This window comes from Chiroxiphia lanceolata, chromosome 15, assembly GCF_009829145.1.
Source record: "Chiroxiphia lanceolata isolate bChiLan1 chromosome 15, bChiLan1.pri, whole genome shotgun sequence".
NCBI lineage: Eukaryota > Metazoa > Chordata > Aves > Passeriformes > Pipridae > Chiroxiphia > Chiroxiphia lanceolata.
In genome coordinates, this window is record NC_045651.1 from 981,588 (window position 1) to 1,053,676 (window position 72,089).

Sequence of the window (72,089 nt, forward strand, 5' to 3'; positions counted from 1 at the left end):
CTTTCAGGTCCCTACAGTGCTCCGGTCTCCAGAAGTGGTTTGTGATTTAACCATCACCCAAAGAGTCAGGGATAGAAGAACCTGTCTGGATAATAAGCCATCAGATTATCCCATGCTTCAAAGAAGTTTTCTGTGCTGTTGTGTCCAAATAATATTTTTCCCCATTTTTTTTTTAACTTTGGGCACCTTTGCAAATGACTCTTCTGGCTGGAATGGAGCCCCAGAATGCCAGAACACCATGGGAAGAGGCTGCTCTGTGATACTGCCAACCTGAGGAGGAGGAGGAAACGCTGGAAATCCCCTAAGCACGCCTGTTTTCTTGAGATTCCCAACTCAATTTTGCAAACTCAGAAGATTTTATATAATTTGGTTTAGTCAGTTCAGAGGTTTAAGGCACTTGGCTACACATCTGGATTGCATCTTGGGGGTGGGTTATCCAAAAAAGAACTCAGGCAGAGCAGTTGGAAATTCAGCAATTGCTAGAAAAACCAAAGGAAAAGAAGAGCATGGGAAGGGAGTTTCTTCTTTGCTACTTGGTGTTCTGGACTCTGGATTTAAACCCATGATCTGTCTCAGTACTTGTTTGAGCCATCGGGAAGTGGAGGAAAGGCAGGGAGTCCTTGAGGCAGCTATATGTGCCACAAGGCACCACCATCTAATCTGATACACTGGTTCGTGACAGTGAAGGGAACTTAAACGCCCTCTCTGATGAACTGCCTGTGCCACCTGAGGGTCTTTAGAGCAAGAAGAACAAATTGATATATAATTTCTAAATGTGCAAATAACTCTCTCGTCAGATGTGCGAACGGAACAATCACAGTTTCCTGCCGTGGTGGTTTCTGCACGAGTGCCCAAGGGTGCAGGCTTCCCAGTCTGCAACTGCTGGCCTTAAAAAGCCCCTAAATTAAATGTTTCAAGTTGAAAAGTCCAAGTCAGTTCAAAATAGAAACAAAGAAAGTTAATTTTAAAAGCCCTTTAATTTTTAGCCCATAAAAGCCAAGAAAGTTTTGTATTGATGAGAGAGTGCCTCAAGACAAATGAAACACAGCTCAGCACCCTGCTGTGGGTGTTGTCTATCCTCAGGTCTCCTTGTCTTCAAGAGCTGATAGAGATCAGCACCTCCCAGGTCTGAACCTTTAACCATTTGCCATGTTTTGCCTCACAGGCAGCTGTATTTCAGCGGTGGGTGAAACGATTCCTCTTTGTCTGAAAGGGCAAATTCTTCCCGTTAGATGTTTGTGCTCACCTCCCATTAACTTTGGTATGAGCTGAGCTCATGCTTCCAAGAGCAAAATTTGGCTTATAATTTGTACATGCTTCGGGACCCTTTGGGTACCATATAAATGTAAGATACCATGATTCAGTGCTAAAGAGCAGAGAGAATGCAAACCCCCAGAAGACACTGTGAGAGAAAATCACGTAGAACTTTTTTTTAAAACAAAAAAGAAAAAAAGAGGAAAGATTAAGAGAAACAGTTGAGGTTCATTCCCAAGATGATTTCATTGCATACCAAGGACTAGAATGCACATCTCTCACGTGGTCAGTTCTTTGACTCCAGTGCGTTCAGGGCCGCCGGATCAGGCCGCAGGTTTGAAGCATTATTGCAAACGCCTTACCTCCTCTATTTCCTGGGTTTTAATCAAACTCACTGCACTGCCAGAGGTGTTTCATTTACCAGGAGAGGGGTCAGCGAGACAGCCCCAAGCAGCAGGAAATAGCAAATGCAGAACAGTTCCTCAATGCTTGGAAGCTCTCCGAGGGCAAACAGTGCTTGGGTGTTCATTATTATCTACCTTTGTTGCTCTCCTCACAAATCTGGGGCACCCTGCTGTCTCCTCTGGGGGGCAAGTGGTGTACGGGGGGGAATCAGAGGTTGCTGGGTTTGGGAGTTTTGGTTATTGTCTTCTGATTTCACTGACCAGCTCTGTACCAGTGAAAAGAGCTAACAATGCATATATTTTATAGTTTTATTTTCTATCTGCTGCCATTTTATAGTTTCTTGACTTGTTACTACTGTCATAAAATTACTTTATTATATTTTCCCATCTGTTACATTTTCCCCTCTTTACAGGGGGACATTACATGGTGCACATGGGCTAATTTAGCTTTAAAATTATTATATGACTGTTGTTTATGGAAAACGAATGCTGTATTTGTGGAACAACATGTGGCTTCTCTGTAGCACCGAGGAGAATGTATGAAGTCTGTAAACACAAATGTCAGCAAATGGACATGGCTGCCCCCTTCTCTCCTACTCCAGCTCCTTTGCTTTTATTTGTGATCTCATCCACCTTAGTAGGAGCTGTAATTGCTCAGTAACTTAGTTCTCCACTCTGCCCTCCCAGTGCCCAACTGAGGGGTTGCCCTCTCCCCTGGAGAAGTGCAGTGGTTTGCTGGCAGTGGAGCCATTCAAGCTCTGGGTGCAAACCAGCCTTAGAAGAACACACATACACACACAAAAAAGGATAGGTGAATAACTATGTGGATTCACTCTCCTTACCTTGCCTGTCTTCTGTTGTCTTTGTTTCTTCTGTTTCTTCTGCTCAGTTTGGTCAAAGCCTCTTGGTCTGACTATTCTTTCTCATACCAAGTATCTGTTGGGAAGGATGAGCTACCCTCAATCTTCTGCTCCCCCTAGGAAAACTGAGCTGTGACACCATGGTCTGGGTAGCAGAAAGGCCTGGGAATGTTCCAAGCACACACTGGAGTTTTAACAAGGCTTTCCAAAACTTCTCCTCTAAGTTTTTTTGCCTTTTAATCCCCACTTTTTATTGCAATTTGCACTGTCACTGATGGCACCATCAGGCCATGTTTTTGCATGTATATGAGATGTATATTAAAGACTAGGTCCTGTTGAATTATATATATTATTAGATGAAATTGGCTGTTTAAACTGAGAGCTTGGTGATCCCAAGGGGTTTCTGAATACACAAAATCTTGTTTTAAGAAAAAAAAAATTGTGATATTTAAAAGTCCTATTTATGTAAAAACCACCCGTCCTTTTCCTCTCCTTCCTGCCCCTGGGTATAATACATTATACTTTTTAAACATAATTTTATCTACAAGAGAGGAAACAGTAGCTACTGTAAACAGTGGGCAAAGAGAGACCTTTCCCATCAAATCAATGACCGGTGGCTTCACTGGAATGCGGGAGAGCATTTATGGAAGGTACCAAGTTTGCACTGAAAGGCTTCAAGCAGTGATGTGAGTGTCCTGTCTCTACCAGGACTTGTGAGTAACACAGAATGCCTTTTGTGTGTGATTTGATCCATAGCTGTAAAACGCGTGGATGTAGCAATTACCTGTGTCAGTTAGTCAGTAGTTAGCTATGTTTGGACTACAGGTGTTTAACTGGAAAGTCTGGGTGCATTTTCAGTCTTTACAGTTGCCCAGGTAATTAATGGCAAGAGTTTCAGAAAAGGAACTCCAGGTTTCCCATTTAGAATAGTGTTCATCTGTTGCTTGTGATAAAAAAGTTAAAAAACCAACAGAGAAGACCTCACAGAATCATAGAATATGCTGAATTGAAAGGGATCATCGAGTCCAACCCTTAGCCCTGCACAGGCCCATCCCCAGGGGCCAGGACATCTCACCATGTGCCTGAGATGTCAGTACTAGGTCTCACTAGAGCAGTGCTAGATCCCACTGAGTTCCCTCTCCGTGGCTCCCTTTGGCAGTAGGTACTTCTCTGCTGGATGTCCCGCAGCTTAGGAAAGGGAACAAACAGAATTACACACAAAATCACTGCTCATGCTGGAATTTAGCTTGATGAAGACCTCAGACTGAATTGGCAAGGGGGTTTTGTTTGAACCCTGCAACCCCTATGCTCAATTCTTTATTAACTTTTTCAATATGTTCTATTGCAGTCAGGCAACAATGTGGGAGCTATCTTGCAGCTAATTTAACACCTGTAAATTCCCATGGCTGTTAATGAAACATTGTATAGACTAGCGGGTGAAGCACTCGCTTCATATATCAAAGGTCATTAGTTCAGTGTTTGTTAACACTGTAGCTTTTATTAAATTTTTTTCCCAGCTTTTTTTAGCACCAGTGTACTTACAGCCTGATTAATTCTTCTGCTTCCCGAAGTTAAATACAAAAAAATGAGTATCATCTGACCCAGAACATTGGGGCTAAATTCTTTGTTGAAATCTTGAATTAGCCCGCTGGAAATGATGCTTCCAAAGCTCCTCAGACATTTAGTGACATGCAGATTGGGAGGCAGTGTGAGGACAGGGGAGGAGAGCAGGGGAGCATCGTTCTTGCTGGCCTGGCTCCCCTCGGAGAAGGGCAGGTAACAGTTGTGCCCAGCTCAGCACTTATATCAACTTCAGACCAGAGAACCTTGTGGGTTTCTGTATCTGAACTAGTAGTCTCCACTTAGTTGACACAATTCCTTTTGTGCCCAAAGCTTGGTGCTCAGCTGGCTGAGGTCCCAGTGGGTGCCACCTCAGCAGCAAGCAGCAATGGCTTTACGTAACTTGTGTGCCTCCTGACATTTAAATTAATTCTGTTTGTGGCATATGCAATAAATAGACACCTCTCTACTATCACAGATATATTTTTTATTTCCTGACTTTCCCATTTTTGCTTATTTTTTGTTGTGGTAGGTTACAGTTTTGGGCTATTTGGAGGCAATTCTTGGGAGGCAGAAGGTGGTGAAGAGGAGACACAACCCACCACAACCAAACCAAAACATCTGCCAGTAAGTGATGCCTCCCTCGGTGTTCTTGGACACACAGCCTGGTGCTGGGTCGGGGTACGACTGCCCCTGATTTAGGGATGGTCTCCACTCCCTTTGGTCAGGTTGGTTGGTCACAGTTACACAAGTCACATCACTGTCTTACCCTGTGCTGCTGGTGAAAGCACTATTTCCCTCTGCTGAGCATGCTGTGTCATCGCTGCTGCACTGCCTGCGCTAAACAGAGCTGACACAGTGAGCTCTGAGCCCCACAGCTGGTTTTTCTGGATGTTTTGTATCTAAACTGACCCTTTCTCAACCCTGTCATGGGTTGGAGCCACCACAGTAGCCAACTTTTCAAAACATAACCAGCACAAACCAACATTATAATGAAACCAAGCAGCTTCTGAAGATGAAATCACATGGACTCTGCATCCAAATGCGATGCTGCAGCTTCTGGGAAGTGCTGAGCATGCGCTTCTTCACCTGGAAAGGTCTTGGCATGTGTACTGTTTATCAAAATAACAACTCATTGAAATACAGCTGAAAGTATAGCCAGAAACACTGAATGAACCACTGTTGTTTCCAGACTACCGTGGTCTCTACTGGTTTTTCCAGAGAAGGGAAATCAGTGGGCTCAGAGAATGAACTCTGAATACAAGCTCTCACCCAGCTGTCTCTCGTTCACCTGCAGTGCTGACCCATCTCACAGACCTTTCACAGAGCTCAGATCCTGCAGTGCACTGCAAGAGGGGCACCTCCTCCTCCAGCCACCTTGACAGGGATTCTGGACACTGCATTCAACAGTAGGTGCCACTCGTCAAGGGTCCCCTCCCAGGACATGCCACTTAATGCTCCTGGTTATCAACAGAGAAAAGAAATTCTGGATGCATTCCTGAGACTCCCTATTAATTTCATCTGAAATAAGCTGTGCTTTTTATTAACATCATTATGCTGCAGCATTTTGTAGGATATTGGGTTCTTTGTAAGACACACATGCTGTTTATATTCTTATCTGTGTCTGCCTCAGAGGTGGCTTCATGATGCAATTCATTAATTCATGACTGAAATGTCTCTTTCATTCTACACCATTTAGATGCCAGATATTTTCTACAAAGCTTATTAAAGCATGTTTTGTACTTCAACATTCACTGTACTACCAAACAATCACATCAATACATTCCACAGCAATATTCAGCTTGCAGAGTAAGAAAAACACCCCCTGAGGCACAGATGTATTTTAGACAAAGGAGAAAAGTGTTAGCACGCCAGAGGTGCTCCAAAATTATCAGCAGCTTCTGTCTGTATTCTGAATAATAAATATGATTTGAAACATGCACAGATAATGTCAAACAACCTATGTTCAAATAGTAAGCATCATTCTAGAAACATGACTAATAAACCCACTTCTATGGCAAGTAGCAATAAAGTGTGTTTGGGTGAGGAGCTCAGCTTTTTGCTGGTGTGGGCTACTGCACCCCTCGGCTTTGGAATGGCTGCCCTGGGCCCCTTGGCTGCCCTGCCACCCTTGCCAGGGTCAGATGTGTCAGAGCTTGCACCAGCAGCCTCAGCAAGCTTGACTGTTGCAGCAGCAACAGCTGTGCAGAGACTTGGCTACTGAGTGCACCCTTGGTGTGTGCTTGCTTCAGACACGGCCATCCCCACCTCCTCCTCCTCCTCTCCTCTCTTCCTCTGGTGTCACATTCAAATGCTGGACACCATGATCCAAACTCCCTGCAGCTGCAGAGGGGAAGTTTGAGTGTCCAAACACCTCCTGTCCTGCCCAATGGGCTCAGCAGGGCATGGGAAGGGAGGAAGCAAGAGATGTGTGTGTGTATGTGCATATGTGTATGGGCATGTGCCAGGGGAGGTTCAGATGTGGCATCAGGAAGATTTCTTCATGGAAAGGGTGGCTGAGCATTGGAAGGGGCTGCTCACAGAGGTGGAGTCCCCATCCCTGGAACTGTTCAAGAAATGACTGGACATGGCACTCAGTGCTCTGGGCTGGGTGACAAGGTGGGGTTCAGTCAAAGTTTGGACTTAATGATCTTGGAGATCTTTTCCAACCGTAATGATTCTATGTGTGCACATGTGTGTACGTGTGTGTGGGTACGTGTATGTGTGTACAGGTATGTGTACTTATGGGTACATGTGTGTGCACGTGTGTACGTGTGTGTACTTATGGGTACATGTGTGTCGATGTGTGTGCACATGTGTGTACATGTGTGCGTACTTATGTGTACATGTGTGTGCATGTGTGTGCACATGTGCGTACGTGTGTGTACTTATGTGTAAGTGTGTACATGCGTGTGCACATGTGTGTACGTGTGGGTACTTATGTGTACATGTGTGTACATGTGTGTTCACATGTGTGCACACGTGTGCACCTGTGTGTACATGTGTGTGTGTACTCCTGGCCGTGGGGGCACAGAAGACCTTCTGTGCTGGCAACAGGCAGCTGAGGACACTGATCAGCAACAGGGAGCTGAAGCACAAGTGGACGTTATCCTTGAGTTGTGCACAGACTAGCCCCAAATGCCCAGACTCCCTCACAGTGGCAGCCCCCAGGCCTGGGTACTAGGCAAAGCACACTGGAATGTGCTTGGGAGGAAAAGGCTGGACTCAAATCCTGACCAGCCATGATCATATCTCACTTTGTCAGGGTGCCATTCTCCGTTCCCCCAGCCACATGAAGAAAAGATGCTGGGGACAGCACTGGTAGCACCAAGGTTGTTGGCTTGACCAGCAAGCAGCAACTCACCCCCAGAGCAGCAGGATCACGCTCTTCCAACCGCAGCCACAGTGAATGGTGATTTGAGGTTCCTTTTAATTGAGTTAACCTTGCTTTTGTTGCAATTTCTCCATCTGTGTTATAAAAAGGCCTGAAATGATACAGGCCAGTCCTGCTACCTCTCCATCAGCAGACCCAGTGCTGTGCCAGGGCTGGTCTGAGCATCCTGCTGGATTCAGGCACTGCCTCCCCCTGTGAAGCTTTGATGTGCAGTTTTCAAAGCATTTAAACCAAGACAGTAAGCTCATATTTGACAATGTTTCTGTCTGCTTGATTGAACTTCTCAAATCTCTCCATTTTTCTTTAGACATAGAGAACTCGTGAGAGAAAAGCCAAGCTTTTTCCACAGCTTATGTTCCTGTAAAAACAGCTCCAAGTACACACATTCTACTCCTCGCTCCAGTTGGGGCTCTGCATGCCAAGCCAAGTATTTATTTTCATTACTTTTGAGACCACCAAAATTAATGTATCTTTCAGACAGGAAGAATTTTATTTATTATGGTGGATTTGAATCCAAAGATGAAAGAAGAGCAGCGTGCATCTCAAAAGCAACCGAGGCTGGGAGCAGGAGGAGACGGCCCGACCTGAGCTATCCTCCTTCTCTGGCACCAGCCCCCATCAACCCCCATGTGTTTCCATATGGATGGACCACAGATCCATGAATCCTTCCAAAACAACACTGTAAATCTTGCCATAGTTACAGTAGCAAGGGTAAATATCATTTTTTAATGAATTCCCCATTTTCCAAAGTCGCTGGTGTAGTGGTTGATGGTACAGGTTGGGTGGCATGGGAGGCTGCTGAAGAAAATCTGCTTGTCCCTGAGGAGCATCATTCAAAGAGAAAAGAGATTATTTTTTCCCTTTTTCATCTACTGATACCTGAACTCTACACCCTGAGGTGATGTATGAAATGAGGTGAAATGGCCAAGCCAAGCCACGTCTTCTCGGTGCTGTCCTTTGATAAGCTTCACTCAAACTGCTTAAATTGGGATTTCAGCATCAGTCTGTGATGCTGAAGGAGGATGCGTGATGGCCCAGCTGTTGGAATGAATCCAGGTTCTGTTAAGGTGGTGGACCTGAACATGTGTTTCATGGGTTATTTTGAACCCAACCTGCTCCACCTGCTCTGGGCTGTCCTGCAGTGTCTCTGTCTCTCCAAGCTGGCCACATGCACCTGGGTGTTTTGTCTGTATTAGGCTTTGCTTACAAGAGGAAAACATCACTTTTTACTTGGGATGGATTGCTGTGCTTTACAGAAACAAATGAATTATAAAAAACAGACAAAATTTAGGCTTGTTCAAGCATTTCAGCTAAGAGCTTGGAGGCAATTTCTCTTTTATACATTCTGAGAGAAATACCCACTGAAAATAAGAAGCTTCCTGGCTCATGCTAACAAGTCATGTGCTTTGAGGGTCCTGGTCCCAGCTTTTGGGTCCCAGCTGGCTTTTCATCTCCACTCTCCTTTTATTTCAGCACTTTGGTGTGCTCCACTAATGGGATTTCCCAGCTTTCTCCTCCTAGGAGCTTCCCCTCCTGCTGCTCACTGAATGAGTCTCACCTGTGTTATACAGGTGGTGTTTAATATTTTTTGCTGTTTGTGATAGTACTGTCCTTTGTGCTCTCCTCATCAAACCCGCCCCAGCACTGTGGCTCTGGGAACTTCTTGGTGCGAAAGAGTGAGAAGCTGTACCCTTGGACCTGAGCACTGTGCTCCCCCAGTTTGCTTTCATCAGGAAATCCATACCCTGAATGAACCACTGTTTTGCTATGGATTTCAGCATGAGCTTCTTTGAAAGTGTAGAAATGAAATCCTGGTTTGTTAAAGAAAACGATGCTGCTGCTTTTCCTTTCTAATGTGCCTGGAGTTCCATCAAGATGTTGTCGAAGTCATCTTGCCCATTAGGAAGAAAGTGGATTACATCTCTGTAACAACTGTTTAGAAAACACCACTTCGCTTCTAGACCAGAGCCAGTCCAAAGATGGATTGGGCAGGTCACTAACACTGGTAATGTTTTGGTAAAAATACCCTACTGAGAAACCTCATTAATGCTACTGCACTCAAGGCTCTCCTACAGAGGGAGGCAGCTGGGTTTTGTCATGGAGATGAGAGGAAGCTGTAGTGGGACCAAAGGGAAGGCCAAATCCATGAGAAATTAGGCTGAGAAGTCCAACATCTGATACAATGACTTGCTGCTTCTTCCATGGAGCTCACTGAAGCTTCAGACATGCCCTAATGTGTTAACAAGGCACCCGGCCCCCGATGTCCTGCTAGAAATAACCCCAGTTTGGAAATCCTCGAGATCCTGGACCATTAGACAGCATCAGATCCCTTCCAGGCTGTATTTGATATAATTTCTCATTGCAAAACCTTAAGTGGAACTGTAACGTTTAGTTGCTTTCATCATCTCTGATAACACCTCAAGCCTGGGTCCCAGTTCTTTAAGAGCACAAAGAAAAAAAGCAATGTATTGGACACTCAATAAAAGAGAATTTGTGTTATCCACAGTTAGTTTGAATTTAACTTAATTGTTTATTACTCTGAGGTCTCTGAAGGATAAAGAATATAGAATAAAATATGTCTATCACCTCAGCCTTTGTAAAAACATTCACAACCTGTTAAACACCGGGGTCACTAACTCTGAAATGATCTCACAATTTGATTTCATTATATTTTAATTGCAAATGATATATTGCAGGGTTCATGGAGGGTGAGAAGCTGGGACTAAGGGAACACTAAACCCCTGCTTTTTTTAAATTCTTCAGCCAGATGTACTGCAGGCAGGTGCAACACAAACTCCCAAATACCCCGCTAACGTAACGAAAGCCTGACCTAGAGGGACCAATGTGAACGGGCTTTTCAGCCTCGTGCTTATTCAGTTCTGCCTCTGGAAAGGCTGCCAACAGGGGACGTGCTGCCAGAAGCATGGTGGTTTTTTTAATGCAAAGTTGCAAAACCACAAAACTCATTTTTACTAGTGACCTTTTTACCACTAATTGTCGGGGTACTTAAAAAAAAAAAAGAAAAAAAAAGAAGCAAAAAAAAAAAGAAACCCATTTAGTCAGGGCTGAATTGACACCCCAGAAACGCTGCCCCAGCAGCTGCTCCCACACCCAACTGCTGTTTTCCCAGTGTTTTCATCCAAACTAGACTGGGTCCTGCTTGGATGAGTCAGACAGCTTTTTGGGTTGTTGTTTTATTTTTTTTCTTGAAAAGCAGCTTTTGATTGTGAAATAGATTACCAAAAAAATAGCTGGAGTGTTGGAAAGAGGGAGGAAAGAGTCAGAGGTGGGGGTACAGACAAGGAGGGTTCCAGGGCCATGTCTGCACCGAATGCTGTGTTAAGGTAGTTGCTTTTTTCCCCTTGCTTTTGCTATTTTTTTTCTCTTTAAGAACACATAGGACTATTTTATTTTATTTTATTTCTAAAATTTTTTTACACATGGACTAGTCAGTAGCTACAGCTGGACTCGCTGTCCCTATGAGAGTTCAACCAAGTTTTGATCTCCTTTGCCCAGGTTTTAATCTGGTTCGTTCTCTAATTTCATTAGAACTGGCGACATGTAAGAGGTGTATTTGTGAGCAGAGATTGACCTACTTTTCTGCCTCCTCTGCCGAGCATTTTACAAAGGCAGGAAGCCGACGTCCAGCTGGGGGCAGTGGGACTCTCAGCCAGGTGACCTTAAAGCCCATCCAGTTCTGCACTCTCCATACACCTTCACAGAGAATCCCAACTGCAAATGAAAAAAAGCAGACCAGTCCACTTTAACAAGTTCCAATAAATTATAAGAACTTAACGTTCTTGGGCTGCTTTATTTATAATTTTTACAATGTTGTAGTTTTATAGAATTATAAGGGTTGGAAGGGACCTTAAAAATCACTTTTGTTCTACCCCCTGCCATGGGCAGGTACACCTTCCACTAGCCCAGGTTGCTCCAAGCCCCGTCCAACCTGGCCTTGGACACTTCCAGGGATCCAGGGGCAGCCACAGCTTCTCTGGGCAACCTGTGCCAGGGCCTCACCTCTCTCACGGGGAACAATTTCTTCCTAATATCTAATCTAAACCTACCTTCTTTCAGCTTAAAGCCATTCTCCCTTGCCCTGTCACTCCATGTCCTTGTTCCAAGTCCCTCTTCAGCTCTCTTGGAGCCCCTTTAGGCACTGGAAGAGGCTGTAAGGTCTCCCTGGGACCTTCTCTTCTCCAGGTTGACCAATCCCAATTCTCTCAGCCTGGCTCGAGTCTTTTCTCCTGCCACTGTCAAAGGGCCCAGATTGTCACACTGGGTATCTGTTGTTGCTTTTACAGATAGAAAATAGAGAAATTTCCAGCTTAAATGATAAAGAACCAGAATTTGCAATAAAGGGGCTGATGCATAGAGGTTTAGGGATTGTGCTTGGTCACGTTTATGTGATGAAGGAAATCTCTCTTCTACCAAGGGATTTTGTTATTGCTGGGTCTGTTTGTTAATTTTAGCCTTTATCTCCCAGATTTTTCCTGTGGTCCAGAAGTCCTAAGGTGATTTTGTCTCCCACTCCAAAGCCACATCTTCCTTGAGTGCAGCAAGCACCTTGGGACAGCTTGGTTGTAAACATGAGGTGGAAGCATTTTCTTCTGGTTTTTCCTTCTATTGGCACATGACAATTTTCTTTTTCTTTTTCTATTTTGCTTCTCACTTCCCAGTATTTATCTTCTCCAGGAAATATTCTTGGCCTCTAACATGCCAGGGCTGGTTTATAGCAGTGCTTAATGCTCAAAACCAATCCTCTTGACTGGCCAATGACTGGGTCACGCGACAGCACCCTGATAGCTGAGCCCAGCGTGGTTTAATGGACTACAAAACCACCCACCAAAGCAGCTGCAGAGGTAGCACTGGAATACCTCAATGCGAGGTGCTGGAGGGACAGGACTGGTCCTGAGGGGCAGAACTGGCACTGGAGGGGCAGGACCAGACGTTCAAGCACACCTACCTCCTGGCTGATTTCATCTCTATGTCCATCACACCGTGTTGCATCTTTGTGCACTTGCTTTTGAAAGTTCTTTACTTTAGGGTGCATGATTTCAGCAGGAAACAGTTTATGGAGTTATTTACAGCTCAATTTACTGAGCATCCCACCGGAACACTGGTGGAGCGCTGAGGCGTGCATTGTCTGTTGAGTGTGGGCACAGGAGAGGAGTTTCCTTGGAGTTTTTTAATGCATTTTGAACCCCTCTCCTTCCTCTGCTCCCAAAGCATCTAACCAGTACCAATGCAAACCTTACCCATGAGAAAACTGAAACTAGAAAATGACAGGAATTACAGAAATGCAACAAAAGAAATCACAGTTTTCTATGGGGTAACTGACAATTTTCAGGGTTCTTTTTTTTTTTTTTTTTTAATTATCCCAAAGGATCTTTACTTGAGCTCTGCCAGAAGCCTGAGTAGATTAGCAATTTCTTACTCCATGCCACCACTGTTGAGTTCAGAGGGAGATGATGACAGTGCAGGCTCCTCATCCCACACCAACAGCTGTATTTGCTTGGACTGGATTTTGAGTTTCACTTTTATTACCTTTGATGCTGATATTTTTCAAGGAAGCCCCCCAAAATCTTTGAAATTTTGCTCTCATTCGAAGGCAGGGAAAATTTTACCCTCAATTCACTAGTACAGAGATGAGAGCCCAAGGCAGTTTGGAAACATGGAGTTGAGGATGTCTCCTATGATCTCTGCCACAGAATGGGGCTGCTCAGAATTTCCTGGAGAACTCTATTAATCTGATGCTTAATTTGTTAACATTCAGTCTGTTGAACTCCTTAACTGAAAGCATCCAGAATAGTGCAGAAGGTTCTACCTTAACAAAGTACCAGTTGTGTCAGCAATAAAATTGGAGATGGCTTTCCAGGGAGCATCTCTGAAAGTGAGTTCTCCAAAGCTTCAGCAGTACCATGGTCTCACTTGTGGTTTGGGGCTCCTCTAGGTTTTGTGCTAGGCACAGTGACTTTGTACTCCAGGAAAAGGGACTGCTGCCCCATAAAGACACATGGCCCAGAGCTGCCTCTCCAAAGCATGCCTGAGGTTTCTCAGACCTCAGACCTAGTTGAACAGGTGTTCTCTAGATGGTGTGAAAGGCCCCCCAAATCCCATACCAGAGAGATGTGGCTGAGCTGGGTGAATTTGCAAGGAAAGTCCTTCAGGCAGGATGAAAGCCCAGGGCTGGCTGCAGAGTACTGGGGCAGCCCTGTGCCAGCTCCACACTCCAGGCACAGCTTGAAGCCCAGCAAGGGCAGACACAGGGCGCTGGCACAGCAGCTGAGGAGCAGCAACAGCCAAATGTATGAGGTCTTTGGGCTCCCTGCAGCTGCAGCCACCCAGGCTCTGCTGGCTGTCCTTGCCCTGGGAGGGGACGTGGTGACGTTCGGTGGCTGCATTTGCTGCACATTGTCAGTTCAGCGCAGGAGACTCGGGGACTTCTGTTCCTTCTCAAACCCATCTCACTGCTCAACTCAGAAAAGGCTGTTGCTCTGCCCAGCTCTGCCTGGATCATGGCACAACCTGCCAATGACACCAGGAAAGTCTGGCACCCACTGTGCACACACAGCCTGCCAGAGTCCACCCAGCTGCTCCGCATGTGTCTGATTCCTGCGATGCTCTTGGAGACCAACGCCATCCTGGGCGTTACAGAGCCAGGCACAAACACCAGCCCACCCCCCAGCTGGGCTAGGACCAGGCATTGCTGACATTAACGGGGTTGCATCAGATTTTGCCAGCTGTGGATACCACCCACAGCTGTTGTGTGTGACCTCTCCTCCCTACACCATCTGAATTTGTGGGTTTTGAGCAAGCATGTACTCATATAAACAAAACCAGATACAGGAGGAGAGGAACCTGTTTGAGATTTGAGATGACAACTCTGCCCTCAGTTACACTTTCTTGAACAAGAGCAGATTTGGTTAGTAACAAGATACAGACCTAATTCTGAGTATTTCTACACCAGCAAAGCCCATGACTCTGGGAGAAGGAGAAGTGCTTTACACTGGCACTGGTGCAACACCAAGCTCTGCTGCTGTTTAGTGCCCTGGATATTTTCTCTGCAATATGGTTTCAAACACTTGTGAGAGATGAAAACAAAGAAATTAAATACCAGCCTTGTGCAGACTTTAAAACAAAAAATAAAATGTCCAGGAAATCCCTGCAAGGTTTTGGACTGAACAGGAAGATACATTACAGAACTTTTTCAACCCTTTTTGTTTTTTTTCAACTTCCAAGCAGCAGAATGCCAAAATGCTAACAGGCAGGGCAAATTGAGCAAAAATAAAATATTCTGTAGACTGGATTAGAAAGTAAGGCAGTGTTTATTTTTTTATGCTTTACACTTTGGCGAGCATTTATCCTGAATGAAGACAGCAAATGTTATTAGATTTCATGGAATGTAAATAAACAGTTATTGGTAAATACATTTTGGTGGTCTGCTTGTTACACTGCATGTCAGGAAAACTATAGGGAACTGGCAGGAGTTCAGACATCTTCAAGGAACACAGAAAACAGACATATTTTACTAATTATAGCTAACAAAAACACTCTGAGATTACAGTTAAATTACATTAAAACATAACTTGTTGGCAAAGGCTGTGAGCATAATGCTTTGCCTATATCTTTCTGTCTAATGTTTCATCGGAACAGAGCAGGAACATCAGGAAACCCTGGCACAGCCCATTGGGGTTGGGCCACCTGGTCACTTTGGGTCCTGCAACAGTTTCTGTAGGTCCAGTGGGATTTCCAAGAGGGCAATGGCCTGGGTTTGTCTGAAGTAGGTACTGCACAGGCATAACCTGATGCATTCCCTGTCATCTGCAGGAGGGGAGGGAAGGAAAAAGAGGCACTTGCTAAGCAGCCCTGGGGAGGGCTGGGTGGGCAGGAGCAGTGAGATGTAGGGGCTGCATGGCTGTGTCTCCCCACAGGAGCTTCTGTACCTGCACCACCTTACCTGGATGGATGGAGCTGCCTCCAGCCAAGTCCTCTCCAAGCTGTGAGCTGGGTGCCATGGCAGCACAGCACTGCCCTGTACACACTGTGCTTCTGCCTTCTGAGTCTTCTCTGCAGCACATCTCTGGGACAAGGAGAGAAAGAAGTGATGGCTCTGGTACAGAGCATGCTTTGGCTATGTCAGTGTGCAGAAACAGAAAGAAACACACCTTGACCCAAGCCAGGAACTCCCACATTTCAATCTCCCTCCTTACAGTGGAACTGTGTCGGCCATTGCCACACGCCCCATGCCCAGGCAGTGTTTGTGGCATGGCTGTGAAGGGCTCTGAGGACAGTCTTTGGCTGTGCATACCCTCATTGCTCCCCAAAAATCCCCTCCCGCTACCAGACCTGGCCCATGGCACTACTGCCCCATCAGCAATGCAAACCATTTCTGCAGGAGCAGGAGCAGAGCACAAGCAGAAAGCGAGGCCCTTATGCAGAAATTATTATGTTTTAACGGCACCCAGAGTATTCACAACGAATGAGCTGTTGGGAATGCTGTGCCTCCACGCACCCACAGCAACAACCCACTGTGTGGGGCTTACATGGCAATCAGCTGCAGGGATGCTTTCATTACAGTGAAATAGATTATAAACTATTAGCTTTATTTTTGAAGCACAGTTTGCATGAATTAATTAAGAAAGATGCTCTGAAGCGTTGCATGTGAGCAGCATTCAGGACACAAAATCTCAGGTGAAACATGTGCTGTTCTCCTGTGGTTGTACATCAGGAGATGACCTTATTGTTGCTTTACAAAAAGTCTCCAAACTGGAAAATTTCCTTCCTTCTGCTGGTGGGATATTAATACTGAGTAGTCCCTAGCAGGGCGATGCAGCGGGGTGGGAGGCTCGGCTGTGCCACGATGGTTATCCCTTTTAAAACCAGGTAAATCCAGGTAGTCATTAATCTGATCCCAGTTTCGACTACGAGAAAAACAGGAATCATTTTGTCTGCCATGTAAATGAAAGGGGAATATACAGGCTAATCTCCCCAGAATATTAATAACAGTCCTGCCACTGCACACCACTTCAGAAATGCACAGTTCCCGTGGCCTGGGTTATTCTTGCATCCCTGCCCGCATGTAAAGAAATCCTGTAATGAAATCATGCTTCATGATTACCCCATGGTAATCTCTTCACTTGAACTGTCTTTATGTCACATTTATAGCCCGTTCTTTGCTGGGAAGATTTTTAAAGGGGATCTGAAGTTTAAAAGAAGACAGATGACAAGCTGTGATGGCGAGGAAGAGAGGCTCACCATATGGAAATAGAAAGCCCTGGCTCCCTCCTCTATCCCTCCTCCCCCCTCCCCTGCCGAGTTTCTGTACTTCACATGATGCTATTGGGATTTGAAGATCAGAATACAAATTAAATTATTAAATGAGGAACAAAAAAAACACAAACTTGGGCCTTTCCTCTCCATCCTTCCATGTGATCAGTAATTAAAAATCAAAGTGGGGAAAACAACCCCGATGGAAGCTGGCATTTGGGATATAGCCCAGTTGCCTACAGAAGGATATAATGCTCAGGCGACATGTTTGTGCCTTTGCATGCATACCAGTTCAAGTATGAACTGGTTCTATAGCTAAGAAATTATTTTAGTGGCAGACTTATTCACAGGGTGTATTTATTGCTTTATCTATTATTTACTTACTGGAAAAAGAAGAAGCACCACTTCTCAATCCAGTGTGTGTGTCTCCAGCACTGGACTCCTAGTCACCAAAAACCACACAGTGTCCCAAAAACCAGGACAGCTGAACCCCCATCAGATGCTTTGTAGCCATTAGTCCCTACAGCCTTAACGTGTGGCAGGCAGTGACCCCTTAAAAACTGGACAGTCAAAGAGGAACAAATGAATCCATTTCAGCTGGACAGTAGCAGTTTGAGAGTTTATTTTGATGTGGCAAATTTTAGATGAGTTGGTACTCCGGCCACGCTCCATCCATCGAGGGTGCCTGACTCAGATCAGCACAGCTGGGGCTGGGACAGCACCCAGGGTGAGCCCAGCCTGGGGTGGGAGACACACTGTGAGCCCAGGCGGGACTTCCTGGTCTCAGCCCTCCCACCTGCACCCCCAGGGAGCTACCACGGATTTTCCATTTTTGAAAAACCCCGAGTACACACTGCAGGCCATGAGTGTTGTAAAATTCGGCCCCATTTTCAACACTGGCTTCACGAGGCTTGGGTTCAGCTGCTGGCCTCAGTAGCCAGATTTACAAAATAAGCACTTAGTCCCCTTAGTGCAGATTTGGGCTATGGACATCCCATTTAGGCACCCATGTTTGAACACTGGTTCCTTGTAGCCAAAATAAATAGTTGAATCAATGCTACATAGAGTTTAATCTAAACACGTAATGGAGTCGAACTCAGATATCCACTGTATTCCATCGGCAGGTCCTGGAGATGGCAAACTGAAGCCTGCTTTTATAATGTGCCAGCACAGGGACCTGTTCCCAATTTGCAGATTTGGCCTGTTGCATTCTAAAAGATGTTTAATATACTCGATGCCTGTTTGTGCTAATGTTTACCATTGAAGTTTTTCATTATTTGATGTTATATTTGGCCATAGCATTAAAATTCCATTGGACCGACTAAAATCTAGTGTCAAATCAAAGCCAAAGCAGCATCTTTGTGATAGACTTTCAGCTCCCATCCAACCACATTAAAAAAAAATCTATTGTAGGTGGGGGTTTTGTAGCTTTTCTTCCTTTTGCCAGAGAAACAGCAAACACTTTATTTATTAGCTGTTTTTTTATTTGCACAGCTCTGGAAGAGCTGAGCCCAATGCCATGGACTGGAAGGGAAGTACAAGCTGCTGTGCCAGGAGGGTACAGCTCCATCCTGTGCCATGAGAGGGAAGATGTCTGTCACCCCCTTCGAGCCTTTTCCAGGCCTCATCATTTGGGATAACAGGATTACCTACAGCCCTTCATACTTAAAATTTGATTCACCCTGGGGACAGCTGGTGGACTGCACCAATTTTTCTACCGCTTGCAAATAGTTAATTATTGTTTGGAACATAGAATCATGAAATCAGAGAATGCTTTGTGTTGGAAAGGACCTTAAAGATCGTCTTGTTCCACCCCCTGCTGTGGACACCTTTCACTGTCCCAGGTTGCTCCAAGCCCCGTCCAACCTGGCCTTGGACGCTTCCAGGGATGGGGCAGCCACAGCTTCTCTGGGCAACCTGTGCCAGGGCCTCCCCACCCTCATGTGGTCAACCTTTGAAGCCCAAACAAAAACCCATTTCCCTCTGTGCCAGACCCCAGAGCTGCAGAGAGAGCAGGTCTATCCTGAGAAGCCTAAAGCCTTGACTCACAAACTGCTTAAGCACATGTCTAAAATGAGTCACCTGCTCTGGGACACATGCAAAATGAGGCGTCTGCATTAGCCCTACACTTAACAAGGGAGTTTGACCTCAGCTCCGCCTCTCCCTCCTGTCCTCCCTTCCACTCACAGGCTGAGGGTGGGATATTTTCATGGAAACTCAGTGATAAAGGATCAGGAGTTCATCCCCGCGTGCTGTGGGGAGTCACAAGCCCTTGGGGCATGCCAAGGACTCTTGGCACTCACAGCCTTGGAGCCTGCAAGTCACACACCTGCTCATGAGACCCCTGGCGTGGCTCAGCGAGGCCAGAGTGAAAATAAATGAAGGCTTGCTTAAGTCCAGATGTTTCTGGATTCAAAGGGACCTGGAATTTATGAAGGCCTGAACGAAAAACTGGGAATCAAAATTTAAACATAAAGCTGTGGGGGTAGGTTTGAGAAGCAGTGAGCAGATATTCTCTCAGCCATTTAAAAGGGTAACTCTGTGAATAGCCCATTCTCCAGTTCACCAAAGAACTGCCAAAGGAACAAGGATGTTTCAAACTGTGTGTCTCCTTTCCAGAATATTTCCTTCAAATTTTTTAATCAAAATTAAGATACTTTACATTTCAGCAAACTTTTTCTTTTTTCAGGATTACGTTTTTCGGTTTTAAAGATATAAATTAAATTCTGTAAATGTCATCTCAGTACATATGAACATCTATTTTGACAGTATTAAATGGTATATTTTGATTAATGAAGATTCCCACTTTAATCCAGGCTGGATTTCTTTCTGAAATGGGAAGAAAAATTCTCTGCCTGCAAAGCTTTGTTCAGCTCTACTTAAATGCTGAGACACTGAGAAGATCTGCAGCATTACACTGAAATAAGTGTTATATGCTTATATTGTAGACCAGCAGATCTGAAAATCATGCTCAGCCCTGGGATTACTCACATGCAAATGTTCTCCTTTAGAGGTATACAAGAAGTTGGACATTTTGGAAAAATGAAACCACATTCCTAAGAAACCCCAATGGCCTGAGGCCACTAAGATGAGCCTTGTTAGGGTCAGACTGAGATTTCAGCATGCAGCCCCGACTTACTTGACTGTATATATGTCTTCATATAGATATGTTAATCCTGAATGGCATCATAATGTATCATTCTTGAAGGATCTGATTTAGTAAAAGTCTCTGAGATCCCTGTGTTACTGGTTGCGATGTTACACACTACTGGTGCAAAAGTGAAGAAAACCAACTTTCTCCAGCATTAGCACTGATTGTAGTGAGCTGGTCAGGGTGGTTTTACCAGATCTTCCCACATTATCATCCAATTTATTACATTTCTGCTAAAATATAATGTCCAATGGGATGAATAGGTTAAGGATTCTTTTGTGACTTTGTTGCTGTCATGGCTATGTGCAGGTAAAAATATCTTAGGATTTGAAAGTTCAGTAAATTGCACTCTTTAGAAAAAAAAAATCTTTGACGCCGTACTTAATGCAGGTGCAGAGCTGCTACTGCTGGTGCTGGTGCTCAGGGAGAAGCTTCCCCTCTCAGCATCACTGCTGTCACCTCCTCATGACAGGTATCTCATTTATGGCATCTCATGCCTAGAGCTGAAGCCCTGATTTCACCTCTGGTGTCACCCACTGGCTTTTAATGCCATTCTCTAATATAGCTGGTGCCATCACTTGGTTTAGGGGGTGATCACTTCCTGTCAGGTCTGTTTGAAACCACCAGGCACCATTTTCCTCTCGTTCCCTCTGTATCTACCCGGCGTTGGTTTCAGTGCCAGCAGACACTGTCCTGTAGGACAAGGCAAGGACAATTTGCCTATACTAGACAGCCTGATGTAACAGACTGTCCACTTTCCATCAGACTTAGGGAAAACAGAATGATGGGAAGGGCATGTCAAGCAACAAGATGTCCTTACTCTCTGCTAATGTAAATCCATTTTGTAAAAGCACAGGCTGCGTGGGATGGGGACACAAGTTCTTCAGCAAACAGCCTTGGCCGCCGCTGACTGCATCATCTTCTGCACTCTTGAGCTGGAAAGCCCATCTCTCAGCCAGCTCTGACCTCAAGGGCTGTTCCTTGCTTGATGCAGGCAAGAAGAGAAAGCATTTACTGCTTTTCAAGTAGAAGGTCCTTCTTTCCCCCGCTAGTAAAAGAACTACTGTTCTTGCAAGGGGCTTGAAGTAGCTTCTTGCTTAAGTCAATAAAATCAAAGAATCATAGAATTGTACAATCATTAAGGTTGGAAAAGACCTCCAAGATAATTCAGTCCACCCTGTGCCTGATCCCCACCTTGTCCCCCAGCCCAGATCACTCAGTGCCATGTCCAGTCCTTCCCTGGACACCTCCAGGGATGGGGACTCCATCACCTCCCTGGGCAGCCCCTTCCAAGGCCTGACCACCCTTTCCACAAGGAATTCTTTCTGATGTCCAACCTGAACCTCCCCTGGCACAGCTTGGGGCCATTTCCTCTTGTCCTGTCAAGAGGAAATGTCACTGGTTCCCTGGGAGAAGAGGCCGAACCCCACCTTGCTGCAACCTCCTCTTAGGTAGTTGCAGAGAGTGACATGGTCTCCCCTGAGCCTCTTTTCAAATGGAAGGATTTGGATCTGGCCATTCCAACAGCTGAGCCAGGCTTGTATGTGGAAATTGGATTGTTCCATTGGCTCCATTGAGCAAACCCTTTTTTTATTAGGAGAGGACCATAATCTCAGCGCTTGCTGCACTGTCCCAAGTCACATCAGTGATGAATCTGGCCTCCAGACACAGTTGTCACATCTGCACTTCCGAGTAAAATGGGCTCGTTGTATCACTGAAATGGCATCAGAGGAAACTTGTAGCAAATGCAATATGTTAAACATTAACCACAATGCTCACAGTCCTAGAAAGGTCTGATAAGCCATGATTAAACTTAATTATGGATTATTTTATACTACCTACCTCCAAGCACTGTGGAAAATTGCTTCCTTTTAACTGCTTTGGCGGCTTTCTCTGACCAGGAACATAATGGGGGATATTTTCCCATGATTGATGTATTTGTTTACCAAGCTCCTTGGTCAAATACAGGCCTATTCTCCCTTTAATCAGAGGTGTGAACACCTTAATAGTTGTCAGAGCCCACATTAACCTCTTGATTAAAAGACATGCTCACACTTACCAATAAAGAAATACACAAAACACATCAAATTTGTATTCTCAGTATAAAACTCAGAATTATTTGATGTTCAGTTATTTGATGTTCATTTACTTGTCCCATTGGTATTTCATCAAGTTGTGTCTTACGACAAATGTTTTTTTTCTTTTTTTCTTTCCCCTTTCTTTTACCAATGAGTAGACAGAAGGGTTTTGGTGGGTTGGGTTCTTCTTTTGCCTTTGCCTAAGGGCAAAAAGCTCCATGAACATCAGTTTTCACTTGACTTCCTTTGACTGCTTATCTACACTGGTTATTACGCTCTTTCGCTACAACAATATTACCAATAAAATAAACATGTCAAAATTCAGAAGCATAAACAAGTTCATCTGTGACACTAATTTTGCCTGGCAAATAATTCTCCTTGTTTCTATAAGGGCTTCAATTTCTTGTGGATTCAAAGCAAATTCAGCTTAAATTTGATGCCTCAGTCTTATTTTTCTTTCCCAATCTCATTAGAGTAAAAATAGCAAGGATATCCATATGATTAAAGACTTCATGTGCAAGAAAGCAATCTGGTCATAGTGCTCCTTAGCTTTATGTACTTCTTTCTATTTGACAACATTAATTTGCCATCTGTCAGCTCAGTTACATAGTTTACTTGCTGCTTGCTTGGCGTTCACCTCCCCCTTTTTCATTGTCAGCTGTTTCTAATAGTTTGGTCTCCTTGAGTGGGCCATTTATGCAGATTTGAAACAGGAGAAATCCTAAAAACTGACCATATGGGAATCCACTTTGTACTCCCCAGGCTGACATAGCCATGCACAGACCTCATCCCCCCAGCACTTAAAAAATCAGAATTTTCAATACCTGCATAGCACCTTCCGTCTGGGGGGCTCCAGATCATCCCACCACGGTTACAAACAGCCATATTTTGCTCTCTTGGGCAGGTCAGCTGAATTGTACAAGATTTCCTGGGAGTTACATTCAGCCCTAAACATGCAATCAAATAAATGGAAGAGATCATTAAGATCACAAAGAAAGGCTGCCAGAACAAAACAAGCTTGGTCAGACAACCATTAACACAGACCCCTGACCCCATGTTCCTTTTTGTCTGAAAGTATTAATTCTGGAAAAAAATAAATAATCAGGTTGCCCAGAGGAGTCATGGGTGCCCCAACCCTGGGAGAATTCAAGGCCTGGTCAGGGGAAGGACCCCTGCCCATAACTGGGTTTGGAATTAGATAGTCTTTAATGTCCCTTCAAATCCAAACTATTCTGTGACAGTTCTATGAAAAAAGCAAACTGGGAGATGCTGAGGAGAACTGGGAGAGGGTGTTTTGCTACTGAAATAAATGGTGTTTGGGAGAGGAGTGGGAGTGTCTAATTCCCAACTTTCACCTCCTTCCAGACACCCAGTAGAGTGACAGAATAACAGGAGACTTTTGTCAGGAAAATCTAATTTTTCAGAAATTCTCCCCAAAGCTCTAAAATTTTCAGCATCTTCTGTCAGGGTTAATACTTTGTCATTATTATTGTCCATTTAATATGTGTTGTCTCTGAAAACGTGCGCTTTGTATAATATCTTTAAAGATATATATCTTGCAAATACTTAAGCTTGTCTATAAAAGGTTTTTTGTTATAATTAATATATTCTGTCTTACAAAATCCACCACAGAGATTGGAGCTCAGTGGGCAGTGGTTCAACCTTTGTGTGAACAATTGTATTTCCCATTTGATAAGGCTGAGAAGGTGAAAGCTGAACACTCTTCCTTCTCTTGGGAATGCCCTGGTTTTTGGGACAGGAGGCTTTTAGACCAGAGCATCTGGGACAAAGGACTGATGTGGGAGGTGAGCTTGGCCATCAGATTGACAGGATTTCATTAGCAGGCACATTTTTTTCCAAATCCCAAACATTTACATCTTCAAAACTCTTACCTGAAGTTAAGAAGTATGCTTATGCAAGGAGATACATTAGCTTATACATCTGAAATCACACTAATTTGTTTGGATGTGCACTAAAAAAAATATATCCATTTTTTCTCATGTCTTTTTTCTGCCAGTTGAAGAGATTCAGAATACTCACAGGCACTGAAATAAACTTTCCTCCTGAACAGAAAGCCATTATGAAGATTGATTATTGCTTAATTCAAAGGGGAAAATAGAGCTGTGCACACAGCCAGTGCTGTGGTCCAGGGCTCCATGGCTCATTTGGGATGGGGAGCACAAGCACTGCCCTTTGCTGCTCAGAGTGGCCTGTGCTCTGCTTTCTCCAGCTGACCTGTGCAGGGGGAGCATGCTTAAAAGGGTTTTCATCCTCAGCAGTAGCTAAATCACCTGGAAATAAGTGAATTAACTGTTTTGTATTAACATGAGAATTCATTAGTCTGCTTTGATAATGCCCCATTCCAGGGAAAAGGTGACATTATCGGGGCTAGTGACTAGTTTGCGCTGGTGGTTTGCTGATTTTTTCCCGGTTGCCTTTTCAAGAATTAATTTTTGAGTGATTAGAGAAAACTGTAAAAGCTTAAAAACTTTTAAAAGACAGTAACAGCAGTAGAACAGTATCTCAGGTCTAGAGAATTTAAACATGAAAGGTCTGGATTTGTCTTCATGAGCATGCGGGGAGGGCAGGAGGTTGGGAGGAAATGTCAGTCTGAGCGACCTTCACTTGCTTTGAGCCTCTTTGCTAAGGTCAGCCCAGTATCCAGCACAAGGGTTGGACAAGGTCAGAAGAGGTTGTCTGACCTAAGGTGGCACCTGGAGATCAGCTGAATGTGTGTTTGCCGGTTTTCCTCCACACCCTGGGCAGAAAAAGAGGCAGCACTGGGGCAGGTCCTTGTCAAGGAATCCTAAAGAGAGCTACTGATGATGGGGAGAGAAGGGTGACCCTACCTGGGGCAGGTTGACCAGTGAATTCAGGCATGGTGGCTGACAACACTTTACATCAGGATTAGTCTTTCCAGCACTCTTGTGAGAGTATGGCGTAATAAACACTTAAAGAAAAGCACCAAGATCAGTGTTTACAAAGCCATAGTCTTGTCTACTCTCCTATACGGCTCCGAATCATGGGTCATCTACCGCCACCACCTGCGTCTCCTAGAACGCTTCCATCAGCGCTGCCTCCGTACAATCCTTAACATCCACTGGTCAGATTATGTGACCAATACATCTGTACTAGAGCAAGCAGCTGTCACTAGTATTGAGGCCATGTTACTGAGAACGCAGCTGCGATGGGCTGGGCACGTCTCAAGGATGAAGGACCACCGCCTCCCTAAGATCCTGCTCTATGGTGAACTTGCCACTGGCTGCCGCAAGAGAGGAGCCCCGAAGAAAAGATTCAAGGACTCCCTGAAACAACATCTCAGCCTTGGCCATATTGATCACCATAACTGGTCTACTCTGGCCTCCAATCGGGAGGCCTGGAGACACGCCATCTATAACGCAGCTGTCTCCTTCGAGAACACACGCAGGATCACTCTCGAGGAGAAAAGGCAACGCAGAAAGAACCGTGTCTTGCAGATTACACCATCTAAGGAGTCTTTCTGCTGTGCCTTTTGCAATCGGATATGTCTGTCACGTATTGGCCTCATAAGCCATCAGCGTGCCTGTAGCAAATGTGGATAGTGCCTTCCCAAATCTTCGTTCGCGAAGCCTAGCCATGACCAGTCTTTCCAGCAAAGGAAAGATGGAAATGGTTTCCCATCTCTGATAGCATGAGCCCTGTACAAGCATCTGTGAGAAGATCACCCCAGTAAAGGGAAGTCTGACTATGAGACAGAGCCAAAGTAGCACCTCCAGGCCTTATCCCCTGGGGACTGGAGCAGTCCCATAATTTAGAGCAGTCTCCAGGCTGCTCTTGTTGACGCTGGGGGCCAGTGCACAGCTCTCTGCAGACAGAGTTCAAAGGCTGCCCCGAGCTGCTCTGCGCGTGGGCTGGCATACAGGTCAGTAGCTGGCACTGTCCACTCGCCACATTTGCCTCCTAGCCTCAGGGCTGGTGAGCACCTGGCTGCTTTAATGGGCTGTCCAAAGGTCCATCACACCTCCTGCAGGTACTCCAGCAAGTTCTGCTTTGCATCCCCTCTCTCTAACGTACAGATATGCCCAGATCTATGGGTGCAAAAACGCAGTCCTGCAAAGCTGTCCCAACATGGGCATGGCATATTGGCAAAGCTCATCCCATCACTGTGTGCAAAAGACACTCAAAACTTGGTACCAAAGGCAGCATTTCATAATTCTGAAACGTAATCACTGCTCCAAACATTTCCCAGTATGAGCATATGTTGGATTCAGATATCCAAGTATTTAAGAGTATTTTTGGGGGCACCATTGGCCAAACCCTGCCTTGTGTAGGCAACATGCTGCTATAGATGATAGAAGCTATAATGGCAAGACAAATCCATCAACATTTTGACCCAAACAGAAATAGTGGAAAAAAGAGAACATCAACATGATGTTGTTGGCAAAATGTGTCTGAAATGTTCAGTTTAAGGAAGCTGAGCCACTTCCACTTAAAATGAGACCTGACAGCTTTCAGGACCCACTGTCTTTACAGAGAAGCTCATTAATTTGTACGGGGTTAAGGAATCAACCAGACCTCCTCCTTCTCCTCTCTGGGAAGACTCATTAGCTACAGGGAAACTCGGTGTGAATGGGAGGTATGTGTGAGGTATGGGTAATTACACAAGCACCCCTGAAATAAATCACAAACCCACTTTTGATATGACTGCAAACCTGGAACTGATCCTCATTTTAGCCTGGGAGAAGGTCTTCAGCAACACTCTATAAACTACAAAGAAAAGAAAAGGAAATTGACTTTAAAAGCAACATTTTAATAAGACTGAGCTGTTGACAAAACCCTCAGAGAGCAAAGGAGCTCCATCACAAGAGATGGACTCACTGCTTGGGAAGTGGCTCCCGGCATCTGCTTGGAGCTTTGCAGTGACAGTATTTCACTAGCTGAGTGACCACTGCTGTCCCCTGTGTCTGGAGAGGATGCTGGGGTGGCAAACAGGCTGCAGGGATATGTACTGGCCAGGACACTGACTGTCTCAAAATGCTGCTGCCCAGAGGGAGCGATGCCAGAGGCAGGACCATCCTCACTCAAATGGTGGCTGCCAAAGCAGGGTGCTCCCAGCTTCGTAAGATGTGACAGGGGAGGGCAGAGTTGGTGTATTGCTTTATAGGGAATCCCAGTGGGAATTGGGAGTTAGCCACACATGCCTGGGGTGGAAACAGGAGCAGAAACTGCAGATCTGCTGTAGTACATAGGCTTTGGGTCCTTAACATCTGAGGTGCACCAACCTGGTGGTGTGTGCACTGCACTGCTCAGTGCTGCATGCAGAGACTATTTGCCCTGGAAATGTATAAGCCAGGCTCATGGTCACACTTTGCATATCCCAAAATACACTCCAAATCCCCTTCTGGATTTCAGCAGGCCACCTGACATCCAGATGTGTACAGAAGCAATGCAGTACCAGTGCCAATAGGGGCATAGTGATGCTGGTGGAAAGGATGGACCTGTGAAATTCCCCCTGATTACACCAAAATGATTCAAAACTGGGAGATTCAGGATGCTCTTCTGAGGTCTTGGTTACATTAATTGAATGTCCAGAGAACATCTGAGCTAGACCCAACTGTAGGAGCCATACTTTCTCAAAAACCTCAGCTGTTTTAGGGCTCTCTTCTCTTGCCTTAGACTGGGACAATAGTTTAGACTTTGCCTTTTCAGCAGTGGCTCTCTCTGACACTGGAGACATACAATGTCTCAGCCAGCAGATCTGCAATCTTTACAGAAACCAGGCTGAGAGTAATGTAACAATAATCATATTGGTGTGGTGCTAGACTATGATGCTGAGTGCTCACATTGGTACTCTGCTCTCTGCACAAGGCCTGCTCTGAAGATCCCAAACCACAAGGGAGAAGCCTTGGGAGTTGCAAAGTGAAAACCTGTGCAGTGCAATAAAAAAGCCACAGAAAACCTCAACAGAACAAGCAGGCCAGGGTCACAGCCCTGCTACTTGACTGGGTTTGATATAATTATGCTGTTTCCAGCCAGTTGAGAGTCACACTCTGGTCTGTGGTTCAGACAGGGGCCTCAGAGGAACACAACAATCCCAGTCATTGCACCAAGAAGAGCTGCTGAGCTGATACACTGAGGGAAGGGGACAGGCAGCCATGGCTCCGGGTAGCTACCTCACCATTTGTCATGCCAGTCATGCTTAGGCGGCTTAGGAATTAGTTTTCCATTCAATTTGGGAATTATTTCCAGACTCCTGAATATAGATAAGAGTTGCTTAGAAAATACTTTATTGCACTTGGCTGCCTATGAGGTTTCACAAGGGCAAGTGTCAGATTCTGCACTGGGGACAGGGACAGACTGGGGAATGAGACACTGGAAGGGCCCTGGGGGTCCTGGTTGATGGCTAGTTGTCCCTGAGTCAGCAGTGCCCTGGCAGCCAGGAGGGCCAACCCTGTCCTGGGGCATCAGGGAGGGGATTGTCCCTCTCTGCTCTGCCCTGGGGCGGCCTCACCTTGAGTCCTGGGGGCAGTTTTGGGTGCCACAATATCAGAAAGATCTAAAGCTGTTAGAAAATGCCCAAAGGAGGGACAGGAGGGTGGTGAAGGGCCTGGAGGGGCCATACCAGGAGCTTTTGAGGGCACTTGACGTGTTTAGACTGGAGGAGACTGAGATCAGATCTCACCAGGGTCTGCAGCTTCCTCACGAGGGGTAGCTCTGATCTGTGCTTTGTGTGAGCAGTGACAGGACATGGGGGAACAGCTGGAGATGTGTCAGGGGAGTGTTAGGCTGGATATCACAAAAAGGTTCTTCCCCTAGAGGCTGGTTTGGGCTCTGACCAGGCTCCCCAGGGCAGTGTGCACAGCACCAAGGCTGCCAGAGCTCCAGGAGGGTTTGCTCTCAGGGACAGGGTGGGATTGTTGAGGTGTCTGGGCAGGGGTTGGATTTTGATGATCCAGTGGGTCCCTTCCAACTCAGGATATGCTATGATTCTACCTTTGGGCCCAGCAGTGAGTCAAACACATGGCTGCTGGGCAGACCAGCCCAGTCCTGCAGCCAGCCAAGAGTTCAGCCTGCAAGGAGCCAAATGGGCTGGAGGTCTTCTGTAGGGATCTGCTAATTAGTGTCAAGTGTTCTAATCTGAACCCTTTTGCTTGGCGCCAGACTCTTTGATCGTAGGCTATCAGATGTTTACAAATTGTATTGGTATTAGTCAAGGAAGAAACCACTGCAGACACAGCTTGTCTTGTGAGCAGTGTGATGCTGGTGTGCAATGCTACACTATGCAACCTCAGGGCACTCATTCCTGTAAGGGCAGTAGAGATTTTTGTCTTAGCAGAACTGTGACTTCAGATCTTGCAGTATAATAGATCAGATCATAATCTATCAGCTGAGGTCACATTTTAATTCAGTCTCTAGAGTCACTGTATATCGAGTGGACTATGACCAAACCATAATGCAATTTATTTGTTGCAGACAAGCCAGGTTGTGCAATGGATAGATGCCAGTAATCTCAGAGTGGGTCAGGCTGGAAGGGCCCACAGTGGCTCATCTGGTCCCACCTCCCTGCTCCAGCAGGGCCATCCCGGAACACATGGCACAGGGTTGTGTCCACACAGCTCTGCAAGATCTCCAGTCAGGAGACTCCACACCCTCTCTGCTCTCTCTTCAGGGCTGGGTCACTACCCAGCAAAGAAGTTCTTCCTCCTGTCCAGCTGTAACTTCCTGGGCATCAGTTCCTGCCCGTTCCTCCTGGGCCATTGCTGGGCCCCCCGAGCAGAGCCTGCTCCAGCCTCTGCCCCCTCCCTGCAGCCCCTGACACCGCCTGGGGAGGGCCCCTCTCAGGCTCTGCTCTGGAGGCTGAACAGCCCCAGCTCCCTCAGCCTTTGCTGCTCCCAGAGCTGCTCCATCCCTTGGGCATCTCCGCAGCCTGCGCTGGCCCCGCTGCAGGAGCTCCCTGGCCCTGCTGTGCTGAGGAGCCCGAGCTGGGCCCAGCCCTGCAGATGTGCCTGCCCAGGGCTGGGCAGAGGGGCAGGATCCCCTCCCTGCCCTGCTCCAAGGCTCTTCCTGATGCCCCCAGGATCCCATTGGCCTCCTCGGCCCCCAGGACACACGGCTGGGCAGGGACAGCTGGTTGTCCCCCAGGACCCCCAGGGCCTTCTCCCAGAGCTGCTCTCCAGTAGGTCACCCCTCAGCCTGTGATGGTAATGAAGAATTTTGTGTGGGTGATGAGGACATCAGTGGTGGTGTAGCCTTTGTGGTTTGTAGCTTTTGGCAACCAAATGCACTAATTCCTTCAGCCCCTCAAACATCCCTAGTCCAGTAAAATATATCAGAAATGTTTCACACTTGCATGTCCTGTTGTAATACCACAAGTGCCTCTGCTCATTTCTCTCCAGCTATGATCCACCACCAGGTGCAGCACCAGACACCTTCCAGTCCCTGACCTCCCCCTCTCCCCACCTGAGTAACATCCACACCACCAGGACTCACTTTGTTTTAAATGCAGGGAAAAAGGACTTGCACTTACATATATTTTGGTCATGACCTGGTATTTCAACCTAAAAGGAAACTCAACCCCCTTAAATAACTGAGTTCTACAGATCTTCCTGTCCTTAATGTGCGCTGCTGTTCTGGGTCACCTGCAGAGCGAGGTCCTGGCTGGGACTGCAGGAGAGAGGGGTGTGAGGCAGGCCAGCCCAGTAGTGCTCCTGTACTCTGCTCCTCACTGCCTGACTTCACTCCCTTGTCTGCCTCTCAGCTTTGCTTTCCTTAAAATCTTTGAAGCTTCTTTTGCATTGTGGTTGGTTTTCAGATGCACTATAAAAAAGCACGTGCTGGGAATACTGTGGTTAAGACACGGGAATGCAAACATTGTGGAAATAACTTGGCTTTTGTTTTTCTTTTCCTTCTCCTTTTTCCCCTTCCATAAACCAACTTTTCCACTTCTTCAGTATGTTGGCACTTAGAACTTGCTTGGCCTGTTAATAGAAACAAGGACTGAAGGGGTCACACAAATGATCTGTTTTGAGAAATGAGCAGACGTCTGTTGCGAGCTCTCAGCCAGGACTCCAGCAGGTAATTCCATGTGGAAGGACACACACATCTCAGCATTCAGCTGCTGGGAGCTCAGGTGACTGTGACTCATGACCCTCCCTCCCCCAGCCTGGCTGGCACTGCCCTCACACCCTGTTTGTCCCCCAGTCCCTGCCTGCCCATTCCTTCCCCCACAAGCTTGCTCTCACCCATCCCTGACCTCTCCTGTGACTTTTGTCTGGCTCTTGTCCATGGGCCCTCTCCAGGCCTTCCCCTGTCACTCTCTGCTCCCAGTCTGGAGATGAACATTAGCTCTTATTGCTGCCCACAGCCTTATCCTCCAAGGCCTTATCCTCACTGCCCTCTCCCTGCGTGGCTGATGCTGTACCTGCTTTTGCGTCCCAACACACCTGAACAACCCCTGGACAGTCACAGCTGCTGTGGATCTCCACACAGGTAGAGACACTGCCAGTATCATCACAGTGAACTTCAACCCAGCCCACTCAACACTGAAGGCTTACGGTAGAACGAGCAAACTCACGGTACTGGCTCCACAGGAGCTTGGCCCTCACCACTGCATCTGCTGTGCTCTCTGAAAAAAACCACAAATATTTTAATGTCATTAGAGTTTGGGTTTTTTTCAGTGGTTCTGCATTGAAAAGACAAAAAGCATTCTCTTTCTTACATCAATGGCTTCTATAATGTCATTATTAACCACTGCACTATTTCAGCCTACCACACCCTGCTTCTATCTTCACATGTCAAAAGAAGTAAAGGTTAATATTCCAGTCTTATCACCTGGACATCTAAGATTCAGAGAGCCTGCAGAGAGTCCATGAGAGGTTTTACAGGACAGCATGCACTGCAAAGGGCCAAGCCAACTCCCCAGCCTCTTGCCTTCTCCCAAAGTCTCACTCTTCTTCCTAAGAAGTAGCATTTTTCAGAGCACAGTACTTTTCTAGTAAGGAAAACATTCCCGTGGTTTTCCAAAAGAGACTCAAAATGTGATATCATTAAAAAAGAAAAAACCTTTTTTTTTTATGATCTTGACCTGTATCTCCTGAACATTTTGATTAGGTTGGACTATCATAGAGTCATACTATCACAGAAGGGTTTGGGCTGGAAGGAACCTTAAAGATCATCTAGATCTAATCCCCTACTGCCATGGGCAGGGACACCTTCCACTAGCCCAGGTTGCTCCAGGCCCCATCCAACCTGGCCTTGGACACTTCCAGGGATCCAGGGGCAGCCACAGCTTCTCTGGGCAACCTGTGCCAGGGCCTCACCACCCTCACAGCTAAGAATTCCTTCCCACAATCCCGTCTAACCCTGCCCTCTGGCACTGGGAAGCCATTCCCCCTGTGTCCTGTCCCTCCATCCCTTGCCCCAGGTCCCTCTCCAGCTCTCCTGGAGCCCCTTTAGGCCCTGGAAGGGGGTCTTAGGTCTCCCTGGAGTTTTCTCTCCTCCAGGTTGAACAACCCCCAGCTCTCCTAGCCTGGCTCCGGAGCAGAGGGGCTCCAGTCACTTCTCAGTTTTTCACTCTTCATCAATGTCTCGAAGACATCTTTGTACAGCCTGTTTCTGAAGTGCTTTGGACACTGATGTCTATTCCAAAATACTTCTCAAAAGCAGAATAACACAAGGGTGATTTGAGCTCCTCGTCTCTGGCCTATTGCAAAGTGGCTGGGGAAGAGCTGTTGTAGGCAGATCATAATTAATAATTAGTGTTATTTATAGTGGGGCCTGCAGAACAGAATTGAAAGTGTCATCAGATTTTACATCCAAAATATTGTCTAAGTGAGTCCTTTCTAATTCCCAGGCATTGCTGTGGGAAGATACAATTGCACATGTAAATACTTTCCCATGCCTCCGCACCATGTGCCGACCCCGCATGTGCAGAGCAGATGGGAATGTGCGTAGGGCCTCGTTGGAAATGTAGTGTGTGTGTGTAAATTGCTGCTTGTCTACATCTGTGTATCTAATTGCATGTGAAAATCACTACTTTAGTTGCATCAATGAAATACAACTTTTTGAAAATACAGCTTGCATGTGTTTCTCATTCATTTTAGTGAGGCACAAGATGATCCAGTTGAAAAACAGTAGCTAAGACCAGATGTTCTTCTGTTCCTACAGCGTGAGAGAAGCAGCTCAGTCTTAAGAAACTCAAAGCTGCTTAGCTTGTGATACTTGCAGTATCATGGGAGAGAAAGATCATCTCCTCCAGTGGCCTCCCTTCACAAGGACTCAGACCTGCTGCCAAATGAAAATGGTAGGAGTTCCCCTTTGATTCCAGGAATTTAGAATCAAGCATCAAGTCTTCCTCAAGAGCTGATGAGCAATGGCAGCAAAGGCTGTGCTGTGGTCATTTCATGGGTTTGGAGGCAACCAGGGACCACTCCAGGGGACACTCCTGGCCACTTAAGACTGGACATATGGCAAAGGTTTAATAAAATATATGATGGGAAGGGTAACTCACTCAGCTTTGCCAAAATGTCATTTTTAAACTATGTGCCTAATTTCTAAACAATTAAGTTTTAAAGATTTAGTAACTCCTTGAATTTTTCCACAGCTCTGCTGCTGCTGTGGTCATATTTCCAAATTCAATGTACCTCTTACTCTTCCACTTAAAACACTCACTTTTCATTTAAACCTGCAGGAAAAGCAAAATCTGGATTAGTTTCAAATAATTGGCCAAGCTCAAAGAGACATCCCAGACCTTTATGGGGTGCAGATAAAAGAGCTCATAGTCCCTGCTCTGCCAGGAAAAATGTTCACTTTCTGTGAAAAACATTAGGAAATCAAATGAAGAGCTTATTAAACTTTTAGATGCATGAATTTGCGAATTGGACAACGATGCATATATATGTCAGACCCTTGAGATGAGATGGAGCCTGTCATAAACTGCTGCTGGATGCGTAAATAAGACTCACTGTACTCTCCCCCAGCTGTGGAGTACTGAAGTAGGAGCTCAGTCTGAAAGCACTCTTTGTGAGGATCAGCTCCAAAGACTTATGTGGAGGAACCTTTCCTTTATTTGCCAGCTTGCTGAGACTGACAAAGTATTTGATAGCTTGGAGCCTTCAGCCTGAGAGCTTGGCTTGTGAGAATATCTGTCAGTGATTGTACCTACTTTGCTGTTTATTTTTCAGTGCCCCGACTTGTACATGTCCTCCTGTCCTGCTGATGAAGGACCTGAAGTGAAAGAATCTGCTCCATACTCTCTTCCCTTCCACCTCTTACAAAACCCTCAAATAAACCCATTTTGGGTGCTTTATTCCAAGACACATGTACCTAATCCTCCACTTTTCAAAGAAGCATTAGATATTTAATAGTTATTCCAAAGTATTAGATATTCTTCTGAAGAGAGGTGTTTTAGTTGGCAGAGGTGCTCACTGGTCATTGCAGGTGTTGGAAGTGTAGTAGTACCCAAGGGAATGATGACTATTAAAAAGTGCTCCTTCTTACCCATCAGCTCTCTGAGGCTATTTTCACAAGCAATTCCAGGCTGTACAGGGAAGTCAAGTTACATCTGTTCTTATCAACCCCATTGACCTTTATTGCTGCTACTGATAAGTGTATGAGCAGCTGTAAGCCCACTGAGTTTTCAGAGTCATCAGCTACAAAAAACTTTTCACTTCTTTCTAGTGTACTTACTGCATTTATTCTGTAAATGGAGACAGAACAACATCTTAATTTATAAAAAAAAATATGTGAATAGGGCTGCTGCAAATAAGGGTGAGTGTGACCCCAGGTTTACACCTGAAGATGTAGCAGACATCCGCCAAGTTCCCTGGGAGCTGAGTGAGAAAAGCAGTTTGGATTTTTGCCTTGTTCAGGCAAATGCAAGACGTGCACAGCTAGGTGATATTAAAAATAAATATATGTTTGTATTTCTTCCTAAATGACCACATTAAACAGAGATCATGAGTAAAGATTTGTGTGATAGTTCATATTGTTTGTCCTCAAAGTTAGGTGCATGGATAGGAAAACTGAGAGACCACTTCTCTTGTGGTATGCTGCTTGTGATACTGCATACTTTATTCTTACTTTGTCCTAGCAAGATCATATGCAGCTTAGTGATGAATTCTATGCTAAATATAACTTACACAGAGCATTTGAGAAATTTGGAAACTTTAACTGCATATTTGTGCATGTATTTTTACTCCACATTGATTTTACCTAGTGCACAGGCAGCAAGAGTTTGAACAAGTAAGATATTAAAATGATTGATCAGAGCTTGGGGATCTCAAACACTCTATGACCACCTGCTATGAACCCTAAAACATCATGAATCAGTCTGCTCCATTCCTATCAAACTCATGCACCTGTGGAGTCAGAGAGGCTCCTCTCAGCCTGGTGGGCCCTGCTTTGCTGAGAGCTCCTGGAGTCCCAGGAGCTCCTTGGAACAGGCTGCTGTCCTTCCCATCCCATCCCTCACAGCCCTGCTGAACGAGATGTCTGGGGACAAGAGTCTCATCTTTGCTCGAGGACTTTCCATCTGACACATTCCTCAAGGCAGCCCCGAGCCCTGAACTCTGCAGCCTGGACCATCACTGCTGGGTTAGAGAGCAGGGTGCCAGGGAAGGCTTGTGTCAGGGAGCGGCCCAGAGCAGCCTGGGAAAGAGATCTGTTTTGATGCCCCCATGTGATCTCTTTAGGCACCTCTTAGGTATCCTCTGAGAACACGGAAGAGATCTCAAAGCACAACACCTCCAAGACTGCAGGCAATAGGATTTTAGTGTGACCTCTGGCTCGTTTCCCTCATCTCCTTTGCAAGAAGAATGGCACTGGGATCCAACAGATACTATGGATGGACAGTGTGCTTAGAGTATTCCCCGTTAAGCGTCCATGTTTCTACCTCTCATCTGAATGTTTTGCCATAAATTTCTTTTCCCAGTTTTACATGGCAGTTCATATGACCTAAAATCATCTTTAAATGTCCTGAGACATTTTCTGCTTGGTGTGGGTGACTCAGCAAATCTCTCCACCCTGAAAATCTGTTTACTCCAGTTGCCCACCTGGCTGACTCGATCTCTCTACTGCCTCAGGTGATAGAATGCGAACCTGATGATGCCACACACCTCAAAACAGTGAATTAATTTATTTCAAAGCAATTCCCTAAGACTCAGCAGTCTTCAACCGAGAACCAAGTAGGCTCTGGCAGAATGGTGGTCAGAATCTCCCTCCACTCATTCAGAACATATTATTGCTGGTGCGGGAAGCAAATCCAGCCAACCAGTAATGCTTGCTTCCAAAGAAAACACTCGCTTTACTGTATCTGGTGTTTTGAAATGTATGAAAATAAATTATTAATTATCATGACTTTTGGGCTGAACCTGTTTATATGGGCTTGCATCTGTCTGATCTGAAGACTGAGTCACTGACTGACAGACACCCTCTTGGCTTGTGCAGTTACTCACATTATATCCATACTGTTCCAACAGCTTAAATAAAAATAGCAAGCTTGAAACTTCCCCTCTGTTGGCATTTCTTCATAGAGACGGGGTGTTGCTTAAAGAAACATCAAATCACTCTTAAAGAGGTCAGATCTGCAGGGTGAAATGGCAGAATTAATGGTGAGACTCCCTGGCTGCAGGTTTCCAGACCAGCTTTAGACCCCTGAGCAGGATCCCAAGAGGACGGGTGAGGAGGTTTGGACACCGTGTGAACGGTTTTAGAGCTTCTGCAAAATATCAGTCAAGGAGAATTAAAAACCTGCTCCAGTCCAAAACTTGCAGCCCTTCTGCCCCTGCCAACCACTTCCACATCTGGCAGCTGGGGCAAACTCCAGAGCAGTATTTCCACTGACACCAAGTTAATTCTTTTTCATCCTTTTCACTTTGTCCCCCCTCAGACTGGTGAAGACTGAAGTGAGACCTACAGATGAGCCTCTTGGAGAGGGAGCACGGGGGAGAGGTGGACTGCAGCAGAAGTCTCCTATCCCTGTGGCAAGGCCTTTCTGTTATATCATATGGAGAAAACTGACTCAATAGAAATACAATGTTCTTCACTATCCCATCCAGTAAGGTGCAAATATCTCATCTCTCACTGCAGAACAAGGGAACTCCAGGCTGAATTTGGGTAGTTACAGACTTGCAGACATTTAAGGTTTTATACCATGAGTGTCATTTTCAGATTTCCTGACTTTCCATTAGTTTGGAACCTTTAAATGTACATTTCCTGAATTTATTTTTAATTTCATCATTGCATCACCAACGTTACATGAAATAATTTGACACTTGTGCAGATCTTCAGATGTGAGCTAAAGAATGGGCAGAGGCAGGTAAAAAGGCTTGAGGCAACAGATGAAGTGTTGGTCCTCCTCCTCATTTGCTTGATTAAGTAGGAACTGAAAGTGGCTGACAAGAAATGCTATGTCCTATAAACAAGCAAAAAATGCTGGCAGAACTGGCAGACAGCATTTCCATGGGGCCTGAGCCCCCAGATGGCTTTTCTGGGATATAATACAACCATAAAAGCTGCAAAATCCTACCAGTGCAGCAGCCAGCAGTGAGTAAGCACGAAGAACCTTGGATATCCTGAAGGTCAGAGGCAATAACACTCCTGCAGTGCACAGTCACGGTGTGAAGGAGAATTGGGCACATCATGGCCTCTTCCTGGAGGCTCTACTACACATATTAGTGATAGCATGGTAAGAAAAGGATTAGGAGCCCAAATATCTCAGATGGTCTGTAGGGAACACTGTGAATTGCCTTTGTCCCAGAATAACTCTTAACTTGGTGAGTACATCACTGCTGGGCCAGATTTACAGGTGATCAGTTAGGGCCTTTCCACCTGATACTCATTTTTATGTATCTGAAGCAAGTGTCTAATCACCATTTTCCCCTTGATTTCATAGATGATTTTTAAAGGAGAGGAAGCAACTCAGTACAGTTTGGACTTCAGACTGGATGAAGAGGATCACACACCTTAGAGCTGCAGCCAATATGTAAGTGAAGTATAATATTCTCCACTCATTCTGCATTTGCAAGCATGGAAGACCATGAGTAGGATGTGTGTTTGTGGTTGAGGAGGTATGCAAGCTATTTTCTGTGTGGATGGAATATGCCTGGTGCTGAAAGTTTTGGGACTGAAAAATGAATGCAGTTGTGTTGGGAGAGGGAGGAATTCTTACAGTATTTTGTGTCCTCAAATGTGGATTAGCTTGGACAGGGATGTAAGGTGGGAAAAACATATCCTGAACACCTGTTTCTACATCTGTATTTTTTTTAATAAATTTTGGAGACAGCATGCCTTGCTCCATTCTCTCTGTCCTTATTCTGCACTTAGGTCCTTTCCATTTCATGCAAAAATAGTTTCTCCTTTCATTGAAGTCAGCTGTCTTTCTACAGGTAGAGTAATGTCCATGTGCATGTGTCAAGGCTGTGCAGACTGGGCACACGTCTGCCTACAGGAGCACTGGGGAACTGGGGCAGCAGAAAGCACCTACCCTGGGAACCAAACCTCCTGCTGCTGCTCTGAGTGTGCTCCATGTCTGCTCACTTACTTTGTACTGGTTTGCTGCTGCTTTCACACAATCACGCAGAATCCCAGATGGGGTCAGGTTGGAAGGGCCCACAGTGGCTCATCTGGTCCCACCTCCCTGCTCCAGCAGGGCCATCCCAGAGCACATGGCACAGGGTTGTGTCCACATAGCTCTGCAAGATCTCCAGTCAGGAGACTCCACACCCTCTCTGCTCTCTCTTCAGGGCTGGGTCACTACCCAGCAAAGAAGTTCTTCCTCCTGTCCAGCTGCAACTTCCTGGGCATCAGTTCCTGCCCGTTCCTCCTGGGCCATTGCTGGGCCCCCCCAGCAGAGCCTGCTCCAGCCTCTGCCCCCTCCCTGCAGCCCCTGACACAGCCTGGGGAGGGCCCCTCTCAGGCTCTACTCTGGAGGCTGAACAGCCCCAGCTCCCTCAGCCTTTGCTGCTCCCAGAGCTGCTCCATCCCTTGGGCATCTCCGCAGCCTGCGCTGGCCCCGCTGCAGGAGCTCCCTGGCCCTGCTGTGCTGAGGAGCCCGAGCTGGGCCCAGCCCTGCAGATGTGCCTGCCCAGGGCTGGGCAGAGGGGCAGGATCCCCTCCCTGCCCTGCTCCAAGGCTCTTCCTGATGCCCCCAGGATCCCATTGGCTTTCCTCCCACAAAACAAATTGCCATTGAAGTCAGGGGGAATTTGGCCAAGTTGAGGTATTCAGGACGAACTCTCTGGGGAATGCAATTAAGGCAGCCACATTCTCAAAGTCCCTCACAGAATGTGCACGTAATGATTTTACAAATAGTGCTATTCTTACTTTTGTCAGCAAAAGAAATTTAATTGATTTATCAAGAAGCTCAGGCTAAAAATCTCTCCAGAGGCAATGGAAATATATGCACTTTCACTGACCTCTGAAAATACGTGATTTATGGGAATACCCACTTATTTACCTAAATTCCCACAAACTGGTCTGAAAAAATTAACCCTTGATCTGTGGTGGCAAGGGACTCCACAGAGGTAAAGTCACTGAAGGAGAAAGAAGCAAAAACAGAATCAAAAGAAAAAAGTATTATTTAAAACCAGAAATACATTGAAGGGATAGAAAATAATTTGTGCTAGGTAGTGTAATGGAATATGTCTTGGCAATATTGTAGGGCTGTGTATGGACAGAGACTTAGGTCTTCAAGATTGTTTTGTTTGGCTGTTGGTAATTAGAACTAGAAAGGAAATTTGAAAACACAGTAGTAATAGTTTTGGCTCAGAAATCTTATGACTCCCCAGACCTATAGTGTCTGTAGTCCATTCCCAGGGAATCTCCATATGCCCCCCTCCATGGAACTCTTGGGCTTGAGGAAGTCAAACTCCACTTTGGAAATTAATTTTTTACAGACTGGCTACCACTTCTCAGTGCTCTGCTGCGTATCTGCTGGCTAACACCTTCAGATGGATCACAGAAACGTTTAGACTTAAAGGCAAATTCCTTTATGAAAAGCTCCATATTCTCTTCTGATATTTCTACCAAAATGACAAGACCTGACTCTCAAGATATCCAATGAAATAATTTAATCAGTAGACTGGACAGTATGAAGTGCCTCCCTCTTGGAAAAATGAAGAGTTTTGTTCTTTCTGTTAGATTTGGACCTGAGATTCAGAGGGTGCAAATGAGATGCACACGCCTGCTTATCAGCCTCCACAGCAAATGCTAGTTCTTAAATGTTCTTTCAAAAAAGGCTTGATGAAATTTAACCTTCCTCCTAGCAGTCCCAGCACAGCCAGCTCCCCTGAATTCAGACAAGAAATATGAAGAAAATGAGCTATTTCAGATGTCAGATCCAAAATGCATGCTACTCTACATGTGAAAAAAGCATTGGCAAAATAATACGGACCACCATCAGTTTTGGTGTGCAATGCTTGAACTGATCTCAAATCTTGTGCCATCTGGGAATGGAGGAAACGTAGAGTAAAAGCCCGGAAGTAATCAAAAGTGGATCAGAACAAAATCTGTAAATTCATTTGTCTAAAGAATGAAAAGCTGGTCAGACCATACCCCTTGGAGGCTCTGAACCAAGGCTGGTGTTCTGTCATGCCTCAGAGGTCTCAGCTCAAGTTTTAGGTAAAGGTGTTTTAGGTAAAGAAGCCATAGAGTCCATCAAGATCAGACCATGAGAGCCTGAAGCCAGACTTGGATCTGGACTCTGTGGGTTTGGCTCATTTCTAGGCGTAAGTGAAAATGTGTTTGGTGGTCTGACTCAAGTCTCCAGCAAACAGGTGAGTTGGCTTTGTGAAAAACCACTGCATAATTCGATGTGATTGGCACCTTTCATTTAAAGAAGCCTGAGCTGCATGAGCCAGCACTGAATTAAACTGGAAAAGGCTTGGGGAGGTTTGTAAAGAAGTTGGCTCTGTTCAAGGCATAGGTTCTTTCATTTTCATGAACCCAAACCCACAATGGAATAGAACGTGAAAGAATAAACTACCCACCTGGCCTCTGACAGCAAGAAGAGTGTCATTTGTCTTAAAACAAACAAAAAAATCCCCCTAATTGTGATAATCTTACAATAACTAATTATTTCAATGAGCAAATGACACTAAGAAGTACCCTGGAGTCAGAGGCATGAACTTTTAGCTGGTAGGTCAGTGGTAACATATCTTGTTTGAACAAGCCTGACAAAGATCTGCTGAGCAATATCCATGGGGGCCAACAGTGCTTGGCTGTCTGTCTTGTGGAGGAGAGATGGACTTGGATAACAGGGTCACTCACTGCTTCACTGACACCAGCCAAGCATAATGAAGCACAGCCAAAGACTTCTTCAACATGATGGCCAAGATGGAAATGCTGAGAAGACCTAGAAATGGCTGATATGGACGAATTAGAATGCAATGATTGCAGTAACAATGATCTGAGACAGCATCGCCAGCACTGAAGCCAACACAACCCTGTTCCAACACCCTCCTTCCTCTCTAATGGCCTTCACACTGTGTTTTCATGTGTGCTGCAAAATATTACACAAGTATGTCCAGCCCACAGCGGTGCCAAGGGATGTCTGCGCCACAGATCAGGATCAGCTGGGAGTGACCTCATCAGGGCACCTCTGGCCTCAGAATTTGCTCTGCATATCCAGTTTCTAATGTTATTTTTAATGCTGATAGCAGCATTAGCATTGTAACAGAGTTGAGGTGTCTAAGGCCAGGGACCTGCTGACTTAAACACAGAACAATATTTGCCCTCAAAAATTCTGAAGTACAGATCAGACACAGTAAGTGGATATGGAGAGATGAGCAGGTTGAGCACAGAGATCAACTGAAGATTTGCACTAGCTTAGTTCTCACAGGAAATACTTGCTGCTCTCAAATCCAATTGTTAGCTGAAAATGAAGACAAAAGGGAGAGCAGAAAATTACATTTTTTTTTTTCTGTTTCGAAGGAGAGTTTTGCCTGGCTGTCATCCTAAAGCAGAGCATAAAAAGTTTCACTGGATGCATCCAGTACAGTCTAATGTTTATTAACTAAGCTAGGAAAAGGAGTTTTCTTACGCATTGAAATCCAGCCTGAATTTTTGAGGAGCAACTTTTATTTTAGTCATTTCACAAACCAGGCCTAGACTGAATGAGTTTTTGGCATAAAAGTGATATCTACGATATCACTCAGAGCACCTTAATCCATTTTCAGAGAAAGGTCAGATTATCAGCATCAAATTTCTGAGACAAGACTCTTTTATAGGCTGTATTCTTCCTACAAACCCAGTAACAACAAAGCTCTGTGAAGCAACAAATCATGTTGGCTTTGCCCAATGTTTATGAGCTGGGGCAGCCCAGCCCTTGCAAGATCCATGTTGAATTGGAAAGCGTAGATTAGTTCAAAGGAATCTGGTTCACCACAGGCCAGTGGGTATCTTTTAAACCAGGTAAGAAAATCCCTTCTCCAGTCATGAGAAAGAACTCATAAAAAGGCAAATGAATTGAAAAAATGTGAGACCATAATCACCATGGTCCAGGATGAGGAGGATGTGATGGCTGGGAATGACTTCCAATTGTAACTAAAGAAGTAGAGGGATCCAGTGAGGCATGGCTCAGTAATGATAACAAATTGATGCAGATTAATGCCCTTTTCAGTTCCTAGGTGTTGGTTTGGCGCTATGAATGACCCAAGAGAAAAATCTTAACATGTTATGCATGTGGAATGTACTCAGAAGCTGAAGAAAGCCACAAAAACTAGACTGATATTTCTTCATTTGTAGCACTAGCTACTACTACTACTGTTTCCAGTCCTTTGCTTTCTCCACTACATCTTAGAAAATAGCTTTAAAATTCTTCAGACCTTGGACATACAGTATGGGTAATGTTCCAGCAAGTAGCCGTTTATTTTATAAGGGGATTTAAATATTATAAAACTGAATAAAATGCAAGTGTTTCCATTACAGACAAGTGAACCTCGTGTAAGCGCTACGAAGATGTGACTTCCAGATTAATAAGACTTTGCACAGTTTGTTCTGCCTCGGTGGAGGAGGTGGATTTTTGGATCAGCTGGGGCAGCATCTTCCTTTGTGTTGGGTAGTCCTGGATTCCAACCTCTTCTCTGTTTGCACACCAGGGGAACATGTGCAGTAGGACAGCTGGTGGCCATATCTGCATCAGCACAGTTTTGTTAACTTTGAAATTTGACTGGATGAGTTCAACCACCAGACTGCCCAAATAATTTCAGTGCAGTGTCTGGGGCTGCCATGAGTTCTGAGAGGGATGGGCTCTAACCCCACATTATGCTACTGTTCAGATGACTCAGCCCAGGGATGCTGGGATTAACCAAAGCAGGAGCATAAATACATATGGAAAATACATCCACAGATTTGAACACTGGATTTTGGTAGCAAGGAAAGAATTCCAACTACCTCTTGGAAAGCTTCTCCAATGATCAAACCCAAACCTTCTGGCCCGTACAAGATCAGCCCCCTCAAGAACAGAGTTTCTATGGAAAACCTTACAACAAGGTTTAAAGACAATGAAGCTTCACCTGTGCCAGTTCATTGACTCCTGATTTACACCAGTAAAAATGAATAGATAACCAAGGTAATACTAGATAATTATTAAATATATAGTCAGTGTAACCATGCCCTCTAGAGGACTAAATTTACCTTCATAGAGTCAAAACCAACCCTTGGGTTTGAACACTTAAAATCTGGGGAAGAGGAATTTTGGACGTTTGTATTCCTTCCACATCTGAATCTAGACATGAAATCATGATTTCCTCACTGGCACCTTTCTCTACAGTGGGTTGAACCAACTCCCAAGATGGCACTGGTAGGTGAGTTTTAACTTTTGCACACACCTGGTGTCTCTGACAAACAATTAATGCAGCTAATCCCCATCCAGAGATCAAAGGTCTGATCCAAAATCTTAATCTCTACCAGAGGGAAAGTCACTTCCAAAGACAGTTCTCTGCCTTGCAAGGCCTGACCCAAATCAACATGAGTGTTATATAATCAGTGTTCATGTTCTTACCTCTGGTTTTCCCCATCTTCTTCTTCTTTTTTTCTGCATTCACTGGCAACTGCCTCAACTTTCCTTGGTCAGTGTCGTTTACATTCGCAGTTGGCTTGAGCTGAAAAGTGGAAGGGAACTCAACAAGCAGTTTGTGGTGGCTGTGATCACATCATGGGCTGCTGGGGGCAGGATCAGCTCGCTGTGTCCATGGGTCCTTGGTGCAGGCTGGAACACTGTCCTGAAGGAGCCAACAAATGCCTGAGGAGTGCATTTTTGGCCTGAAACATCCACATTTTGGGGTCAGGAAGCCACTACTGTGAGCATGTGAGCCACAGCTATTTGCCAGCTACTTTGAAAAATAAAATCTGGAAAGGAACAGGGAAAGGGTGAGAGATGCAGTGGGAAGTAATAGAAAGGAAGTTCTTCCTCATGGGTTCAACAGGTTTCTGCAGGGCAGGAGCAGCCCAGGGATGCAGGGCTGACATGTGGCCACTGTTCAGACTGTTGAGGGATGAGCATACAAGAGGGAGGACAGAGAGTGCGAGAGAATATTTTGGCATCTTTTCTGTGGCGTTTTAGCTTGTGTCTCAAGTCAGCCTGCTCCCCACGGGTTTAAGGGACAAAGGTAATTAGAGTGCAGATGCAAGTTAGTAGTTATATTGAGTAAACCCCAAAGTAGCTCAGACGTGGGATTTTCAGAACCTGTACCATTAGCTTTGCTTTCCTCATTGAGCCATCGGGATGTTAGAAACCAAATATACTACAGCTGTCAGACATTGGTTTTCAAAACCACTCTGTGGATGTTTTCTTTCTCTCTCTTTTTTTTTTTTTTTTTTAAATCCCACTTTATGTTGTTGTGTTTTTTTTTTCCTGACTTTTCTCCCAGTACAAGAATATGAGTTTTTTCCCTTGGTTACTTTGACTCTGCTGACCTGGTTTCTTACCTTCCTTTGGAAATGTTTAGGTGCCTCAGCAATGGAGAGGATGAATCAGTGAACATACAGCAGGTCTGGGAAAGCCCCAGCAGAAAGGAGCGTGTGGGGAGCAGAGGGGAAACAGCTCTGCAATGAAGGGTGCTGTCATTTCTCCTTTTCTCTGAAAATTTTCATTAGCAGCCAGTATTGCTGCACTGAGCAGATGCTGCCCTTTCTCTTAGTTCAGAAAGACCTCATGACCAGTTTAAAGGACAAAACTCAAAACATCTCAGTGGCAGCTGAAGAATACACTATATAGCACAAATTCTTTGACAGTGGGAAGCTCTTGGCATATTGGAAGCTGGCAAGGTGCAGATCCTCAGAGAGGGCTGAGAATGGAAGCAACCACTCAGGGATTAATTCTTCCTCAGAAACACCATCTTGGGATCATGTCACTGCTTGGTTCCAGCCTTATGCAGATACAGCCATTGGCTTCAGAAGCAACAAACACACCTGAACAACAGGCAGAGATTTATAGAGAGTTCATTAAGTGAACTTAATTTATAGAGAGTTCATTAAGGTCACCTTTGTCAAGTAAATTATCTGATATGGAAGGTATTGGATAAATATTGAATAAATGCAGAACAATGTAAGCTGATGATCTAATCATTGAATTTTTAAGTTAGAGAATGTAATGTTTAGACACTCTCCCCAACAAAATTTGGAGGTAATATTCTAGTGTATTTGTTATTCTTTTTTTAAAGAGTTTACCATAGAAAAGAGTGAATTAAGTATAATTTAGGCAAAAAACCTTCCCCCCAAAATTCAACATCCTGTATCTTGGCCCTGGGGCAGGGACGCACAGTGTTTTAGGGATTTTGAGTCATCCCACTAATTTCAACCAGATTAGTCATATGCTCAGCCTAAGCCCAACAAGAAGTACCATGTGCGAGCAGAGTTTTTATTTCCAAAAAGAAGAGCTGGTTCATGCTCAGATTTCCAGAAGATCCATCCATTAAACCAATGGCACAAACCTGTGCCCTGAGTGTTTGAAAAGTGCTGTGTAAAAATGCATGTGGACTTATTGCAAATAAATACTTTTTCACCTACAACTAGTTGAATCTGAATCAAATGAATGGGTGTGTTGAAACAAAGACTGAAAAACAAGAGTGTGTTGCATAAACTGATAATATAATAGCACTGTTAGGGTTGAGTAACGTCCTAGACTTTTTCTGAAAGTGGTAAATGTTTTTTGAATTCTGAACAGAATTCTGTTTGATACAGCTACTGTGACTGACATTCTGTTTTACTGCATGACTAAATCACATTGTAAATGAAATTTAAAGGTAGTTAACAAAATAATCTTTATGTCAAATGGGTGAAATGTGGGTTCACCATTTAAGAATGTAATTCTTTGGTTTTGTAGTGTCCCTTAAAGACTAATCTAAAAGAAAATTAAATTAATTTCATGCTCACCACCTTTAAATTGCAGAAGTGAAAACCTTTCAGGACTTGCCAATTACTAAGGAAACTTCATAGCTGGATTATTCCCAAATTGCACACCCTTTATTTTAACCACTAAAGGCAAACACATGGTTTTGATGGGTCGTAAAAGAACAGGTTGCTTTTTCAGTATTGAAAGAAGCTGTAATTACTTCCCTTGTTTGGTGACTTCCTGACTTACTTAGGTTGTTATGGGTGATCCTATTCTGCCAAGGTAATTGGAGCTGCTGGAGTGCAGTTGATGACCTGAGGGAATGACCAGTGGCTTTTCAGTCCAGGTGACTTGCACCTAATGAGTAGAGTCATACTTCCCAGGAAACAAGGACATTATAACTGCCCTGAGTACTTGGTATGTGTGCTTTAAAGGCTTATGTTTCACACTCCAAGAAAATTCTCTCTCTGTATGAATTTCAGAAAGCAAACTAAGTCAGCTCCAGATACAGAGAAAATGAAGGTATTTTCCTCAGGCAGAAAGAGAAGAAATAGATCTCACCAGGAAGGTGAGCTTCAGATATTTCTGAAGACAACCAAATGCTGCCATACTAACACAGTTCCTTAAATCAGTTCTTGTCTGTCACATGAGATAGAGTAAAACATGGTTGCAATGAGTAGGTTATTCGAGTAAGAATCAAACTACTTAAGAGTTAGAAATGAAACCATACACATTTTGAAAGGCTAGCCCAGCCTGTGGGAGGGCATCGTGCCTGAGTCATCCTTGCAGAAGAGGGAAAGTTGTGTGCAGTTATCCTCCGCAGGGGACCAGCCACCCCCTCAACTGAGGTCCCTTCCTTCCCCCAGCAGATGAGACAGGCAGACATCCACCATCTCAGCAGCACTCCTCAGAAAAGGCATTTTTCTCACCTGGCAGAGTGTCTTGGTTTAGCTACAACTGTTGCTTGTTTTGGTTTTTTGCACATTTTTTGAGATATGTCTTATATGACCTTTCTGTTCAGATGGACAAATTGCATGCTATCTGAAGGTGAGGTAAATGATATAAACCTGTGGTTCCTGATCTAAAGTATCCTAGATCTCACATGTTTTTGAACTCATGCTGCCTTAGCTTATTGTGCAATAGATTAGTTGCTCCAAATAAAGTGATGGGAATAAGTTAAATTGGTCAACTCTAAGTGTAAAAGTCCTGTATCATGAATCATACACAGCTTTTCCTTCATGACCTCAGTAGAGTCTGGTGGATCTATCCAGGTATGAAATCTTGCACAGGGTGTGAGTGCATAGAAAAGTTACACCACTGTGTAAATTCAATTTACAACACCTTACCCCTGTCTGCTACTCAGAGAACAAGAGCTCCAAGGGAAAAGCAGTCATGAGCAAAGACTGAGGAGTAGCTGAGATGCTGATGGTGAGCACATAAGTTAATCTCACAGTAACCCAACCACAGATTCAACTCTCTGCTATAAGGTAGCACTTGAGGATGTGAGTGTTCAAGGATAGCCAAAAATCTAGTTCTCTAAGACACTCAGCATCCATGAACTGATGGTAAAGCACCAGCCAGGAAAGAGTTTGGCTATGGGATGGCTTCAAAGCTGCCAGACTATACTGACACTTAAACTACCTAAATCTTACAGCATCTTAATTTCAGAAGTTATTTCAAGAGACATTTTGCTTCTTACTACAAGGGACTGCAGACAAGTACATTAACAACTAAGATTCACCAACACCTGTAGGCACCAACAGGAAATCTCACATACGGTATCCAGATGTCCTGCATAGCTGGAAAAAGCATAGAGAGCACAGGGTCTTCCAGGAGTCATCAGGGAGGGCAGTTTTTTAGAGACTCAGGTTCCAGTTCACTGTTGCAAAGGCTCACTCCCTCATCTTTTCCTTCTCAAAGTTCTACTTAAAACCTATTCAAAATACTAGAAAACCTGGTCATTTCTTTAAAGTATCCTAACAGTTTGAGCCTTCCTTCTAAAACACAACCAAGTCACATTTCCAGTGGCTGGCACACAAACTGGGTGCAAGAGCGGCCATTGTAGCATTTTACTCCAACCCAGGATCAAAACTAGTGATTGAGGAGAGGCTTCATAATGTAGGGAGCTCCAGTCACCTTTGTTAAGCTGATCAGTTGAATAACATCACCATCAAGGACTTAGAGATGATTTGAATAACAAATTATTTTAATTTATTATGGATTCTGAAATAGGAGAAACTACTGATGATACTGAAACAACATTTACAGAAGGTAGGAGTTAAAGCAGAAACCTGAGCCTGAGCTTGGGAGGGCACACATGCCTCCGAACACACGCAGTCGAGTGATGGGGGAAATCTAGAGAAGTGATAATACAGAGACAGGTAATAAATTATAGTTTGTAATGCTATGTCTCAGGGAATAAAAATCCTCTCTATTAACTGGGGCAGATAAAATTTCTTTCTGTGAAGTAAAAAGGCATGTCTGGATGCCCCCCTCACCTGAGACTGTCAGTGCTGCCAGACCCAACCCACACCGCAACAGCAGCAAGTGGAGAGGAGGCTGTGGGAGAAGGTGCCACCCAGAGTCTCCAGCTTTTTAAAGGCAGAAATCTCCACCATCTGACACTGTTGAAACTCTCAGAGCTCATTCCCATCAAAGCTCCTGGCCTGGCCGAGAGCTGGGGAACCAGATCTGTCCTGGGCTTCAGGATGGCCTGTGGGACCCCAGAACTGCGTGTCAGACTCCTGCTGTCACTCGCCCTGAAAAACACTCCCCACCTTTCCCCCTTCCCAAGTCAAACAGCCTTCTGGAAAAGCAATATTGTGTAGGACTAAAACATCAGCCCCACGTGGGTGAGTAGAGCCATTTGGGTTGGAAAAGATCCAGCTGTTAACCCAGCACTGCCAAACCCACCACTAAACTATGACCCCAAGTGCCACATTTATACAGCCTTTAAATCCCTCCAGGGATGTGACTCCACCACTTCTCTGGGCAGCCTGTGCCAGAGCCTGACAACCAAATGAAGAATTTCTTTCTAATATCCAATCTAAACCTCCCCTGCTGCAACTTGAGGCCTTTTGCTCTTGTGCTATCACTTGTTTCCTGAGAGAAGAGCCCAGCTCTCACCTGGCTAGAACATCCTTTCAGGTAGTTGTAAAGAGTGAGAAGGTTTCCCCTGAACCTGCAGCCATCCATTACAGCCCTCCTGTTCTGTTACTCATCCCACCCTGTTTCCGTGAGTAATTAGTGACCTTAAAGGATGAGGGTTTGGATTATCTTGTTCAGTTCCTGTAGAATTAACAGCTGAATTTATCAGCTCCTGTGGTCAGATGTGTGAAAAGCTACTGGAAAATTACATTAGCTACGCAGTTACCTGAGATCTTTGTGACCTTCAGGGAGAAAACCATCACCCTCCAGGCCAGCTGGGACTCAGGCTGTGCTCAGAAGAGGTATGGCACCATCTAGGAATGACATAGCCTGAGCCCTCCATAGGTTTGCCATGGAGTCCTTCTCCCTTTTACAAACCTCCCTGAAGGAAAAGGCACGAATCAGCAGCATCCCTGGGGTAGCTCCCAAGTGAGGGAACAAATGCTCTCTGCTTCTCAGCCCACCTCCCTTCCAAAACAATCTGACATGCCCAGAAAGCAGAGTATGGGAGATGATGATGAATAGCTTTGTTTACTCTGTCCCACTATGTTATAGCAGGCAAGGAGATAACATTTGTTGAAATACAGATCTGTCATAAAAGTAAGCAACTAAAAATACAAGTAAAATAAAACAGTCTTTGTGTCCTAACTTTCCAGATGTAAGTTTCTGAGTTCTCACTGGGGTTGTTATTACTATTATTGTTATTATTACTACTATTACAATAATAATAGGATTCCCAGTCATGGAGTGGAACCAGCACTTATACAGCAGTGCAAGACTGGAGATCAGAGGTGAGTGCAGACAGCCAGGGGATGTTGCCTTGCCCGCTTTTTTCAACTTGCTGAGAACTCATAACCACCATGTCCACTGGGGACACCCAGTAAGGTGCTGGGAGACCTCTCTGAACAGGAGGGACTCCAAAACAGATTATGAAGGTATCGGCCATGTGTATTAGAAAGGAGGAGGAGGTTCAGGACCAGCCTCAAACCTCTTTAAGAAATGTTCCATCCCTCTATTGCTTTACCTCCAAACATGGGCTTAAACTGCAAGATTTGGAGCAAGCTCAGGTAGTTTGGGGCTCAGCTTTCCTCCCAAACCTGGATCAGTTTGGATTTAGGGACTTGGCCTCTGTTAGTTGATTGAGAAGGACTAGCTGAAGACTTTGGACCTAAATTCAACCCTTCCCAAACTTACGTGGGAATGCTCCTACCCATCTCTATTTGTCTTGGGTAGGGGAGCTCTGTGATGCTATCTGCAGTGGAACTTTCCACTAGTAACAACATAAGAGACAAAGAGCTTATGCTCTGACCTTTATAAAACTATTCCTTAACAAAATTTACTCAAGTAAAGAACCTACAATCCTCTTTGGTTTTACTCATTTAATTGATACGGACATAAAATATTTTGCGTTGTTTTAATAATAGCTTGATTTTCTGCTATTTAAAAAAAAGTTCATTTCTCTGAACATATTTTTAGCAAAAATATTTTGCTTGAACTTTTTTCCTCTGCCTTCAAAGGCTGCTGCACAGTTCTGGGGTGCTAAATACTAAACTCACATTCTACCACTCCATCTCCTCCCATTTGGATGGTAATCACAGGATCTTGATGCCAAACTCTTGAAGATATTTTTTCCAGCAGCAGCATCTGGCTTCTTGGCAGACCCCGCGAGCAGTTGTGTTGGCAGCGGTGGGAGCTGCTCGAGTCTGTCATGTGTTTAGGCTGCTGCAGAGCTGTCTGAACTGCCTTGTTGCCTTAGACAGTATGTTCTCTTGACTTCCATTTCATTTTGATATATTTGTACTTTCTGTTGTGCGCCTGGTAACAGAACTCTGTCGATTCCGATAGGATCTATATATAGTTTCTGTAATCAAGGATAATAAGGGATGTTTGCAGAGCAGTTTCAGCCCAGCAGAGCCCAGCCCTGCTCAGCACACGGAACTGCTTCGTGACCCCTGCGAGGGATTGGTTTGCACAGCCTGAACTGCAGCACCTCGCCCAGGGAGTGCGGGAGCACTGAACCCGCAGGAGACCCTCGAGCTTCAGGCACTCTCTCCACTGTCCTGCCACATACCAGGAACTCTCTGGCTCATTCTTGTCATGGGAAGATCAAGATTCCAGCCTGCAAACTGACTCATGCAGCTCATTCGAGAAGCCCCTTTCTGCCTCCTGAGTACCTTAAATTTTGTATTCCATTGAAGGCACACCAGGAGGGATCTGTCACTCCTGCTTTACAACCTGGTAGTGGAAAGCTTTGAACCTGACTCCCTTTCATGCTCAAGATAGATAGTAAAATAGATAGAAGCAAAGAATGGATTTATTTCCTAACAATACAAATGCATAATTCCTGTTTCAGAAGAAAGATGCACACAAAAAAAGAAAACTCTGCTTAACTATATAACCCCCTGTTAAGCCTGAACTTTTCTACCGGTTTCAACCACTCAAAACCCCACCAGGGTGCTCATACAGCTCTCTGGACTGTAATTAAGTACAAGACTTTGCCCTCCTTTTCCTATTGCTGGAAACCACTGTTATAAGAGACATATTTCTTTAGATATGCAATTTTCTTCCATAGGCTCAAAATTTTATTGTGTTACATAGTTGTTAAGGATTTCTTTCCCACCAGAAAGGCCCTGAATGGAAAGGCTGAAGACCAGAATTCTACCTGTGGCTCAAAATGGCTTTGATTCAAAAGATCATTATTTTGTTGAGGTACTACATTTTACACTTATTCCAGAACATTACTAATCCATCCTTGCTTAGTTCCAGGAACAAAAGTACCTCTCTGTATGGCCAGGTAAGAGCTGCTCATGGCCTGAGCACAAACAGAACATGCTGAGACCTTTCCAGAAGGGGTAAGTTGCTCCAGAGGGGAAGGGTGAGGCTCTGTTCTAAACACATGATGATGATCATGTTGACGACGATGATAATAATAATATGTGCAGTTTTTTATTCTAGGTCTTGGGCAAAACCACAGAATGATCTGGTGAGTCCTACTCTCACAGGACGTGTTGTGTCTGGGTTGATGACCCAAGACTTCAGCTCTGAGGAGTAACAATACCCTGTGACCAACTCAAGGCTTCCAGGACAGGACAGAGTGTTACATGCTGTTGAAATGCAACTGAAAGTTGTAATTTAGACATTTTGCCTTAGTGTTATTACTTGTCCAAGTTCTGATGAAGTACCTGACATCTTTAGAAAAGTGCTCTTTGGTGTATCTAAGAGAAATTTGGTTTTAAGTTGAAAACAGCACTTCTGAGAGCTGGGGGTCTCCCAGAAATTCTCCCCTTAAAGCAGTTAGAAGGCAATTTACAGTCCTCAGTTACACCTCCGAGACTCACACCCTATCCTACAGCTTCATGAGGAGTAAGGGCCAGAACCACCAAGCATCTAAGTGTACCCAAACCGCTCTTCCCTGCATTTCCCCTTATGGCATCCTTGGGAGGGACAATCAGGACATGTGGAAAGGCAGCACAATTGATTTGGTTTTCACAGGGTATCTGTGACAGCAAAAAGACACATGACAGGTCCTGTGATGCTTCAGTGAGGGCCTTTATCACTGAGCCATCCCTTCTGTACACCTGTAGCACACACACACAGGGCTTCTCTCTACCAACTGCTCCCACTGAAAGGTCAGATGAGCTTCTACTCACCAAAGCTGCACAGTGACCACATAGATGTCTGCTGGAGAATATGCTGAGTAAAGATGAGTGAGCATTTCAAGATTTCATAGCCTTAAAAAAAATTAAATAAAAATTGCTTCAGGAACCTGCTGAAAGCAGCAGCCACAGCCACTCTTGAAGCACAGAATCACAGGCAACAGAGATGAAAACCAGCTTCTTAACAGTCTGTTCTCCTCCAAGAATCAAGTGGAGTCCGAGTTATGGGTAGGATTGTTACTGCAGGTCATTGTGGGGTATCCCGAAGACTTAGTTTTGTAACGGGACTTAGTGGCACTGGACACAGCTCTTGGCGCTGGAATGGATGACTTGCCAGATCGTGCAATACTTAGGCTTCAATTGTATGAGTAAATCACCCTACAAACCTGCTGCCACCTGCAGTGGGATGCTAAGGCACAGCACTGTGAGTCAGAGGCTCAAACCACCCCCTACCCCTGTGTAAGGTGGGCAGGTGGGGAACCATGAGCTGGCCCAACAAAGGGCCCTATGGATTCAATGGTGTCTGCCAAGGGTGGTCACTTGCGTGCTTGAAAGAAAGGGACTCTCTTCCTGCTGTTCTCTACCAAGGATGTAGCAGCCTCCAAGTAACCATCCCTCTCTGTCCAGAATCCCACCATGCAGTAACTTAACTCACCCTCTCCTGGGCTGCCTCTCCTGCCCGCGCTCCCCTGTGAGCCCACGGCCAGGCAGGGGGAAAGCCACCTGTACAGATCTCCCTGAGGGCTGTCTGCCAGTCCTTCAGTGTTCAGAAGGGCAACTGAGAAGCTGAAATTAAGAGGTCAGAGCTGTGAGAGCACTGTCTGGTCAAGGATCATATCAGGAGTATCTCTGGCTTCATGCTTCTTGGGGGGAACACCTTGGCCCAGCACATGATGAGGATATCTATCCCCAAGCTTTCCACAAAATCAAAATAAAGCCATGCTGCTCCAACCCCAAATCTGATTTCTATACAGAGACATTTGAAAAGCTTCTTGTGGTTTCACAGAGTGTTTTAGAAGAAAACAAAACAAAAGTTTGGACACAACTTGCCTTGTTTATTTATGAAGTCTGAATTGGGAATTAACTTTGTTTCCCTTGCCTTTATATTCCCTTCTGCAGCTTTGGCATGGCTGAGGGATTTGTGTAACTATCTCCAAAAGATCACAGTCATGTAAAATTCAGGAACAAGTTTGTTCTTGTTTATTTACCAGTTCAATTCACCATCCCTAATTTCTTAGCACGTGCTTAGATGTGACTATATCCAACCGTATAAATCTGGACGTTTCAGAAGTATGTCTGAGCGAGAACCCTGACTCAGACTTCCAGGCAGTTTTGCTGACATACGGATTCAGAGAGACCTGATCAGGTTTCAAACTTTTTCAGTTCTTTTTCTAAGATCAACATATGTGCCAGATGTTTTGTGATTCACTCATCACTAATAAACAACCATTTTACTATTGCAAAACCTCATTCAACTGCAATTTCCAGCCTGTATCAGAAATGCTGCTTTAATAAACTCAATTCAAGCATTTCGTCTGAATTCGCAGGACTTACTCCAGGGATGACTTTGGATCAATGTATTTAATTTGTTTTGTGGGATAGAGGAACATTCCTTCCTTATATATGCGGTTTATTTGTGTCTATGCATTCTGCAAAGGAGAACATAAGTCATTTAAGGAGCCAGCTTAGGAAATGTAAGGAACCACAGTAAGAAATTAGGGAGATGGATTATTTGGAGGGGTTCCTATAAGACACAGCTGAAGCTATTTTGTTGAAAACCTTTATGAGGAACTAGCCCATGCAGCATCTCAGTGTATTCCCAGAAATTCCAGAAATGTTTAATCAGATTTTTAGAATTTCCAGTATTAACCAGAAATGTTGCCAGTGGAAAGTTGGACTTCTGCAACAAGACTTTTCTCTTATTAAAGCAGATTTGCTTGTTGTTACAAGGTGTTACTTCCCAGAATTTTATTATGGAGAAGTAACAGCTCATGGCAGTTGTGGATTTTATAGATATCCAGAAATTATAAGGAAAATCCCAAGATGTACAGGGTTTTTTTGCGGAACAACAGAAAAGTGTCAGTATGAGGTTCTAGAAGGAACCCAAGGGGTGCACGTCATTCCCACCGAGTCCAAACATTTCTGATGAATGTGTTTCCAAATGTCTTTTGGAAATTCCAGTTTAAATCTCAACATTTAAAATGTCTTCAGTTGAGCAACTGGGCCCAGTCTGATACCTGTGCTAAGAGCTAGAAAGGGCTGCACACTTTCAACTGCATTTTTTTTTCATTTGAAAGTGAAGAAAGGTCAGCTCTTCCCAAGAGCTGCTTGACCACTTGCAGGATCAAGAAATGGCTTTTGCAATATGGGTCTGGCTGGGGCAGGAGAAGGGGAAAGAACCCAAGTGACATCTTCACTCTACTGACTTTAATCAGTAACCTCCTGTGCCTCCAACAGAACCAATGTTTTGTGCAAATATCTCAGTATTTCCTAACCTTGGAAAGTGCCTGAGTTCCTTTCATGCAGCTGACACAGATTCAAGGTTGAACTTCTTACTCAGCTGGGCAGGGTCACTCTCCCACTCAGTGCTTCAAGTCACCATCAATTCCTTGCAAATTGAGGAAAAGTCTTTCTGAGAATCCCATCACCTTTTTAAGTGGGTCTGAATCATTCTGGTAATGTAGCTTTCCATACATCCACTCAGGAAAGGCTCAGAGCAATAACTCAAGCACAAGTGCGGGACGAGTGGGCATTTATTACCTATAAATGTAAGCAATGTACCCGATCTCTCTTTCCAACCTGCAGCTGTGGGTAATGAGGGATGAGACACAAAGCCAAAAGGATGCACAAGCAGAAAGAGCGCTTTGGAAATGTAATCAACATCAGTTTTTATATTGTGTTTTTCATTTGATCATCCCTGATTACATTGGATCCTCTCATAGTATAAATCAACATGGCTTCATGGAATTCCTACTGACTCCGCTCTGAGACCTGACCATGCCATTTTTTTCTTCTACACCCATCCTTGGTGTTGGCTGTGTCCTACTCCAGAGACAGAAGTGTTCGGGACTGTTTTCACCACAGCTGGACACATTTCTCCAGCTGAACAACCCCCTGAAGCTGTGGCATGGCCACGTCTGTCACAATGGCACAGCAAAGGGTGCAAGATGGCACAGCCATCCTAGTGTACTTCGAATGGGGAAAGAGAGTAACAGCAAAATGGTCTCTGAAGTCTTCATATTAAAATCTTTTGAGTAAAAAACTTCATTTAGACCAGAGGGGAAAAAAATAAATCCTACTGGAATTAGTTCCAACAGATCATTCATTTTCCACAGAGGTAATGAGGAAGTTCAGAGGCACCCTGCTATCTTTTTATTAAATAAAAGTGTCTTTTATCTACTGTGTTACAGGCTATGAACATCTCAGCTGAGATTTCTGAAAGTGCAAATCTCACCTTTTGTAGGTTCATCCAGTGTGAACCATCTGCCAACCAAATTTCACATCATTGAACTAAGAGAGAGATCAGTGGCCCCAGGACCAGAACAGTGAGATATAGATTATTCAAACAAACACCAAAAAAGCATTAAAAATGGGTTTGTATTTTACTAACCTTGCTACTGGTTGGGAATATTTCTTAAGGGTTAGAGAGAAGCAGTTGGCTTACAATATCTGCAAATTATTCTTTGATAAAGTGGTGTGGTTTAGACTTCCTGATACCCCATTATTAGCAGTTACTTCTTCCTGGTTTTACTGCATCTATTGCTGTGCACAGTCCATTTGTTCAGAAGGGTTCCTATACATTGTCTGCCAAGTCAGTGCAGGAAGGTACAGAGCCATTGATTTGATTTATATCTCAGCTAAACCCTCAGATGTGCAAGGTCCCAAATTATGGACATGAAAACTGTGTGATAAAAGGTGAGAGGAACAGGGATGGGATGTCTGCTTGGTATCTGAAGGGGCAATTTTTGCATCTGTCTTTGTTACAAAAAGTGGAATGTTGAGACGATATATAACAAAGCGTAACTGAAAGAGGTCTGGCCTCTTGAAAGCCAGCATGCCTGATCATCTGGGCAAGAGCCCTAGGACAGCTTTTCAGTTTACTCAAAAGCTTCTCCTACATGCCAGTCACTTTTGGCCATCCCCAGGCACCAGATGGAAGCAACAGCTCTTCCAAGTGAGGCCACAGTGATGAACATGCAGCAAAAGGCATCGATGCAGAGAAAACAGATGAAAGGTCTGCAGTTTTTGCAGAAGGACACAGACACCTATGTAGAAAATAAGATTTCTTTTTAAAATTTAATTTAGTAAAAAGTATTCTCACAGTAACCTGTTCCTAGGCACTGGCTAATTTAGCATTAAATCCCATACTCTCCCTGGCACTGCTACAGAGGAAGGTATTTCCTGAACAGCTCGTTTCAAGTTTCATTCATAGGTACTGTCTAAAATTAGATCCACCACTTTCATTCAGGTCCAAACCCTTAGCCTAGTGTAACATTTTTTAGAACCAGAAACTCAGTTAAATGTGATCCATCATCTGCCCTATTCCCTGGAGCTGGCAGAGGGCTGCAAGTCCTACCAAGGGATGCGTGAGAGCTAGGCTGGCAGCAGGGCCTCATAAACCTGTGGCTGAATGCAAAGTACCTGCCTTTATGGGTGATCACAAACTCAAAAGAGAAACAAACCCTCCCTTCAACTGTGGAAAAAGCACATCCTATGCTGTGGAGATAGACAAATGCTTGGTGGCCAAAATCTGGCCTGTGAGCTGGGCTTTGAAATGTGGTCAGAGGATGCTCTTGCCTTGCTCACGTGGAGCTGTGAGCCTTGGGAAGCATGGAACTACTTGTCCCCCACTGTCTTACTATAGAGGATCTGGATTGCTGGTTGGAGCAAACCATAAAATCCCTGAGAGGGAAGGGCCTCACCAACACATTGTACAGCACCTTGGATTTATTTTGATCCCCTTGGAATTTTTTTTTTTAGTTTATTTTACCCTGCTCTTTTGTTAGGAAAACTTGTGAATGTATCAAAGGAAGGCTGCTGGGGAGAGGGTAGGGGGTTTCTTAGGAAGGACAGCCTCAGAGGGCATCCCAGGATGACAATTCGCTGTATTTTGTGAACTTCATTCCCAACCTTAATGCTCAGAGATGATTTTCATTTTGGAGTCTCTCACATGGGTGTGAGTGGTAACATCCCCTGGACCCCGATGGCTCATGGGAACTGGACATCTCTGGATGCAGGTCTCCCCATCCCAGAGGGAGTCTTCCCACGTGCCACAACACAGAAAGAACGAGCTCAGACCTGGATCCTTCAAAGCCGTTTTGGTGCTCCCAGAAATTTAAGCCCCAAGCCCCTGATGCTGGGGCTTTACTGTCTCCTGCAGTTATCTCCCCAGCATGGATGTGGGGTGGTGGAATCCAGCCATGGCAGGGGGGTGATACAGCCTGTCTATCACCCAGGATCACAACAACAACACTAGAAATGTAAAAAAAAATGTAACTCTGGGGCATTTTAGCCCGTGCCCCGACCAGCTGGGCCCTGACTCAGGCTGGCACTCGCTGAGGGAGAAACATGCTCTGAGGCCAGACATAGTCACAGGGAGCAGGAGGCACAAACTGCTGACAAACAAGCAGCAAACAGGCAATTTTTTTGGCAAAATTCAAGAGAGAGAGCAAGCTGCCCATTTCTAGCACTTATTAATTGTTTTAAAATCCATCTGGCATCAGCAGCTAAATAATTTAGCATTTTGACCCATATGTCTGAAGCAATAAATAACAATAAATAAAGTGGTTGACTGGGAGGGGGATGGTGGGAGGAAGCACAAGCATTGCAGTGAGCACTTTGCACCACTCCCAGCTCCTGTCAGGGTGCAGATAGCACCAAGGGGAAAGTCCTCCTTGATGCCCAGGGACTCTCCTCACTCTTGCCACTGAAAAGTGGGCAGTTAGTCAGGCCAGCTGGGGAGGTTCTTCCATGGGTCATGGAGGAAATGTGCCTCCAGTGGAGGGTTCATCCTAACTACTGTGAACACCTCTGAGGATGGGACACCTGCCTATGAATACACTTGCTTCATAGATAAGAGAGGGAGCCAAAGTTGTTAGTGTAGATCAGAAGCTTATATTTCAGCTGGTCAAAGTCATTTGAGTTTTTTGACCTGAATATTAGGTCAAAGCTCTCGCTATCAGCTCCAAAGCACTCACAAATGGGACATTCCTTGGGGAATCCCAGGGCCAGAATGGACGGAGCACATGAGGATAAGATGTAAGGAACTATTCCTGTTTATACTTTTGAGCTCTTCCAAACCACGGACTTGGGAAAGGTGCAGCCTGCGGCATGGCTGGGCCCGGGAGCCTCGCCGTGCGTCACACAGGACTCCTGCCCTGGCTTTGTGTGGCTATTCAGGCACCAATTGGACACAGTCGAGTGTCTGCTTTTTGGGGAATGTGTTTCTCTTGCATTTAAGCTCCGATTTGAAAAGCCTTCGGCTCCCTCCTCCCTTCCTCCTGGAGGCTCATGAATCACAGAGCCGCCAGACGAATGAGTCACCCAGTCAGTTTTTGGTCAAGCATGCCAGTCTGGGAGGCTCTTCTGTGATCAAATGGAAGCAGTGCCGGCTTTGTTGGTGACTGGCCATGTGTTGAGTCGCATAAACCTCTCCTAGGGGTCATCCCCATTCTCTTTGTGAGTTGTCTCTGTCAGGTTGTAATTGCTCTTTTGTCAGGAAAACTTGTGAACGTATTAAAGGGATGGTGGCTGCGGAGAGGCTGGGGGGTTTCTTAGGAAGGACAGAGTTCAGAGGCCTTCACAGGATGGCGATGGCAGCCAGAGGAATTGTTCTCCCAAGTCTCAGTTCATTGAGCTTGAACTTCCAAGCAAACCCGGCCCATCCCTCGTGCCTGTGAACCAGCCCAGAGGACTCGGCTCACGGAGCCTCTGAGGATCCCGCCCGGCCTCTCAAAGGGAGCCTGTGAGGATCCCACCCAGCCTCTCAAAGGCTTCCTTCAGGCCTCAGCAGCTCCCTGGAGAGCAGCATACACTGCAGGTGCCCCAGCACTGAGACCGAAATGAAGGGCTCTCTGGTGGTGAGGACTGGGACAGACCACACACAGTTTAATAACTGGAAATATGGCATGCTGAAAAAGAGTTCCCTCAATTTATTCCTGACTAGGAAACTTGAAATCTGCCACCAGCTTGTCAGAAGTTCTTTTTTGTTTGTTTGTTTTTCTGTTTCAATAAAAGAGGGAATATAGCTGAGATTCCAGTTCTTCCATGTTAAAATGCACTGTGGGCATTCAAAGTGAGTCTGATCTACCCAGGAATCATCTGTCTCATTATCACTGAATTTGGCATGGACTGTGCTCCCCTGGGAAGCCTGCTTTGCCCTCTCTCACATCTCCCATCTCTCCTGCTCCAGGACAGCCACGGTGGGCAGGTGACACACGGCAATACAAAGAGGGATGAAGGAAATGGGAACTTCCAACCAAAGTTCCAAAAGCTGTCAGCAATTCGAGCTCTATCCTCAAAGCAAGGTGACCAGTGACAGGAGTCCAGGGAATGGCTGGAGCTGTGTCAGGGCAGGCTCAGGTTGGATCTCAGCAAAAGGTTCTTCCCCCAGAGGCTGGTTGGGCACTGCCCAGGCTCCCCAGGGCAGTGGGCACAGCCCCAAGGCTGCCAGAGCTCCAGGAGGGTTTGGCTGATCCTCTGGGGCACAGGGGGTGACTCTTGGGGATGGGCCTGTGCAGGGCCAGGGGTTGGACTGGATGATCCTTGTGAGTCCTTTCCACCTTGGCAGATTCTGTCATTCTGTAATTTGGGATAGTAAAAATGTGACTTCACCTACACTTGGTCCCTGACCAAAGGATCCAGGCCATAGGATGTCACCCTTCAAACAAGCAACTCCAGCTTTGCAGAAAACTCAGGACAGCTCCTACCTGGGAGCTCCAGCCTTCTCCTTGTTCTGTGCTTTTAGACAAACACAAGTAGCAGGGTTCAAGTAGCTGTTTCAGTATTACCTAGGTAGCTTCAACCAAGAATCATTTCAAATACTAAACGTTGACAGAAGAATTTACCCTGGCAAGGGCTGAGATTGAATTCTTGGTCAGAAATTTGAAAATAGCTCTACAAAAGCACAGACTAACAAACTAACACTGCCTGAATGGCTGCACTGAACTTCTTTTCTTGCAATCACTCGGGATCTTTTAGTCATCACTTGGTCATGCAAGGTAAGGGTGACCTCCCCTCCCCCTCCCCTCCCCTCCCCCTCCCCTCCCCTCCCCTCCCCTCCCCTCCCCTCCCCTCCCCTCCCCTCCCCTCCCCTCCCCTCCCCTCCCCTCCCCTCCCCTCCCCTCCCCTCCCCTCCCCTCCCCTCCCCTCCCTTCCTGATACCATGCATGGGAGTTCTCCTTCCTCTTCTCTGGGGCTCACCATGAGTTCATATTTCTTAGCTTGTCCCTTCTGGATTAAACTATCTTTTTCAATACAGCATTTTCAAGAGTTTAAAGATCTTATGTCTTAACCACAGATATCACAGAATCACAGAATCACTGAGGTTGGAAAAGACCTCCAAGATCATCGAACCCAACCTTTTAATTGGTCACCACCTTGTCCCCAGCCCAGAGCACTCAGTGCCATGGCCAGGCCTTCCTTGGGCACCTCTAGGGATGGGGACTCCAACACCTCCCTGGGCAGCCCCTTGCAATGCCTGACCACCCTTTCCAGGTAGAAATTCCTCCTGTTGTCCAACCTGACCCTCCCCTGGCACAGCTTGAGGCCATTTCCTCTCAACCTGTCCCTTGTTCCCTGGGAAGCAGAACCTGACCTCCTTCCCCCAGCTCCTCCCTCCTGTCAGGGAGTTGTAGGGAGCAATAACACCCAACCCCTCTCCATACATTTTATCTAATCCACAATCTCCAGTTTACCTTCAGCACATCCCAGAGACGCTACGTAACAAATTGTTCATCTAGACAAGAGATCTGATATTCAGGAATGCTTTGCCTAAATCCCCTTGCTTGTTGTCCCTACCTGCTCCTTTTGTTAGTTATATGGTCTTTGCCCGTCACCTAGCCCTGAAATATGCTGGAATGGGTGTTCAAAACTGTCCAAATGCTGGGTATTTGTGTTCCTGCCTGCTCCAAAAGCTTGGGTAGTGTGTTTCCCGCAACCAAATCTACTCTTCCTCATACCACCCTTCATATCTCTGTCTACCAGATTTATTCACTTACTCATGAATGAAGTTAAATATATATATATGTAATTAGTAAATATACCTCAATCTGAATATTTTTACCTTGGGAGCAGGCAGAGCTGGTAAGGGTGCACTCAACGTATTTCTCACAGGCACCCAAGACAAAAAGATAAAACATAGTTTGGTTCTCAATTATTGAATATAAATCCAGGAGCATATTAGACACTTAAGAACCTGTAGTTGTGATATGAAAACATGAGATGATGAATATGTTCCTACGTAGAAAGAACAGTTTTACCTTTATCACTTTCCTAATTTGCTGCTTGTCACAGATACATTTTCTGCATCTTAATTTTTATCTTAAATGCCTAGATTTACCTTGGGAATCATTGCAGCTGGGAAATGTGATGCTCCAAGTAGGAAGTGGCAAAGTGCATTTTCAGTAACATCTAAGTGGTGCAGGAGCCATAAACCCCTTCCTGCCTTCCTGACCTTCCCTGGAGTATGTGCTGAGAAGTGAAGTGCTTTGTACCCTTGTGGCCAAAGAGGCCAATGGGATCCTGGAGGCATCAGGGAGAGCCTTGGAGCAGGGCAGGGAGGGGATCCTGCCCCTCTGCCCAGCCCTGGGCAGGCACATCTGCAGGGCTGGGCCCAGCTCGGGCTCCTCAGCACAGCAGGGCCAGGGAGCTCCTGCAGCGGGGCCAGCGCAGGCTGCGGAGATGCCCAAGGGATGGAGCAGCTCTGGGAGCAGCAAAGGCTGAGGGAGCTGGGGCTGTTCAGCCTCCAGAGCAGAGCCTGAGAGGGGCCCTCCCCAGGGGGTGTCAGGGGCTGCAGGGAGGGGGCAGAGGCTGGAGCAGGCTCTGCTCGGGGGGCCCAGCAATGGCCCAGGAGGAACGGGCAGGAACTGATGCCCAGGAAGTTGCAGCTGGACAGGAGGAAGAACTTCTTTGCTGGGCAGTGACCCAGCCCTGGAGAGAGAGCAGAGAGGGTGTGGAGTCTCCTGACTGGAGATCTTGCAGAGCTGTGTGGACACAACCCTGTGCCATGTGCTCTGGGATGGCCCTGCTGGAGCAGGGAGGTGGGACCAGATGAGCCACTGTGGGCCCTTCCAACCTCACCCACTCTGAGATTCTGTGTTTCTGTGACTCTTCTTGGTGGCTTCTTGTCAGGTAAATGGGCTCCTTTTCTGTCTGTTCATATCTCTGTCCACCACTCTGTCTGTGATGCTGCTGACACCATGGTTATGTCCCCTGTACAGAGGTAATGGCATTAGCAGAGTGTCTCACCAACAGTGTAGATATTTTTTCATGTTTTGTCTATAATAGAAAGAAACTCTGGAAAACCTGATTACAATGTCATGTCTGAAATTGTCATTGTTCAGGATGAAGCAAAGGGTGCAGGAAAGTTGGGCTAATAATGTAGATGTCCACAAATAGTCATTTTACATGACAAATCAATGTTTCAACCTTTCTGCATTTGTTTTCTGTCAACATTAAAGTGGCTGAGTTTTACTGAAAAAAAGCATATAAAAAGTTCATTTCAAAATCATAACAGGAATATTCACAGAAAACAGATTTTAAATTCCATACACCAGATACATCTTGGAAGCAGGAATTTGCTCCTCTAACCGAGGACATCTTGTGACTAACATGACCAGTCACCACAAAACAACATAGCAAAGATATTAATGAATAATCCACATGGATTAATTCAAGAATGCATCTGCTCAATAGTTTATGGAAGTCAAAAGCAAACATTTCATGAACAGAAATAAGTGATCACGTTCTCTAAATAGAGAGCACACAGCTGCTGCTGCTGCACATTGCCCCCTCTCCTCTGGGATTTGCTGGCATCTCCCCATGTTACACACCAGAAGTTCCCTGATCACCATTCAAAGAAGTTCATGGATTGGTCCCTGTTTCTGGAACTGTCCTGAACATTTACTGTGTTATTTTTTACCATCTACTCTGGGCCAGGTGGTAAAAGTGGAAGACTCATCAAGAAAAGTATCACTGGATGCTTTCCTGAGCAAAAATCCAACCTCTGAGTCTTAGAAATCAAAATAAGCAGATGAGAGTTTTGTTATTTGGGTTTGTTATTTGGTTTTATTCATCTTTTTAAATGGCTTCTGCTAATGGGTCTCACCAGCAAGCAGCCACTGTATCTTCAAACAAGCAGCAAGTATCTTCAGGAATTTTAGTTACCTGTGTGAGCTGAGGATCCATGCAAGATTATTTTCCCTGTAAGGTGAGACTGCATAAGCCGACATGTTCACAAGGAAGATAGTTCGTTTGTTTGTCTGCAAATATGATTAAACTTTGGACTTTCCACAGAGCTGTATGGAGGCCAAAAAAAAATAAATAGGTTCAGAAAGGACATAGTAACATAGTTCCCAAAGATGAAGGCTTTGCCCACACTAGGCAGGATGGCTAACACTGCTGCATCAACATCTTGAGGTAAATTAAAATTAAAAGCAGTACCTTAAGCACCTCGCATTTCATGGAAAAGATTTCTCAGCCCTCAAATCTTGAACCTTGACCTCTATAATACTGGGAGAATGATCAATCCTGTGCTCCTGGCATACACTGATGCCATTGATTATTCCTGCCTCTTGCTGCTCAACATTCACTGATGATTATTCACTTCTCACTCACTTTTTCAAAATGAACCTTTAAAACGCAAAGGCCACCCATCACCTGAACCACAGAGGGAGTCAAAGGCCTGCAAGGACTATCAGTATGTTGTTTTTCATTCTCAGAAGGAAAGGCAAAGCACCCTCAAAACCTTACAACACTCTACCTCCACTCCCACCCCACCTGGCATCTGCACTCCTCCAGTCGCTCCAAAGGTGCAATATAGAAAATTATTTACATATATCACAGAGGAAGAGGAGACAGAAAATATTTAGCAATTGTTAACTTATTGCAGCTGTTAATAGATACACTTTAATTATTAACTGAGAGGAGGTACATCATTGTGAAATAAAAGTGCTATTGCTGATTGTGAGCTGAATCTCTTTGTGAGGTAACAGAAGCACTTTAATGGATATTTAGATCAGATGCAAGATCTGCACTGCTTATCTGGCATTAGATTGTCTTATTTCTTTACTCATTGTTGAACCAACCAGATGAAAGGTTGAGAAGTAATTTTGGCTGGTGTGCACTTTTTTTCCTCCTATGACCAATATTTAAGAAAGTACTTAGGCACAAATATCACCATCCAGCAGATGGTCATGAATATAATTTCTTGTAAATTATTTTTCAAATCCTTAGTCTTTACTTCCTCCTAAGTCTTCGTCTGACTGCGTGACTTTGATAAAGCTTCACAAATATGCTGAAAACTTGTCTTCTTTTTCTATTCCTTTTCAAGTTTATTTTTTAGGGTGGGAAAAAAGGGGCTGGATCATTTTTATTAGAATCTTCTTGGCATTAAATACTGCAGTAAAATAATATTTTGGTGTCAACACACAAAGGGTAAAATCCTAGTTTCAAGGAAATTATACTTTTGATTTTGTTGAGATGAGTTGGGCTTTTTTTTAGTCTTTATAATCTCCCCTCACAGGGTGTAAAATTGTAAGAAGATCTCACTTTGTGTGTGAAGATTTATTCAAATGCACACCACTTAGCAAATAAGTTTTGTTAAACATTTTGGTCCCTCTCTGAGTTATTTTACTCCCAACAAAGATGCAAAGACCCAAGAAAAAGAAAGCTTTTCCCATGAGAATTCCTTACTGCTTGAGTGCAGTCTCCTGAAGGTGCATAAATAAATTGCAAGAGGGACTTTTTTATTCTCTTGGTAGCATTTCCAAGTAATTTATCTTTTGATCTTTCAACTCGAGAAACAACTTCATGCACTAAAGTCAGAGGTGAATCATAGGAAAGTTGGGATTTGGAATGCTTGAACCCTTTCTTGCAACTTTCACAAACTGGCAATAGTTCCTTTAGAGAACTTGTAATATGACTTATGTGGCCAATGTAAAATGTGTATGACCTGAAAGGGAAATGAGGTAGGAAAATATGAATCCCAGATAACAGCAAACAATCTGCAGGTGAACTACTTGACCTTATGCTTACTGGAACGAATAATGGGCAAGCAACTGAATGGATGCAATTTGTAAATCAAGTGCTTTTCACTGATAAATGCTGGGGATTCCGCTGTCACTTTGGTGTTCCTGATTTCCCATCTACCTGTCCTTTGGTGGTCTTGCATAACCTGTCCAGTCTCGTATTTCTACATCTCTCTCTCCTGTACTTTGCTGGGTAATTGCCAACACCACAAGCTCATAACGTTTCTTCAATCACTCCACTCTCCTGTCAGGAACTCACCCAACAACTGTAAATCATTGCCTTTCATAATACAAGCTACTGTCCCTGCTGGCATTAGCTCATTCCCTTCCTATTCCTATCACCCAGTCACATCTTCGACCACATTTCTGTGCATAAGCCTGTACCCTCTTCTCTGGTGAAACTCCATCAAAGGGTCGTTGTGGTTCTCTCCTCTCAGACACAAGGTGTGACCTGCTGCCAAATCAAATGCTCTTCCAACAGAATCCCCTGTCCCCTGCATAGGCTGGGTGGTACCTCTGTGTAGGGCCTCTATCCAAAGAACTCATCCAACACTGCACTAGGCCAACTAATTACCTAAATGAGAAAACAGCAAGACTGCCCTTCAGCACGAGGCAGTGTGGGAGGGACTGCCAGGGCTGGATTGTCTCATTGCTGCAGTTGGGCACTGGAACTAACACAGAACTGAGGAAACTAAATCAACCTGAGAGCCAGCAGGGACCTACTTGTAACAGCGCTGAAGTTCTATCACAACTATTACAGCTTCTGATGAGTAAGATGATGAAGGGACTGGAATACCTCTTTTACGAGGGAAAAAAACCCAAACCAAAAAAAACCAACCAAAAAACCCCAAACCAAACATGATGACATCCATCCCTTTTCTATAGTTATGGATGTGGCTAAGTTTCTATGTTTATTTTTGCTCTCATATGCTACGAACTTCTCCATCTGAATTTTAATGATCATGAACAGTGCTGGGCTATGAATTCTGGAGCACTGAATGTGCATATAAAACATATTTAACTGGTTTCACCCAAAACTCACTTCACTCAGAATGTGAGTGAGGACAAGGTACCAAATGAAGCATTACTCCTGATGAAATGGCAGTCAGTGCAATGTTTGGGATGCTCCTTGGGCATCAAGAGGAGCCCACCAGCCCATCAGAAACCTGTCTGGATAGCACCATGAAGTCACAGGCCAGCAGGAATGGACAGTGGCCTCATGATGTAGGAGACAGACTTGCAGTTTTCTCCAGTCCCTCCAGTTCTGTTGGCAGTCACAGGCAGCAGAAGTGCTTTGCAGAAGGTGGGTTAACCCCCAAACCCTGAGGGAGGCTGAGTCCCCTCTGGGGGTGCCAGCTATGGAGGGAATCCAAACAATTCGTTCAGATTCATTTCTTAACTTTCAGATTTCTAAAGTGAGGGGAGGTAAATCCCACTCTTTTTGTCTTTCTGCACCAAAACCTGGAAAGGGATACAAACGAAACGCTCTGGGAGGAAGGATGTGAGTGAAGAGCTGGCTTGGAAGGCACAACACCTGGTTTTTGTTGCTGGATCTGCCACTGGCTCCTTTCAACAAGCTGCACTCTCATGGTGCCTAAACACTATGTAAATGGAATGAAGAGAATTTTCTTGTCTCTTGGAATTATAAGATCTTCACTGTAAGGGTATGTGTGACACCTTGGAAGTGCTGAGTATTACAGTAAGATGAAAACCCCCACACTTTAGAAAATGTTTTCTTGACTGTGGGAATCAGAAGGACAGAAAAGATAAGGAACCAAGGATGCCCAGTGAAAAATGAGAGTCGAAGTCTTGTCCTAATTCAGCAGTTCACAAACTGGTAAAAGGCAAAGAAATGAAACCTGTCACTATTCCACCACTCCCCCACAGCCCATATATGTGAGCTGCACAGTGACCCTCATGCAGCTCTTTCAAGTCCATGATCTCATTTGTAGCTTATAATTTGGGTCTTATTAAGATCTTTATTATTGTAAGCTTCTTTACTCAGTTTCTTTTCTGAAAAGAAATTCAGAACAGAAGAGTAGGGATGAGACACCTGACACTCCAGGAGCTGAGACAGCTGCTCGAGCCATAGCTGTGCCACAGACAGGGATGGACCCTGTGTCTGCTGCACGTGTACTTCCCCCAGGTAGCTGAGATTTTAAAAGTCTTGTGAAACCATAGATTTCTGCCTGTAAAAGCAGTTCTAATGAGCAAATGGTTTATATTAAAGAACAAACCAATCCAAATTTCTCTCTGTAAAAAAAGGAAAGGGATGAACCACAGCTATCTGAGAGCAACATTTGGGATTGCTGGACTCCAAACAAAGCACTTGCAGGTGCCCAAAGGAAGGATATTATGCACCGTGCTGACTTATCATACCACATGATTTACAGGGATGTGGTCAGACATTTCTTGAGCCATCTCAAGTTTAACTGGGCTGGGCCCATCCTTTTTATCTTTTGAACAAACTCCTTCTTCGAGTTTCATTCCCTGCTAGACGCGGCTTACACCCTGTGGAAAAAAGGACGGATCCCATCTCCTTCATTTGAGCTTGCTCATAACCAGAATTCTAGTAAACTGGATGCCTCTGGCCCTGTTGGGGTAGAGCCTGGTGCTGGAAACAGGTGTGGGGAGGAAGGATTAAATAAGGCATTGGAAGTACAGAAAGAGAGGAGGATGAAAGGCAGAAGTTCAGCCTCCATGAGTCACGGCATGGGGAAAGGGAGGACACACATTCCCTAAAAAGAAATTTGATGTGGTAGATAACCCAGGATTTGAGTACCATGGCTGTATTTGGCCATTTTATTAGGATCAGTGTTTCCTGAACAAACTTGCCACCTGCCTTTTTTCGACACCAGCCAAATGGGGGGTGGAGACTATTGAGTGACTGCTCTCAGGAACAATCAGCAGCAGGTTTTGATCTGTTATTGTGTCAGCTGCTGCAGACCAAATTGTCCAGTTGATAGTGGTGTAGACAGTTTTCCTACTTGTGTTCCCAACACAGGATCTCAAGGCCAGGCTGTTTGTCTGTTTTGTTATTCTCCTCTATGCCCATGTAAACCCTACCCATATCCTCAGCTAGAGGTTCTGATACTGCACAGAGGAGAGGAGCTCCTTGATTTTGGAGTTTTATTGTATCTGATGGAATAAAAGGAAAACCAGCAAATGCTCACTTCTGTCTACAACCTCCCCAATAGGAAAGCATGACACAAACCCACACCAGACACTGAGGCAACTCCTGTTCTCATTCTACTGCCTGCACCTGTACTTCAAGTCACCATTGATGGGGCAACCCAAAGATAATATGACTTTTAAAGCACTTTTCTGCTATACCTTTGGACTATACCCATATTCATCTATAAACCACTCTACTTTCCACATTTTGCTTGTCTTGATCTCCACATTGCTACTGAATCGATGTCTGATGACCTCTGGTTACCCTCCTCTGAGTCATCCCCACATTCTCTGGGCTGCTTAGAAACTGGGTGGGATATTGTTTAAGTTGGAACTAAATAACACAAATATTATGTATAGAAAAAATGGGTTACAACTATTTCTGCTTCTTTACTGGATTTTCAGAGGAGTTCAAGAGTTAATTTTATAGGTAGCAGCAATTCTGTCCTTGCTTTACAAGACCCCAGACCAACGGTTGTGCATTCTCTCTCCACGGCCGGTCCGTCGAGTGCACAGATTTGTTACAGCCCTTTGCTGGAGAACAGAACTGTTCAGCTCCAGCTTCCCAGGTCTGCTCCTCGGTGAGTCAGAGAGCCAACCCGGGGGGGAGTTTGCACTGAATTCAGAACGGGGGAGCCTCAGATGTTCAGAGTAACCCAGTGGGAACAAGCCAGTGCTGGCATGGAAGTCACCATCCAGCCCTCTGCCTAATGGATTCCGTATTTGTTTTCTTTAGTTATTTTATTAAAGAGGAAAAAGATTCAGGGTGCAATTTGGTATTATTCAGTGATATTCACCATTCTCTTGCCATCAATCCCTTTTTCCATGCTGTTGCTATTTTGAAACAGTGAAGAAGAATGGCTTTCAGATCTACCTTTGCTTATAAGCTGACACCTTAGTTTGGTTCTTTCCAGGGAAAATTAAATCCAGGGACCATTTTCCTGATATCTTTGTCTTGTTAGAGAAGGAGTTTCTATTTTGATTTGTTGTTACCAAACCTAGAGCTGAAAGTAATGTCTCCAACAAGGGCTATGAGCAATGGTTCTAACAAAGGCTGTGGCTTTCAAAGGTGATCTGTCCGTGTGAGGACACAGCGCTCACAGTACTGAGCTGGGACCTGGGACCACAAGGGAACCACTGTTGGCTCTCAGGCACATGGGGTGACTCTTGGGGATGGTCCTGTGCAGGGCCAGGAGTTGGACTCAATGAACCTTGTGGGTCCCTTCCAACTCAGCATATTCTGTGATTCTGTGAAGTGGAACCAATGTGAATCAAGAAGAGGGTCAGTGTGAGCAAACCCTACACAAAAAGAGGATTGCTTAAAATACTTAAAATCTATTCCAATTATCTCCTCAGATGCTAATTAAGCTCTCTGCTGATTTCTGTTGCTACAACTTTTGTGGACTTTCTTAACAATGAAGTTGTGGGCAGAGATTCCCTGGAGCTTATACCAAGACTCAAAACATTTTCAAATCAAACTGACAACACCAGTGAAGACTCAAAGACAAGAAACAGGAATTTCCTGAGCTAAAGCAACAGGGAGCAGAAACTGCAGTGTGATGCTCACCTTTCAGTGGCTTGGTTAGTTATGAGAATTTGACTGTTCAGTGAGATGAACTTTCAAGATTTCAGTTTCAGAGACAGCGAGAAGAACTTCCAGACCAAAATCATCATCGTTGCATGTGCAGAGTAACGTGACCTGCATTACTCAGTTTATTTTTAGAATAAATAGCTGTTTTCCTGTTTCCATCTTAGCAAAGCCACTGAGAAATTCTGCTTTTCCTGTGGAGGGCACCTTTCACAAAATCCTTATGGTAATACCTAAATATTCTTATTACCTTCATAACTTCAAGAAGCCAAAATTTCACCCACAAGGACTGCAGGCAGTACTGTCTAGGTGGGGCAATGCTCCTTTGTGTAGACTGGAATATTTTAAAAGTCTCATCTTTAATCTCCCAAAGAACAAAGCAGCCAAAAATTAAATAAGTAAAACTGATTAATACTTTTCCAAATGCATTTAATACTGCTGTTGAGAAAGGGAGGGTGTTGGGCATGACTGGTAATAGTAGGTAAAGAAACAAGTCTTTGCTTCAAAGAATAATTTTTTACACTATGATCAATTAGAATGACATGGTGAGATGGGGACGGATGCTCAGCCTTGTCTGTGGGATCCAAACATCAGGAGCTGAACGCAGTCACTCCCAGATCCACAGCGGTAGTTTCACCTCGTAAAGAGTATTTGTCTACTGACACTATCTGCTAGAAATTCATCACAATATTTAGACTGGATCCTAAAACAAAATTGAAATTTCCACAGAATACTCTGTTACCTAGAATAACACTCCCTGTGCCAGGCAAAAAATAACCATACATTATAACTATGTATTATTTAGATCACCTAGTAATGTTGTTTAAGTACAAATACCGGAGAGTTCCATTCAGTAAAAGGGAGGTTATATTCTGCTTTGGGAGGATCAATCTGTAGCAAGCAGCTTGAGGTTTTTCTTTTTTATCTCAGTGTTTTCCCACTCATTATTTCCTTCTCTTTGAATGCAACCAAGTTGACAAATTGGTCTGCTCCTAT